This window comes from Triticum urartu, chromosome 5A (assembly GCF_056163025.1).
Source record: "Triticum urartu cultivar PI428250 chromosome 5A, HENAU_Tu73, whole genome shotgun sequence".
Lineage (NCBI taxonomy): Eukaryota > Viridiplantae > Streptophyta > Magnoliopsida > Poales > Poaceae > Triticum > Triticum urartu.
In genome coordinates this window covers 648763611-648835441 of record NC_141877.1, presented here as the reverse complement: position 1 = coordinate 648835441, position 71831 = coordinate 648763611, and the positions used below count along the sequence as shown (strand labels likewise).

General features: G+C 47.0%; 3 protein-coding genes, 1 long non-coding RNA gene and 1 pseudogene across 6 annotated transcripts; all 5 read left to right on the top strand.

Annotated features, from left to right (window-relative positions):
* The first annotated feature begins 20028 nt into the window (after positions 1–20028).
* On the top strand, positions 20029–30057 carry LOC147973759 (uncharacterized). Of its 3 annotated transcripts, none has more exons than XR_015603681.1 (4): positions 20029–20457; positions 20536–20577; positions 27197–27329; positions 27590–30057. It is a non-coding gene; the product is annotated as an uncharacterized LOC147973759 (long non-coding RNA). The 3 variants fall into 3 exon arrangements; XR_015603682.1 differs by having other exon boundaries at positions 20029–20577; positions 27590–27716; positions 28598–30057; XR_015603680.1 differs by having other exon boundaries at positions 20030–20577.
* On the top strand, positions 21966–22898 carry LOC147973761 (uncharacterized). The gene has a single exon (XM_087525088.1). The coding sequence runs from the start codon at positions 22280–22282 to the stop codon at positions 22880–22882; it is 603 nt and encodes a 200-aa protein (XP_087381214.1). The 5' UTR covers positions 21966–22279; the 3' UTR covers positions 22883–22898.
* LOC147973760 (uncharacterized) lies at positions 24119–25008 on the top strand. The gene is made up of 2 exons (XM_087522424.1): positions 24119–24368; positions 24617–25008. Exons 1-2 carry the CDS (start codon positions 24119–24121, stop codon positions 25006–25008), a joined length of 642 nt encoding a protein of 213 aa, XP_087378550.1.
* A 1773-nt stretch (positions 30058–31830) lies between the features above and the next one.
* LOC147973758 (uncharacterized) lies at positions 31831–33515 on the top strand (annotated as a pseudogene).
* Positions 33516–36972: 3457 nt separating this feature from the next.
* Positions 36973–38235, top strand: LOC147973757 (uncharacterized). The gene is made up of 4 exons (XM_087525087.1): positions 36973–37130; positions 37230–37536; positions 37619–37717; positions 37789–38235. Exons 1-4 carry the CDS (start codon positions 36973–36975, stop codon positions 38233–38235), a joined length of 1011 nt encoding a protein of 336 aa, XP_087381213.1.
* Positions 38236–71831: the final 33596 nt, after the last annotated feature.

The window sequence follows — 71831 nt, the reverse complement described above, 5'->3', positions numbered from 1 at the left end:
GGGGGAGGGGCCGCGCCCCTCCTTCTTTCCCTTCTCCCTTCCCTTTCCTTGTCTCCTACTCCTAATACTTGGAAGGACTCCTAGTTGGACTAGGAAAAGGGGGAATCCTACTCCCGGTGGGAGTAGGACTCCCCTAGGGCGCGCCATGAGAGGGCCGGCCCTCCCCTCCTCCACTCCTTTATATACGGGGGCAGGGGGCACCCCATGGACACACAAGTTGATCTTCGTGATCGTTCCTTAGCCGTGTGCGGTGCCCCCCTCCACCATATTCCACCTCGGTCATATTGTAGAGTGCTTAGGCGAAGCCCTGCGATAGTTGAACATCAAGATCGTCACCACGCTGTCGTGCTGACGGAACTCCTCCCCGAAGCTTTGCTGGATCGGAGCCCGGGGAGCGTCATCGAGCTGAACGTGTGCCAAGAACTCGGAGGTGCCGGAGTAATGGTGCTTGGATCGATTGGACCGGGAAGACGTACGACTACTTCCTCTATGTTGCGTCAACGCTTCCGCTTCGGTCTACGAGGGTATGTAGACAACACTCTCCCCTCTCGTTGCTATGCATCACCATGATCTTGTGTGTGCATAGGAAATTTTTTGAAATTACTACGTTCCCCAACAGTGGCATCCGAGCCCAGGTTTTATGGTTTGATGTTATATGCACGAGTAGAACACAAGTGAGTTGTGGGCAATATAAGTCATACTGCTTACCAGCATGTCATACTTTGGTTCGGCGGTATTGTTGGATGAAGCGGTCCGGACCGACATTACGCGTATGCTTACGCGAGACTGGTTCTACCGCCGTGCTTTGCACACAGGTGGCTGGCGGGTGTCAGTTTCTCCAACTTTAGTTGAACCGAGTGTGGCTACGCCCGGTCCTTGCGAAGGTTAAAACAACACCAACTTGACAAACTATCGTTGTGGTTTTGATGCGTAGGTAAGATTGGTTCTTGCTTAAGCCCGTAGCAGCCACGTAAAACTTGCAACAAACAAAGTAGATGACGTCTGACTTGTTTTTGCAGGGCATTTTGTGATGTGATATGGTCAAGACATGATGAGATATAAGTTGTTGTATGAGATGATCATGTTTTGTGGAAGTTATCGGCAACTGGCAAACGCCTTATGGTCGTCTCTCTATTGCATAAGATGCAAGCGCCAAACAATTGCTTTACTTTATCGCTATGCGATAGCAATAGTTGCAAGAGCAATAGTTGGCGAGACGTCCACGTGACGACACATTGATATAGATCAAGATGATGGAGATCATGGTGTCATGCCGGTGACGATAGAGATCATGATAGTACTTTGGAGATGGAGATCAAAGGCACAAGATGATCATGGCCATATCATGTCACGTATTTTGATTGCATGTGATGTTTATCTTGTATACATCTTATTTTGCTTATTTCGACAGTAGCTTTATAAGATGGTCTCTCACTAAATTTCAAGATAAAAGTGTTCTCCCTGAGTATGCACCGTTGCCAAAGTTCGTCGTGCCCAGACACCACGTGATGATCGGGTGTGATAAGCTCTACGTCCATCTACAACGGGTGCAAGATAGTTTTGCACACGCGGAATACTCAGGTTAAACTTGACGAGCCTTGCATATGCAGATATGGCCTCGGAACACTGGAGACCGAAAGGTCGAGCGTGAATCATATAGTAGATATGATCAACATAGTGATGTTCACCATTGAAAACTACTCCATCCCACGTGATGATCGGACATGGTTTAGTTGATTTCGATCACGTGATCACTTAGATGATTAGAGGGATGTCTATATAAGTGGGAGTTCTTAAGTAATATGATTAAATTGAACTTAAATTTATCATGAACTTAGTCCTGGTAGTATTTTGCAAATCATGTTATAGATCAATTGTTCGCATTGTTGCTTCCCTATGTTTATTTTGATATGTTCCTAGAGAAAATTGTGTTGAAAGATGTTAGTAGCAATGATGCGGATTGGATCCGTGATCTGAGGTTTATCCTCATTGCTGCACAGAAAAATTATGTCCTTGATGCACCGCTAGGTGACAGACCTATTGCAGGAGCAGATGCAGATGTTATGAACGTTTGGCTAGCTCAATATGATGACTACATGATAGTTTAGTGCACCATGCTTAATGGCTTAGAATCGGGACTTCAAAACGTTTTGAACGTCATGGACCATATGAGATGTTCCAGGAGTTGAAGTTAATATTTCAAGCAAATACCCGAGTTGAGAGATATGAAGTCTCCAACAAGTTCTATAGCTACAAGATGGAGGAGAATCGCTCAACTAGTGAGCATGTGCTCAGATTGTCTGGGTACTACAATCGCTTGAATCAAGTGGGAGTTAATCTTCTAGATAAGATAGTGATTGACAGAATTCTCTAGTCACCATCACCAAGTTAGTAGAACTTCGTGATGAACTATAGTATGCAAGGGATAACAGAAACGATTCCCAAGCTCTTCGTGATGCTAAAATCGACGAAGGTAGAAATCAGGAAAAACATCAAGTGTTGATGGTAGACAAGACCACTAGTTTCAAGAAAAGGGCAAAAGGAAGAAGGGGAACTTCAAGAAGAACGGCAAGCAAGTTGCTGCTCAAGTGAAGAAACCCAAGTCTGGTCCTAAGCCTGAGACAAAGTGCTTCTACTGCAAAGGGATTGGTCACTGGAAGCGGAACTACCCAAGTATTTGGCGGATAAGAAAGGATGGCAAAGTAAACAAAGGTATATTTGATATATTTGATATACATGTTATTGATGCGTACTTTACTAGTGTTCATAGCAACCCCTCAGTATTTGGTACTAGTTCAGTTGCTAAGATTAGTAACTTGAATCGGGAGTTGCAGAATGAACAGAGACTAGTAAAGGGTGAAGTGACGATGTGTGTTGGAAGTGGTTCCAAGATTGATATGATCATCATCGTACACTCCCTATACTTTCGGGATTAGTGTTGAACCTAAATAAGTGTTATTTGGTGTTTGCGTTGAGCATGAATATGATATAATCATGTTTATTGCAATACGGTTATTCATTTAAGTTGGAGAACATTTGTTGTTCTGTTTACATGAATAAAACCTTATATGGTTACACACCCAATGAAAATGGTTCATTGGATCTCGATCGTAGTGATACACATATTCATAATATTGAAGCCAAAAGATGCAAAGTTAATAATGATAGTGCAACTTATTTGTGGCACTGCCGTTTAGGTCATATTGGTGTAAAGCGCATGAAGAAACTCCATGCTGATGGACTTTTGGAATCACTTGATTATGAATCACTTGATACTTGCGAACCATGCCTCATGGGCAAGATGACTAAGACTCCGTTCTCCAGAACAATGGAGCGAGTAACTGACTTATTGGAAATAATACATACTGATGTATGCGATCTGATGAGTGTTGAAGCTCGCGTCGGGTATCGTTATTTTCTGACCTTCACATATGATTTAAGCAGATATGGGTATATCTGCTTGATGAAACATAAGTCTGAAACGTTTGAAAAGTTCAAAGAATTTCAGAGTGAAGTGGAAAATCATCGTGACAAGAAAATAAAGTTTCTACGATCTGATCGCGGAGACGAATACTTGAGTTGCAAGTTTGGTCTTCAATTAAAACAATGTGTAGTAGTTTCACAACCTCATGCCACTTGGAACACCACAGCATAATGGTGCGTCCGAACGTCATAACAGTACTTTATTGGATATAGTACAATCTATGATGTTTCTTACCGATTTACCAATATCGTTTTGGGATCATGCATTAGAGACAGCTGCATTCACGTTAAAAGGGGCACCATCTAAGTCCGTTGAGACGACACAAATATGAACTATGGTTTGGCAAGAAACCAAAGTTGTTGTTTCTTAAAGTTTGGGGTTGCGATGCTTATAAGAAAAAGTTTCATCATGATAAGCTCAAACCCAAATCGGAGAAATGTGTCTTCATAGGATACCCAAAGGAGATAGTTGGGTACACCTTCTATCACAGATCCGAAGGCAAGACATTCGTTGCTGAGAATGGATACTTTCTAGAGAAGAAGTTTTTCTCGAAAGAAGTGAGTGGGAGGAAAGTAGAACTTGATAAGGTAATTGTACCTTCTCCCTTATTGGAAAGTATTTCATCATAGATATCTGTTCCTGTGACTCCGACACCAATTAGTGAGGAAGCTAAATGATGATGATCATGTAACTTCAGATCAAGTTACTACCGAATCTCGTAGGTTAACCAGAGTGAGATCCGCACTAGAGTGGTACGGTAATCCTATTCTGGAGGTCATGTTACTTCACCATGACGAACCTACGAACTATGAGGAAGCGATGACGAGCCCAGATTCCGCAAAATGGCTTGAAGCCATGAAATCTGAGATGGGATCCATGTATGAGAACAAAGTATGGACTTTGGTTGACTTGCCCGATGATCGGCAAGCCATTGAGATTAAATGGATCTTCAAGAGGAAGACGGACGCTGATAGTAGTGTTACTATCTACAAAGCTAGAATTGTCGCAAAAAGGTTTTCGACAAGTTCAAGGTGTTGACTACGATGAGAGTTTCTCACTTGTATCTATGCTTAAGTCTGTCCAAATCATGTTAGCAATTGCCGCATTTTATGAAATCCGGCAAATGGATGTCAAAACTGCATTCCTGAATGGATTTCTGGAAGAAGAGTTGTATATGATGCAGCCGAAAGGTTTTGTCGATCCAAAAGGAGCTAACAAAGTGTGCAAGCTCCAGCGATCCATTTATGGACTGGTGCAAGCCTCTCGGAGTTGGAATAAACGCTTTGATAATATGATCAAAGCATATAGTTTTATACAGACTTGCGGTGAAGTCTGTATTTACAAGAAAGTGAGTGGGAGCACTACAGCATTTCTGATAAGTATATGTGAATGACATATTGTTGATCGGAAATAATGTAGAATTATTCTGCAAAGCATAAAGGAGTGTTTTGAAAGAAGTTTTTCAAAGAAAGACCTCGGTGAAACTGCTTACATATTAAGCATCAAGATCTATAGAGATAGATCAAGACGCTTGATAAGTTTTTTCAATGAGCACATACCTTGACAATATTTTGAAGTAGTTCAAAAATGGAACATTCAAATAAAGAGTTCTTGACTGTGTTACAAGGTGTGAAATTGAGTAAGACTCAATGCCCGACCACGGCAGAAGATAGAAAGAGAATGAAAGTCATTCCCTATGCCTCAGCCATAGGTTCTATAAAGTATGCCATGCTGTGTACCAGATCTATTGTATACCCTACACTGTGTTAAGCAAGGGAGTACAATAGTGATCTAAGAGTAGATCACTGGACAGCGGTCAAAATTTTCCTTAGTGGAATAAGGAAATATTTCTCAATTATGGAGGTGACAAAAGGTTCGTCGTAAAAGGTTACGTCGATGCAAGTTTTGACACAGATCTGGATGACTCTAAGTCTCGATCTAGATACATATTGAAAGTGGGAGCAATTAGCTAGAGTAGCTCCGTGCAGAGCATTGTAGACATAGAATTCGCAAAATACTTACGGATCTGTATGTGACAGACCCGTTGACTAAAATTATCTCACAAGCAAAACATGATCACACCTTAGTACTCTTTGGGTGTTAATCACATAAACGATGTGAACTAGATTACTGACTCTAGTAAACCCTTTGGGTATAGGTCACATGACGATGTGAACTATGGGTGTTAATCACATGGTGATGTGAACTATTAGTGTTGAATCACATGGCGATGTGAACTAGATTATTGACTCTAGTGCAAGTGGGAGACTGAAGGAAATATGCCCTAGAGGCAATAATAAAGTTATTATTTATTTCCTTATATCATGATAAATGTTTATTATTCATGCTAGAATTGTATTAACCGGAAACATAATACATGTGTGAATACATAGACAAACAGAGTGTCACTAGTATGCCTCTACTTGACTAGCTCGTTAATCGAAGATGGTTATGTTTCCTAACCATGAACAAAAGAGTTATTATTTGATTAACGGGATCACATCATTAGAAGAATGATGTGATTGACATGACCCATTCCATTAGCTTAGCACCCGATCATTTAGTATGTTGCTATTGCTTTCTTCATGACTTATACATGTTCCTATGACTATGAGATTATGCAACTCCCGTTTGCCGGAGGAACACTTTGTGTGCTACCAAACGTCACAACGTAACTGGGTGATTATAAAGGAGCTCTACAGGTGTCTCCAAAGGTACATGTTGGGTTGGCGTATTTTGAGATTAGGATTTGTCACTCCGATTGTCGGAGAGGTATCTTTGGGCCCTCTCGGTAATGCACATCACTTAAGCCTTGCAAGCATTGCAACTAATGAGTTAGTTGCGAGATGATGTATTACGGAATGAGTAAAGAGACTTGCCGGTAACGAGATTGAACTAGGTATTTAGATACCGACGATCGAATCTCGGGTAAGTAACATACCGATGACAAAGGGAACAACGTATGTTGTTATGCGGTCTGACCGATAAAGATCTTCGTAGAATATGTAGGAACCAATATGAGCATCCAGGTTCCGCTATTGGTTATTGACCGGAGACGTGTCTCGGTCATGTCTACATTGTTCTCGAACCATAGGGTCCGCACGCTTAAGGTTTCGATGACAGTTATATTATGAGTTTATGAGTTTTGATGTACCGAAGGAGTTCGGAGTCTCGGATGAGATCGGGGATATGACGAGGAGTCTCAAAATGGTCGAGACGTAAAGATCGATATATTGGACGACTATATTCGGACTTTGGAAAGGTTCCGAGTGATTCGGGTATTTTTCGGAGTACGGGAGAGTTACGCGAATTCGCCGGGAGAAGTATTGGGCCTTATTGGGCCATACGGGAAAGAGAGAGGGGCTGCCTAGGGCAGGCCCCCCCCCCAAGGCCTAGTCCGAATTGGACTAGGGGGAGGGGCCGCGCCCCCTCCTTCTTTCCCTTCTCCCTTCCCTTTCCTTGTCTCCTATTCCTAATACTTGGAGGGACTCCTAGTTGGACTAGGAAAAGGGGGAATCCTACTCCCGGTGGGAGTAGGACTCCCCTAGGGCGCGCCATAGAGAGGGCCGGCCCTCCCCTCCTCCACTTCTTTATATACGGGGGCAGGGGGCACCCCATGGACACACAAGTTGATCTTCGTGATCATTCCTTAGCCGTGTGCGGTGCCCCCCTCCACCATATTCCACCTCGGTCATATTGTAGCAGTGCTTAGGCGAAGCCCTGCGACGGTTGAACATCAAGATCGTCACCACGCCGTCGTGCTGACGGAACTCCTCCCCGAAGCTTTGCTGGATTGGAGCCCGGGGAGCGTCATCGAGCTGAACGTGTGCCAAGAACTCGGAGGTGCCGGAGTAACGATGCTTGGATCGATTGGACCGGGAAGACGTATGACTACTTCCTCTACATTGCGTCAACGCTTCCGCTTTGGTCTACGAGGGTACGTAGACAACACTCTCCCCTCTCGTTGCTATGCATCACCATGATCTTGTGTGTGCGTAGGAAATTTTTTGAAATTACTACGTTCCCCAACATAATTGACGGATACCATCTCACCCAAGTCCTCATGGACGGCGGCAGTAGTCTTATTCTGATATATCAGGACACCGTCCGCAAAATGGGGATAGAGCCGACAAGAATCAGCCAAAGCAATACTACCTTTAAAGGAGTAATACCAGGCCCAGAGGCCCGCTGTACGGGCTCTTTAGTACTAGAGGTTGTATTCGGTTCTCCCGACAACTTCCAAAGTGAAAGTTAACCTTCGACATCGCTCGATTCCGAAGCGGCTATCAAGCACTACTCGAAAGAACAGCCTTCGCTCGTTTTAATGCAGTACCGCATTACGCTTCTCTTAAGCTTAAGATGCCCGGTCCACGTGGCATCATCATAGTTAGCGGAAACACTGAGCGTTCCTTACGCGCGGAAGAACATGTGGCGGCTTTAGTAGCCAAACACTAAATGGCCTCTCCAACCAGAATAAATGGTCGGTCGTCAAGACCACGGACACGGCTAGACGAGTCCGGCGCACCACTAGCTGTAATAGCTTAGATAAACCTGATATTGGTTTGATGGATATAACCCCATAAGCGGTACCAGGGGTTTTCCACATGTAAAAAGGACTCCAGTTCGGCTTTACCTCATTTAGATTGAACTTTTAATCAGAATAATTAGTTTTTCGCATGAAGACTTTCATCTAAGTTTTTCTCTTATACAGATGACAATCGTGCTACACCCTTCCAGGATACGGCACAATGGAGACACAGGCGCAGACGTGCAGCAGGGCCCCGCTCAAAGGTTTCTCTTTAGATTAAGACCCTGTGTAAACCTTTCTTACCGTCTCTTGTTGCTTGACACCCCCGGATACCTAACACAACCGTGAGGGATGCTGGCGTTGTTGGCATTTCGCCACGTCAGACTAATGCACGTACCTGGAAATTCAGGGTTCAAGGGCGTTACTAAGCCCAGTATATGTTGTAAAGACCAAATACCTTAGGGAGTGTTTGGCGTCGCGAGTTTGGCCTTATATGCATCAGCTCCGAATCATGTCTTTGGTCAAATGTTGGGTTTGCCCGGCTCCCGTGTTTTGCTACCTTACGTTCCGCTCTATCGGCTAAGGTGGCACCGGGAGAACTACTGCGATTGTGCCCTGGTTCATCTGGACGATCACCTCAGTAGAGAAAGCCGACAACTGACTGTCATGATAAAGCGCGAGACTGGTCAACCACTCGATGACTTAGCGGAATCTCGGGATTCCTCCGCATTAACGAAGGGCCTGTTTTCCCGGTCATGTATGTATGCGCACCGTACTCGAATGAGCGTGGAAGTACCAGGGGCTATATAGTAGCCCCACTGTCAAACTCCTATGGTTAAGTGAAAGTGTTAAAGCAATATAGTCCGATTGCCTCATTCGCCGCGCTACCACCTCCTTAATGGACCAAGACGTTGGATCAAGTGTGAACACGCGCTTTCGCGAACACCCCCGCATTATATGTGTGGGGGCTGAAGCCGACGACTGCAAACTTTTAGGTTATACACACACACACACATAAATGGCCGCACAGGAGGCATCATAATACTTTCAGGCAAAAGTATAAACACAGCCTTTATAATTCAAATAGCACTGCTTTTACAATCGGGATACATGTCACTCGAACATGACACTCTTTCCGATCAATCCATTGGGCTATTCCTATAAGTGTCACAAACATCCCTAGAGTTCGTAGTAAAATAACACCTTAAGACACACATCAACCAAAACACTAATGTCACCTAGATACTCCAATGTCACCTCAAGTATCCGCGAGTTTGATTATACGATATGCATCACACAATCTCAGATTCATCTATTCAAACCAACACAAAGAACTTCAAAGAGTGCCCTAAAGTTTCTACCGGAGAGTCAAGGCGAAAATGTGTGCCAACCCCTATGCATAAGGTCACAAGGTCACTGAACCTGCAAGTTGATCACCAAAACATACATCAAGTAGATCACGTGAATATCCCATTGTGACCACGAATAAGCACATGCAAGACATACATCAAGTGTTCTCAATTCCTTAAAGACTCAATCCGATAAGATTACTTCAAAGGGAAAAATCAATCCATTACAAGAAGGTATAGGGGGAAACATAATAAGATCCAACTATAATAGCAAAGCTCGCGGTACATCAAGTTCGTGCCAAATCAAGAACACGAGAGAGAGAGAGATCAAACACATCGCTACTAGTACATACCCTCAGCCCCGAGGGAACTACTCCCTCCTTGTCATGGAGAGCGCTGGGATGATGAAGATGGCCACCAGTGATGGATCCCCCCTCCGGCAGGGTGCCGGAACAGGGTCCCGATTGGTTTTTGGTGGCTACAGAGGCTTGCGGCGGCGGAACTCCCGATCTAGGTTTCTTTTCGGGGGTTTCTATATATATATAGGAATTTTTGGTGTCGGTTTCAAGTCAGGGGGGTCTCCGAGTCAACCACGAGGTAGGGAGGCGTGCCAAGGGGGTTAGGGCGCACCCTCCACCCTCGTGGATGAATCGGGACTCTTCTGGCCCAACTGTTTTGCTTCGGGGACTTCTTCTGGTCCATAAAAAATCTCTGGAAATTGGCAGGTCAATTGGACTCCGTTTGGTATTCCTTTTGTGTAAAATTCAAAAACAAGGAAAAATACTGGCACTGGGCTCCAGGTTAATATGTTAGTCCCAAAACTCATATAAAATAGCATATAAATGCATATAAAACATCCAAGATGGATAATATAATAGCATGGAACAATCAAAAATTATAGATACATTGGAGACGTATCAACCGCTATCCAGCATGCATCTAGTGTATTAAGTTCATGGAGAAACGGAGTAATGCAATAAGAATGATGACATGATGTAGACAAGATCTATTTATGTAGAAATAGACCCCATCTTGTTATCCTTAATAGCAACGATACATACGTGTCGTTTCCCTTTCTGTCACCGGGATCAAGCACCGTAAGATCGAACCCATCACAAAGCACCTCTTCCCATTTTAAGATAAATAAATCAAGTTGGCCAAACAAAACCTAAATATCGGAGAAGAAATATGAGGCTATAAACAGTCATGCATATAAGAGATCGAAGAAGACTCAAATAACTTTCATGGATAAAAATATCGATCTGATCATAAACTCAATGTTCAGCGGATCCCAACAAACACACCGCAAAAAGACTTACATCATATGGATCTCCAAGAGACCATTGTATTGATAATCAAGAGAGAGAGAGAGGAAGCCATCTAGTTACTAACTACGGACCCATAGGTCTACAAAGAAGTACTCACGCATCATCGGAGAGGCACCAATGGACATGACGCACCCCTCCGAGATGGTGTCTAGATTGGACCTGGTGTTTCTAGACTCTACGGCGGCTGGAATTGATTTTCATCGAATCCCCTAGGGTTTCTGGAATATTGTGGTATTTATAGAGCAAAGAAGCAGTTCCGGGGGAACCCGAGGTGGGCACAACCCACCTGGGCACGCTTGGGCCCCCAGGCGTGCCCTGGTGGGTTGTGCTCCCCTCGGAGCATCCCCCAGGTGTTGTTCTAGCCTACTGGATGTCTTTTAGCCCAAAATAAATCCTCAAAAAGTTTCGCTGTGTTTGAACTCTGTTTGGTATTGATTTCCTGCGATGTAAAAAACATGCAGAAAACAACAACTGACACTGGGCTCTATGTCAATAGGTTAGTACCAAAAAATGATATAAAATGACTAGAAAATGATTGTAAAACATCCAAGAATGATAATATAATAGCATGGAACAATAAAAAATTATAGATACGTTGGAGACGTATCATACACTCCAATCCCACCCCTTTACTTTCTTGCAATTAGCATGCTTTACTCTTTCCGCTGCATATACTCTTGTCATGCTTGCTTGAAATGTATTGTGAATGCTTAAATTTGTGCTAAAACTCCACCTCAACTTGAAGAACTTAAAAGCTGCCACTTTTACTTGTGAAGGGTCTAATCACCCCCCCCCCTCTAGACCCCTCTTCTTGATCCTTTCAGCGGATTTTCCATCCACACGACGAACTTGCGGGCCATTTCGGCGGAGTGGGATCGCTGTTGAGGACGGCCGGCCACCCTATTCCCCCCTCGGCCACGAGCACCACGACCTCCGAGGCCACTTCTGTGAGTGGGGTTCTTCCCACGGCTGCCGGAGTCGGCGGAGACCGCCAATGAAGGGCGCCCGTGCCCCCGGGACGACACTACAGGCGTAGCGGCCGACTTGTGGGGGCGGTTGCGCCCCTTCTTAGGCGGTGGCAGCTCTAGCCCCTCTCGGGGTGCCTTGCCCTTCTCGGCGGCGGTGAACCTCCTTACGGATGCCATGGTTGCTGCGACCGGGGTTGGAGACGAATGGACAAGAAGATGGAGATGGGGCAAAGGCCTTGCCCCTTTGCCCTATTATAAGCGATCGAAGAAGGCCAGCGAGCGCCCCTTCGCCTTCGGGTAACTTCTGGACTCGCAGCACGCACGCCAGGCTTTTTGTCAGCCTGGGCAGTTGTCGAGGTGGCGTGGGGAAGTGGGGTCGTCTGCATCCCGCCGTGCGCCACTCGTCAAGGCCCACAAGCGGTTAGGGCCCACATCGCTTCGCCCTCTGCTCTTTGGCTTTGCCTTGAAGCCAGGTCGAGCGCGTCGTGGGCCCGGGGACTACTATCGGGTTCTGATAATGGGGGTACCCAGACTCATCTACCTACGACCCCACGCGTGGCTCCACTAACGGCCCGACGCGGCCCAGCAGCAGGACTTCATGAGCAAGACCCTCGCGAGGGCCCCCACCTCATGAGGCAAACGACATCAAGGCCTCCTGGGGAGTGGCCTCCCGAGGTTGCCACCCGAGGAGCGGATATCACTAGGCAGGCGCCCCGCCTTGTGAGGCGCACGGTGACGTGAGCCATGACGACCAGGGCCAGAAGGGCGCCAGCGGGCGCAGTCTAGGAAGTTTCCTCTTCTATGCTAAGAAGGCAGGGATGTACGTGGGTTCCCAAGGAACCCCAAAGGTTTCCATTACTGTGTAGCAAGACCAAGAGCATGGGCTCGGCAGGATAGAGGTCATCACCGAGCCCACCACTGCGTCACGAGCAAAAGCTTTGCAGGCGAAGACCACCTTTAGTCAGGATACGATGTACTCCTGTCCCCCTTCAAAAATTGGCCACTGTGGTATCCCTTCCCGCCTAAGCCATGAGGGAAGAGGACCAAGGCCACTATAAATATATATTAGTCTTCACCGTAGAAGGGGATGGGATCCTTCTGCAATTGAGATCTCTTGAGGCAGCTCACCACTTGTACTAGTTCACACTCATGCTCCTCACGAGGCAATCCACCACAAAGCCGAAGTAGGAGTTTACACCGCAAGGTGGCCCGAACCTGGCTAAATCATCGTGTCCACTTCTTCCCGCTCGCTCGAACTCGATGGAGCTAGGCCATGAGGTGGCGAGCAGCGAGTTGTAGCTGGCAAGATCCTTCGCAGAGTTCAAACCTTATTCGGGTCCGCGGAGCCCCGATTCTGACAGTCGCATTTCTGGTGGGGTGACGACGACAATCGGAAGAGAATGTATTGTATGGCATGGTGAAAGATGTGTTTCCCAAAATACCAAGGAGGTGCGGGTTTTCGAGATATACACTGCTTCAATCTGGCTTTGTTAGCCAGACAAGCGTGACGTCTGCTTGATACTCCTGAATCTCTATGTGCGACTATATTGAGATCTAAATATTTTCCAGAGGGCTAAATATTTTCCAGGGTATCTATGGTTACACATGGTCGGTTGCCATCTAGGAATTTACATGTCGAAGATATAATCATATGTGCTTGAAGTACACCCCAAGTCTTCGGTCGCCGCATGTTGAAAGCCTTCGGAGTCCCTCCTCCTTAACGGGCTAGTGATCCGGCCCACACATTACTCCGGCTGGGACAGGACCCCCTAGTGCAGGACACTGTCAGTTGGGACATCCTCCAGCTAGTTTATTTCGGCCTCAAGGAGGGTGTTCTTGGGCCCAGCCGTGTTTGACACAGGGGTTCCAAGGAAATCATCGTCAAACTCAGGAAGTAGGCTTTTCCGCAGATAAAAGTGCTTATTTCCTGCGAACTGTCCTTGCTCTTGCTCTATATTGAGGACTTCGGTCTACTAATCCGTCAACATGTCCTGCTTGGCTCGAAGCTTTTGGGGTTTTAGCTTCATGCTTCTAGTGGTGTTGAGCAGCTGTCAGCGAAAGGCCTGTAACTTAGGATCATCTAACAATTCTCAGGTATATCGAGCTCATCTGAATCTTCCGTGAACTTTGGGTAATAGTTGACGTCCTTGGGGTCTTCATCGTCCATGTTGGGTGTGGTGTCATTCATGGGACCATTATTGGCATTATATTCTTTGTTCTGGTCATCGGCGCAAACTGGAGTATTGCTGTTATCGGTGGCGACACCGTTATCAATGGCTTCATGGCTAACATCGTCGTTGCATGCACCTTTATTGTGGCATCTTTCGTGTCGGCGTTTGGGTGGCTCCTCCCATCTCCTCATTTTTATCATCCTTGGGCGTGTCTACCATGTAGACGTCATGGGTTGAGGTGGCCGCCCAGTTCCTGGTATAACTGGGTGTTAGAGGTGACGACGTCATCGATGTCCTCTTACATATCGATGGCCTCCTCGGAGGCGTAGTCCAACACATTGGTTAAATTCTCGATCATGATGACTAAGCGGGTGGTGCGTGGCTCAATAAATTCCACATTTTCGGACCTAAATCCGATCTCACGACAGGCCGAGGTCGGCCTATTCGAGATCCTGAGGTTTTGAGTTTGGTCCAGCATGTCACTGAAAGTAAGAAGGTCGGCTTCACCTATCTTCTGACGACAGGTGACGCCGAGCGGGACCTGTGCCTGGGTGCTGCATGATGTCACGCTACCAGGGAAAAGCCTAGCAGCAGCGCGTGTATTAGGTGTATCAGTAGCGCGGGGCCCCACACTACTGGTACAGCGCTACAGCTAAAATGTATCAGTAGCGCGTGTTGACCCACGCTACTGTTATACATGGCTAGCAGCAGCGAGCTTTAGTGCAACGCGCTACTGCTAATGGCTGCAACGTTTTTAACTAGGGCGCGCTACTGGTAAGAGCGCGCTGCTACTAACTTCACTCCCCTCGCTACTCTTAGTTTTATTAGTTTTTGTTTTTTCTGCATACTTGTTTTGTATTTGAAAAGGCTTTATACAATAATCTTTAGCATATCATACACATACAAATGTAATCATAGCATCAAATCATGTCATCATCATAAGCATCGTCCAACACAAAGTGGTATCTCGTCATCATCTCGAAAATAGCGATACAAGTCTTGATTACTTGCAACTACATCGGCATCCATCTAAAAAATGATATACGCGAGAAGAGCTATCACTATGAGTGAGAGCGGAACTATGCAGTACATGAGTTCGTATCCCTCTCTCGCACTAGCATGAACCTAAACTAACTATTGGCCATCGCTCGGAAACCGGAAACTAGTACACCTAGGCCTGACACTCCGGCCACTCGTCGTATACTCCTAGCGTAGCACTTCTTCACCATCGATGATCTATGCACCTGCATCGTCACATGAGTCGATGATATGCAACAAATATAGTTGAGCAACAGAAAGAGACAGACTTGGCAAAAATAGAAGCAACACCTCCCCCCCTCGAAATCCTAGAAACCGCCGGAGATTTGGAGCCTCGGAGCCGCCGGAGCCTCGGAGCCCCACGTCCACCAGGAGAGGAGGCCCCACGTCCAGCAGGAGAGGAGGCCCGCGACCTCCCCGCCGTCCAGCAGGAGAACAGGGTACGAATCCTCTTCCCCTTGTCTCTTGCTGATTTTCTTCTTCATCTCCTCCAATCTCTGACGCGTTCTCATCTATAGTTGTGTTGTGCTGTTGTGTTGTGTGAAGGAAGGACTTGGTTCAACAGGATACAGAGAAGTTGCTGCTGTGGGTTCGACTTGTTTGGATTTCGTTCCCCTGTCACTAAGGTGACCACTTGTCTCGCCTCTCTCCCCCTCTTTACAAGTTCATGGCTGTGGACTGCTATAGTCGATGCTTATCTCAGCTGTATGCATTTGATTTCAGACTATATAGCTTGTATATGCAAAGTGCAAAAATTTCCGAGCAATGCTGTACTTTTACCTGCTAGTTTCTTTGGCATGGTTTTTATTCAAGTGAAACGAAACCCTGACAGTAACACATTTGCTTCTTATTGTACATGACTATGTTTATTGTGCTGAAACATATGTCTGATCTAATTAGAATGTATATGTGAGTTAAATAGGTCTGATTTTTGTTTTACGGGGTGGTAGAGGCAGCATCCATGTATTTGGGTAGCTAGTGGTTGTTTTTTGCTGTGTTGCAAGAAAGGAGATAATGTTGGCCGAATGTGCTTGAGGAAGAAAAGTAAAAAAGTGATTGGAATCGCATGCCTAGAATGTTGTTCACTTAGTGTCTTCATATTTAAAATCATCTGTTTTAAGTAAAGTAGGTTCTGAGAAAAACCTTCCAGAAAAAGCTAAACAGCACAAATATACTGCTCTTGGATCGATGATTTGATTATGTAGCATAACCAGCACAGAGTAAGTGAGAGACGAACATGAGGCTGCACATTTTTGTACCAACAGTTGCAGAAACTTGGGGCTGCACAAATTTGGTGCTGCACAAACATGCTCCTAGGCCAAAAGAGAGATTGAAATTGAGTACTCCTAGGCCAAGAGAGAGATTATGTTAAAAATTCAGTTAAGCAGGCATGGTACTCTTATTTTGAAGTAAAAATTTAGTTTAAAAGTCAGTTAAAAGTCCAGTTTTAGAGCTTGGCTCCTGATCTGACTATAAAGTGTACTGCAAGCTTATTGCTAGCAAGTTTAAAATTAAGTAAGCACATGATTCAGTGCACACTTGAATACACATGATCTGCTTGTGCTTGTGACTGACTTGGACACATGATTCTGACACACATGTATTCAGACACACATAGCATGTCTGAAACCCCTAGGAAATCATTTGCATATTTTTAACCGAGTATTTGTCATTTTGAAGAAAAATGCACTGTATCATGTATTTTTCCATGGTTTATAGATGAAATTTGCCATGGTGCATATAGTAAAAACAATGCCATGGTCTGTAAAATACATTTGTCATGCTCCATGAAAGTAAATTGCCATGGTCCAAATGTAGCAGAAGTTTCAAGTAGTGTTTTGTTTCTGTGTTTGAATAGGCAGCAGACTTTCTATTCTTTCTGTGCTTGTACAGACTTGCTAAACTATTGATGATTTTTTGTTGGGTGACCTATTAGATTTGGAATGGAAGCTCACATAAGTTGAGCTGATTTTTGTCCATATGAAAGCAGAGGACCATATGGTCTGTGGCTGGGTTTTGTCTCCGACCATTGTGTCATGATGAATTTGCAGGTACCCCGAGAGGCCCTTGAGTTTGCCGGAATGTCGATTAACTTCCGTTCCGGCAAATTCGGATACTCCATATGTCCTATTTCAGCAAAGGTCATGCTGAAATTTTCCGTGAATTTTAGCATGACTTTGCTAAAAATAGGACATATGGGGTACTTGCGACTAATGCATTGGCCGGGGTATCTTAGTACTTAGTTAAGTAGGATCAACTGCCCCGCCATTCTTGCTGCATTAAACCATAGGTGGCAATAGAGCCAAGTGATTAGGCCCAGCTTAGAATTCTCGTTAGCATCGATAAACCCTAGATGATAAACCCAACATAGGTGGCAATAGAGCCAAGTGATTAGTGCCAAGTGATTAGGCCCAACCTAGGGTGCCTCGGCATCGATAAACCCTAAATGATGAAAACTTAACTTGGCTTCTATAGGGTGCCTCGGTGTCGATGAGAACCTAAATGATGTACGCTTAGGCTTTTAGGGTGACTCGGCGTCGACAAAACCTAAATGATGAAAGCTTAGGCTTTTAGGGTGCCTCGACGTCGACAAACCCTAAATGATAAAACCTTGGCTTTTAGGGTGCCTCGGTGTCGATAAGAACCTAAATGATGAAAGCTTAGGCTTTTAGGGTGCCTCAGCGTTGACAAACCCTAAATGATAAAAGCTTAGCTTTTAGGATGCCTCGGTGTCGACAAACCCTAAATGATGTAGTTTTGAATTATGAACGTAGGATATGTCGTCATCATCATCGGACGACGAAAGTCTCCCGGCGGAGTGCGACTGGTGCCACGACGATCGAGGTCTGTGCGACATGCCTCACCTGGATGATGATCGGCGCTTCAGCATTAAGCTCGAGGAGACCTTCGAAGTTGAAACGGTACACAACGACGGCAAGTGTTATTTTCATAATTAAGCATGACTTCAACTATTTCAACGTGTAATTTTCATCTTTTACAATTTGAGTATAGCTTATCCCATGCCATGCAAGACGCTATGTCTTGGAGAGGATGGATTTTGAAGACCATGAAATTTCTGAAACAAAGAAAATTCACCTAAGGACTCATCACGATGTGGACTTTGAAGTAAATCTATATAATTCTGAGAGCGTAACCCATTTTGGTTGCAAAAATTGGGAAGCATTTTGCAAGATGTATGGTTTTGATGAGGGTATGCTTATCACCATGGATCTTGGTAATCCTGACATCAACCAAGACAATATGGACATTTGGGTCCTTGTTGATACGCCTCCAGTTCTACCGCTATGTGAGTTTCTTAAACATAGTTATTAGCTAATTTATATTGTTTATTTCAAAATAGTTGATAGCTTATTTCCATTGACAGCTTATTTTTATTGTTCAAAGAATGTGCGGGAGATGGTAGACAAAACCCACTACACCGATGGCTCCGAATTAACAACTTACAAGGAGAAAAATCATCTGGTCGGATTTTGTACTGACATTGAGAATTACACTATCCACAATCAAACTCCTCAACATTATGGTAAATACGTGCCACTAGTGCATGTGTTCAACTACGGCAACTACCATGGAGATACCCTGGTAAGATTTTTACTATTACGACATCCGTGCATCTTTTGCATACTTCTAAAACTAGTACATCATTGCTAACTATGAAGTTATTATTATGTTTTTCAACAGATAATCCCAGAGAATTGTGTGCCTCATATGATGTATCAGAAAGGTAGTGTTAATGTTTTGAACATATAGCCAGGTCGTCCTACGAATCTCAACTGTCCGTACGAGATTTCTAAAAGAAATGGAGACATGAAAATCAAAAGATGGAAAAAATGTATGGACAGTCGTAAGGAGCTTCTTGGAAGCAAAAGAAAGCGAAGCGCAAGAATTGGAGACAGGATGTTCTCCATTCTCCATAATGGAGAGTCAGGGTCTATATTGTTTTATACTATTTTAGCTTAAATAGGATATTTAGGTCCTGCCTAATACTGATGATCATGTGCTAAGAACAATTAAGTAGGGTTGGTTCGATGACTATCAAGATGATGATCGTATGACTTGTTATGAATAACGAGTAGAAGTTGTATGATGATGATTAATAGGACTTCTTAGGATTAGTATTACTTCCGACAAACTCGATACTCACGGTCTCGAGACTTGTAATGTTTTATCTTTGTTCGGTATTTTGAATTCGGAGACTAATATGATGAATTGTATTCGGAGACTAATCTTCTATTGTATTCGATGAATCTGTTGTTGCTGTGTGCTACTGTCTATATTCAGTTAAATAATATATTTTGTAACCTGTGCAAAAATCAGAAAAGTAAAAAAAAAAAACCTAATATTCATACTAATGGCGCATCACTACAGAGTGCGTCATTAGTGTGCTAAAGCACATGGTTAAATATGGCCCTGGGAGGCATACTAATGGCGCATGGTGTTATATACTAATGGCGCACCAGTGATGCGCCATTAGTAGGCAAAACTGGTGCGCTATTAGTAGGCCTTTTCCTAGTAGTGTAACCAAAGACAATGTCTCATGACGCTACTAGCAAAGGGAGTAAGAAATGTTGTTTTTGTATTTATGATGAGATAATCAAATACCTTTTTTTCTAATGCAAGTTTGCACATTCTACGTGGTTAGTCATCCAAATACACGTGTTGTTTTCTGATTGCTTGATTTATGCTTCAAGAAAAACTCCAAAAATCCAGAAAAGATAATTATACTGAGAATTAGCGGAAATCCGTTGGTGCTCCCGAGAGCGCGCGCTCCTGCACGCGAAAAATATATTTCAAAGTATGAAAAAATGCCAAACAAAAATTTCTAAATAGGAGCCTCCCACTGCTAGGAATTCTCTAGCTTCTCCTTCAGCCAGATCACCTCAATTAATTTTGGTTATCGATTTGAGGCATGCATTATAGATAGCCATTAATTGGATTTGAGGCAACCTCAGGGAGACACGTTCCGGAACCGAGCACCGTCTTTTCTTTTCTTTTTTAACACAACCGAGCACCGTCCTAGCGTCGTGCGCATGCCCATATGACTCGGGATCTTCCAATACGGCGGTTCATGTTCTGGAACAGACGCACGCATCCGAAGAGACATGACCGATCGATCGCCTTCATTTACCTTCTTTGTGTCTCAAACCTTGGCCAGTGCCTCCAGATCGCATCATCCTCTCTAAATCCTGGTCGATGCAGAGTAGGGAGGTGGGGGAGGAGTATAGAGAAGGAGCGCAGGGGGTGGGAGTACTGGATCTCCCCAACGCGCCGCGGCTGCTGATTAACGGGATCTCTAGAACCAGCGGCGCCCTGTGTCATCCCCGGCCGGCTTCTGAGTCCCGTCGATCGGGCGCGTCCCGGCGGCTGGTATGGGGGGCCAACTCGCAGCCATCGACATGTGGGGAGTTCTGCTGAAGCGAGATTTGCTCTGCGTAGCGCGCGGCAGCAGTGGACGGCGACTTTGTCGTCGGGGATAGTATACCTCGGCCCGCCGGCGCCGCTGGATGCTCTGGACGGACAGCAGTTTCATTGACGCGGACACACTCATGTCGCGGGTGCTACCAGCATTTGTGTGTTGCAGTTTATTTTAATTTTATCGACAAGTCACGTCTTTCAACGAACTAATGTGCTGTTTGACAAAATTACAGGGAAAATGGTGCATTCTCATATTACATAAACAAACAGAATTTGTAAGTGGCCAGTTATCCTTTCGTCCATTCCAATTCAGTTTCCTTGCGGATAGTATATTTGAACTGCTGAACCAGCCTCTAATTAACTCAATACATTGATAGTGCAGCCTAACTCAAGAATTTGTAAGTTGGTGATTTTGCGGCATTTTGTTTCGCTGCATTTTTTAACTCACTGTATTTATACATATAAAATAGTAGCAGTCTTACCACGGGCACATGCAGGCAGCCCAACCATGGTATCTGTGTGCCACCACCAACATGTTTGGTCAGTTCTTTCACCTCAAATCTTGGTAGTAGTGGTGTTATGTCCGGCCTGTCATATGGAAGGCCCATCGGGCAATCTTAGCCCATAAGTTATCTTAGATTAATTCGTGTGCAAGTTATCTAGGTTATAAATATAAGTTGTAAGACTCTTTTCAGATCAAGCAATAAGAAGAATATTATCTTCTATTGCCCGGCTTCCTGAGGAGCCGGAAACCCTAGCCGCCACAGCCAAGCCGCCGCCGCCCTCAACCCTAGCCACGACGGCGCCTTGCCGCCGGCGCGCCCGTTCCTCGCCACGTCCACTTCCTCCTTGCCCCTACGACCTACGCCCTAGACCTGGTAGAGTACTTGATTCTACCAATTTGGTAACCAGAGACCACGTTGCGATCATGTCGCTGCCGCCACCACCGCCGCCGCTGACCGTCGGTACCACCACGCCCATGACGACGGCGCCAATCATCACCGCGCCGACCACATCCGCCGGGACCTCGCTGGCGTGTCCCGTCTCCTCCTCGGCACCGCCTGCACCGTCTCCGGGCGCATCTGCACCATCACCGGTGGCCGCCTTGTCGCCGGAGCAACTCGCCGCCACGCTCCAACAGCAATATGGGGCCGGGGCCTACGCTCACCCGCTGTCGGCCCCGATTGCCGCCCCTGGCCTTCTCCTACAGCAGCAGCCGCCGTACGGGGGCGGGGCGGGCCCCTTCGCGCCACCACCAGGACCGTACCAGGGCGCGCCCGCGTACAGTGGGTCCCCGTTCTGGCCGATCCAGGCGGGCTTGGCATCCGGGACAGCGCCGGCCGCGGCGCCCCTCTGGCCCTTGCCGCCGGCCACCTCGGCCGCCTCCTGGCTGCAGCAGCCACCGCCCACCGTCGGACCGGTTCAGCAGACGCCGTCCCCCGCATGGCCGGTCCAGCAGCCGCCGCCGACGGCGTCCCAGGGCCTGCTTCCACCGCCGTTCTCCGCGCCCTCATCATCCGTGACCAGCTCGGGCGTGGCCTCGACTACCGGGTTACCGATCCATCAGGTCTGGTTTCCCCCGTCCCCGTCCCCCTGCCAGCATGGGCGGCGGGGTCTTCGCCTTCGCCGGTCTACACCACGCCCCCGGTTGAGCCGACTCCGTTCCCGCAGTTTGGCGGGCCATCCGGCCCCGCCGGCCAGTACTCGGACTACTCCGATCAGGCACCCCCTGCTTCACTGTTCCGAGCCCCCGAGCCTGCTCGGCACGGCGGGCCGCAGCAGACACCGCCGCGGTTCGCCAAACTCGACTTCGCCACCTACGAGGGCACGGAGGACCCCCTCAACTGGCTCAACCAGTGCGAGTAGTTCTTTCCAGGGCAGCAGACGCTCGCTTCGGATCGCACCTGGCTCGCGTCCTATCATCTTCGAGGCGCAGCACAGACCTAGTACTACGCCCTCGAGCAAGACGAGGGCGGCATGCCACCATGGGAGCGCTTTCGGGAGCTCTGTCTCCTCCGGTTCGGGCCTCCTATCCGCGGGAGCCAACTGGCGGCCCTCGGCCGCTTACCTTTCACATCCACGGTGCAGGACTACACCGACCGCTTCCAGGCCCTGGCGTGCCACGCGCCGGGCGTCTCCGCAACTCAGCGCGTTGAGTTATTTGTGGGCGGTCTGCCGGACCATATCCGCATGGACGTGGAACTTCGGGGACCCCAGGATCTCCAGTCGGCCATGTATTACGCCCGCGCGTTCGAGCGCCGCGCGGTGGCCATCCAGCAGGAATCACCGTCCCAGACTGCTGAGTCGCTACCCGGACCGGATTCCGCGCAGGGTCGGCCTGTGCAGGCTTCTGCGGCACCCCTCGCCGCGACCGCGGGGCGCCCGTTCCGCCAGCTCACCCCAGCTGAGATACTCGAGCGTCGCCGCCAAGGGTTGTGCTTCAACTGCGACGAACCCTACAAGCCCGGCCACGCCTGCCCGCGACTCTTCTACCTAGAGGTGGCAGACTACATTCCGGAGGACGCCGTCACCGCCGACCTGGCCGCCCCAGATGTCGAGAAAGTGTTTGACGCTGGTTGATTACCTCGAGGAGTTCAAGCAAGCGCTTCCCCACCTTACAGCTCGTGCAGGCGGGGAGAAGTGTTATGTCCGGCCTGTCATATGGAAGGCCCATCGGGCAATCTTAGCCCACAAGTTATCTTAGGTTAATTCGTGTGCAAGTTATCTAGGTTATAAATATAAGTTGTAAGACTCTTTTCAGATCAAGCAATAAGAAGAATATTATCTCCTCTTGCCCGGCTCCCTGAGGAGCCGGAAACCCTAGCCGCCGCAGCCAAGCCGCCACCGCCCTCAACCCTAGCCGCGACGGCGCCCTGCCGCCGGCGCGCCCGTTCCTCGCCACGTCCACTTCCTCCTTGCCCCTACGACCTACGCCCTAGACCTGGTAGAGTACTTGATTCTACCAAATGGCCTCTTTGTATCTCTGTCAAATTTTATGCTTTCAACTTTCTCAAGCATTCAACCAAAGCGGAGATCAATATATCTACTCGCATAGGTGTTTGCTTATTAGTAGTTGCAAGTGAGCTCAATATAACCAGGTATGGGCAAATCTATGAATTTGTTTGGTCCCTTTGGAGTTTGTTTTTTCTTGCTTATAAGGTATTTATATGAATTAAATTTGGTTTGACTCATCACATAGGAAGGACTAAAAAACAACCCTACAGGTTGCCGCCACTGATGGCTGTGAACTACTCCTAGCGTTAGTCTAAGAATTTCATATATGGCCACTAATTAGGTCAAGATAATATGGTTATATATATATATATAATATAACATTTTTGCACTCAAAACTCGTAAGTTTTTCTGTTTGCGCATGCTTATGATAATACCTTCCGAAGCAATATTAAGGAGCTGGCCCCTTGATGGAAACTAATTTCCTTTGCTTGATGTACCTCCAGTTATGCACTATTTACTTAAAGAAAACTACCCCGACTATGTTAGGTCAATCTTCAGCTTGCAAAACTAAATCAGCTCCACCATAGCCCTCCGACAAATGCTCATGTTTATCAATTCTTCTTTAGTATAATCTTTACAAAAACCAATGTTCAATGGCGGGGCCGCCCCAGTGGCCATGGCCTGGGGCGTGGCCTCAAATCTCTTTGTATACTGTAGCATGCATGCACTGTTTCGGCACCTTAGCTTGTTGTTGGCCTCCGACGATGGTGGTGCACCGTCTTGCTTTCGGGGTGGGCCCATTACATCGGCGTCGGGTAACACGACCGCCTCCTTGCCTACTACTACTTAGGTGTTGGTCCGATGTGGGAGTTCATGGACTGCCGCCACGGCCGCGTTCTCCTCAGCCACCCAAGACGGCTCGATTTCCTCGTGTGGCACCCCATCACCGGCGAAAAGGTGTGTATCCCGCTTACCATGAAACAATCTTACTCTGGACTCAGGCACCTCTATGTGAACGCGACGCTGATATGTGGTTATGAGCTTGGCGGTGACGATGACGGCCACCTCGCGGACTGCCAGCCCACGAGCCCATTCTGCATAGCCGTTGTCTGTACGAGCCTGGCCGGAGAAAACCGTCTGGATGCCTGCGTATATTACTCGCTGGTTAACTAGTGGAGCGAGGAGGCCAAGGCGTTTAGTGACATGTGGTACATCAGCCTTTGTTTCGTGTCTGGTGCCCTTGTTGGCAAGACCATGTACTAGTTATTTTTTAATGAACACTTGCTGATCTACCACATGGACAAGAGCACTATCACCTTTTTGTACCAACCAATCCGAAGTGACGCCTGCCTCATAAAGGTGGACGGCGGAAAGTGGCTTGGCCTTGCACACATTTCAAGTATGAGATTGATCTTGCACGAGCTCCACTGGTTGGGCGGCAGCGGGAACCAGTCTGGAATGAACGAATTGTGATCCGTTTGCATGTCAACTTCAAGGACCTGGAGGTGCATTATTTCCTATCGCTCTATCTCTTTCAGATTAAGATCTTCGTGGTTGCCGAGGAGGGAGATGCTCTGTTCCTAGGGACAGTGCCCGGCATGTTCGTGATCTTTCTAGAATCGCTGGAGGTCAAGAAGGTGCGTGAGCCAGATGACGATATGAAGACCGTGTACCCTTATGCTGCCTTCTATGTTCCACCAGTTGCTAATAATATGCACCTCCATTCTCCTCTTTCTTTGTATGTTGCTTGAATCAACATGTAGTAAGGTGGCTTTAACATTCCCTAATTATCTAAATTTTGCTACGACGATGTGTTCCTGAAGCAGTTCTCGGTGAAATTCAATAGGTGGAAGCCAAGTTAGATATGCTTGGCAAGGGACATTTATGTCCTATGGGGGGACTTAGTTTTACCTCTGAAGATATGTGTCTTACGGGGAAAATAGTTCTATTTCGAAGATAGGCTTTCTTTAAGAGTTGCTTCAGGAACACATCATCGTAGCAAATTTTTGATAATTAGGAAATGTTAAAGCTACCATACTGGATGTTGATTCAAGTAACATACAAAGAAAGAGGAGGATGGAGGTGCACATTATTACCAACTGGTGGCACATAGAAGGCAACATAAGGGTACACGATCTTCATATCGTCATCTGGCTCATGCACCTTCTTGACCACTGTCCCTAGGAACAGAGCATTGCCCTCCTCGGCAACCACGACGATCTTAATCTGGAAGAGATAGAGCGATAGGAAATAATGCACCTCCAGGTCCTTGAAGATGACGTGCAAACAGACCATATACAGTTTGTTCATTCTAGACTGGTTCCCCGCCGCCGCCCAACCAGTGGAGCTCGTGTAAGTTCAATCCCATACTCGAAATGTGTGCAAGGCTGAGCCGCGTTCCACCGTCCACCTTTATGAGACAGGTGTCACGTCTGATTGGTTGGTACAAAAAGGTGATGGTGCCCTTATCCATGTCGTAGACCAACAAACAAGTGTTCATCAAAGAATAGCTGGTACATGGTCTTGCCAATGACGGCACCGAGCACGAAGTAAAAGGCTGATTGACCATGCGTTACTAAAAGCCCTGGCCTCCCTGCTCCACTGGTTAACCAGCGAGTAATAGACGCAGGCGTCCACGCGGTTTCTCCGGCCAGGCTCATATCAGGTACACACGCCAACTATGCGGAACGGGCTCATGGGCTGGCAGTCCGCGAGGTGGCCGTCATCGTCACCGTTGGCCTCACAGCCGCAGATCAGCGCGGCGTTGTTGTAGAGGTGTTTGGGACTAGAGTAAGATTGTTTCATGGTAAGCGGGATGCACACCTTCTCGCCGGTGATGGCGGGTGCCACACGATGAAATCGAGCCGCCTTGGGTGGCAAAGGAGAACATGGCCATGGCGGTAGTCCATGAACTCCCACCTTGTACCGGCCTCTACTTTGTCCTCAATCTGCTATGGGACCATATTGTGCTTCGCTCCGATGATTCTAGTGCTTGTGGTCTGACCTATGGTGTTATGTTGCTACCGTTGACATGTTGAGGCTTAGTTATATGGTTTCAGTTAATGATCATGTCTTGGGTTTGTGGGATGTTTGGCTCTTGTTTAACAACCTGATTTGGAACTTTTTTGGTTGTTTCTAGTTGTCAGGGTCTACTTAGACTATGATATTTGATCATTTTACCAAGGCATGTGTAGTGTAGGTGTCGTGCCCTGTGTATCTCATTCTTAGATGATGAGCGATGTTTGTCCTCTTTTGAATGGGCTCCAGAACATAGCTTTTGATTTTGGTTGTTGTTTGATCAATATTATGATTGCTTGCCTAAACTGTTCAAGAGTAGCCCCTGCCGTTATATTAATGAGTTTTTCAGAGGCAGTGTTTAGACTTTGGCGCTCCCTCTGTATCGACTTGTTTGATGAATCTTATGTTTACCTTGGCCTCCTTGTATGAAGTGTCATGATTTTATCTTTTAATGGCAAAGTTGTATTTATTTCCAATCTGGCAATGGTTTATAGGTATCTTTGTTTACTACTCCCTCTGTTCGTAAATATAAGTCCTTGTAGATATTCTAATATGGACTACATACAGAGCAAAATGAGTGGATCTAAACTCTAAAATATGTCAATATACATCCGTATGTCGTCCATATTGAAATCTCTAAAATGACTTATAGAAACAGAGGGAGTACTTGAGAGCAAATTGGCAATGTTCGAAGTGAAGCTTGGTTTATTTTCTACATTTTGTAGAAGCAACTATCCGTTATTTGCAACTCACTGGCGGGGCCTTGTTAGATATATTTGATTATTGTGTTAGTGTGCATCTATTTATTGTATTGTGTTGTGTTGATTAGAGAGAGTTCTGACTCGTTGCTTCTTTGAATGTTACGGGAGAGAGCTTATCTATGTAAAGAACAAAAAATGATGGGAGTCTTGGTTGTTACAGGCGACGCTCAAGGGAAGAAAACCTATGCGAGGAGATGGTGGACCTGCAAGTTTGATCTTTCGGAGGGCGAGGAGACGGATGGATAGAGCTTGTAGCAGCGCTTGATAGCAGTGGAGCTTGTTTTATTCATGATGTAGGTACATTATTTCCATTTTGCTTATCCGGTCTCCAAGTAAAAGAGTTGTAATGCTTCCTACAAAGATAGATCAGAGTTAGGTGTATATTTAAAATCTGATGAGTCTATGGTGCTACTCTGCTCTACTTGTTCATTAGTCAGTTATGGACTTGTGGTGCATGCTAAATCAAAGTTCTTCATATCTGTTTTTCTTGGCATTCAGAGTATGGAATTTGTTTATTCAGACTGCACTTTACTGGATTGTGTTTTCTTTTTAGGCAAAACCTCAAGATTCAGGTTAGCAGGTGCCCTATTCTATTGATGAGGAGGACGACCCTGAGCTGACTAGGCGGACATGGACTCCGACGAGACCTTGACCTCGACTGTCCACCACGACCACACAAGGTCGATCCCTCTCCACTGCATGTGTTTTCCCTCAATTATGTGTTGCTTTGCTTTGCCTAAATCTCGTGGTTGGTTGTGATGAGCTAGAGACCTGGGATTGTCGACGGGGAGCCGTCAATTAATTCTTCCTATTGAGCCATGCTAGCTGGACCGTAGGAAAACATTCTATCTAATTAGGTGCTTATCCTACAGTTGTAGAGGTTTTCATTTTTTGTGTGTGCGTGGTTGTTTGTGAAACCACAAAACGGTGGCGAGGTGAGGTCCGACCTGGGTTTGTGGTTTTGGTTTCATGTTCATCCCACCAGCTTAGCTTCTTGCTTAGCTTGTGTAATTTTGCCCTGCCTCCCGATGAGGAAGGGTCCTAACTGTATGCATGAGGTCCTTCCTGTATGAGGAATTTTTTTAAACCAGCGACAGTATAATATGGATCAGAGGGAGTAGTTCAACTTTGGTTCCTTCTAATTCGTTCACATCACATCATATTTGTTATTGTGGTGTGTCCTAGCTTGATTAATCATTTAATTTTCTTGTTGTATGTTTAATTTAACATGAACAACAGGTTGTATTAGCTCTTCTTGCTGTCGTATGTGCACTCCGGCTTAGCATGGTTGTGCTTCCAAGTATAAACGATGAAGTAGAATAGCTCATCTTCCGTGAAAGAAAATTACCGTATCTTTAGAGGATCCTTTCTGACTTTAGAATGTTTGAGTGTATTGTATCCTCATGGAAAAATAGAAGAGTCTCTCTAGCTTTGGGAGTCATTATGCACAAGGATAATCCTTTGTCTTTTTTGTTGGTTTGTGTACGTGTTCTTGTTTGGTTCTGATGTAGTTTCAAGCGATGCATCTTAATAAAAACGTCTCATTTGTTTTTCTGTGTAGGACGTCACAACTCAATGGGTGTTGTTGGTAGTATTTGGTAGTATTCTGGTTCTATTTTGCAGGAGAACCCATGGAGATGTTACCCCTTTGACCACCATGATTGACTACTACCGACGATGCGGGATGATCCGTTCTTTTTACATTCAGTTCCTCAATTCTCATTTCAAATCCTTGGACCGGTGGTGGGGATTGTATTAGTTATTCAGAGAGATTGATTCGTACCCAGGTTCAACTAGTAAGCTTGAGTACTTGTGCATGCATATTGTACCTTTTGAGCAAATGAAGGCTCCATTAGAAACTTGACTAGTTCATGTGTCTTGTCCCTTTTGAGCAAACGATTCTCTTGTTTGTCTGTAGCCTTGACCATGTATGTCTCTTATGATCCTTGATGCAGACCTTCTGGCACCAATTCGACTACAATGATTGTATTGTGGGGTGCTAAGTGGCCTGGCATAGCTGGTAAGAAACTAGTCACACCTAAGGTGGCTGATTGTAGTTTTCCGTGTTGGTTTTTCTAGATTTTGCGCCCTTTTGGTGACCATTGCTTCTATTTTATAATGCATTGCATCTCTACTTCGAGTCAATGTCTCGTTTGATAGTGTCATCCATTTAATATGCTAGTCAAGGCCATGCCAATTCTTAACCATTTGTACATGTCCGAATCTCTTATTTCTGCATATTAATTAGTCCAACCCCACTCATATGTAGTGTAGGTGTTGTGCAATGTTTATTTTATTCTCAGATGATGAAGGATGTTTTGTCCTCTTCTTGAATGAGTTTCAGAACATAGCTTTTGTTTCTAGTTGTTTGTAAAATATTATGATTGCTTAAACTGTTTTGGAGTAGCTGCTGCTATTATATTAACAAGTGTATCAGAGGCAGTGTTTAGCCTCTGGCGGTTATCGATGTCGTTTGATGAATCTTGTGGTTGCCTTGGTCTCCTTGTATAGAGTGTTGTGATTTTATCCTTTATCGGCAAAGTTGTAGTTATTTCCAACCTGGCAAGATGTTTTTTAGGTGTCTCTTGTTTATTATTTGAGAGCAAATTGGCAATGCTTGAAATGAAGCTTGGTTTATTATTAGTGTTTTTTAAGAAGCTTTGGGTTATTTGATATTCATCAACTGGTCCTTGTTATATATTTGAACATTGTGTCAGTATGCATCCATGTATTGTGTTGTGATGTGTTGATTAGAGAGAGATATGACTCATTGGTTGTTTGAATGTTACGGAGGAGAGCATGTCTGTATAAAGAAGAAAAAATCATGGGAGTCGTGGTTATTACTCAATGGCACTCCAAGCGAAGAAAATCTATCCCGGAGATGGTGGACCCACAAGTTTGATCTTTCGGAGGGCTGGAAGATTAATGGATGGATGGATGGATGGATGGAGCTTGTAGTGGAGCTTGATGGCAATGTAGCTCGTACACCGGCTTAGTTAGTTTGTCGTGTGCTTCTTGTTTTTAGAAGAGCTAGCTTTTTTTTTAGAAGAGCTAGCTTGCTATGTATGACTTATCATTGTTGTGCAACATATCTCTTGAGAGTTCGTAATCAACCCTCATTTGGAGTGGGTTAGCTATTATCTTGCCGTGTATTGATTTTAAGTGCATTGATGAACTTCTGAATTCCCATTGATTTGGAGGGCATGCATAAATGAATGAATTCCTGAGTGAGTCATACTTGGTCTGCTTAATTTTGTTTTTGTTGGATGATGCATAGCATGGCTATGAACCAAGGAGATGGAGGAAGTTGAGAGCAGCGGCCGCCTTTAGAAAGAAAGAAGTTGGCTTTTAGAAATGCTTGTTGGTATGTACTCCCTCCATAGATATTTGTGGGAGAAATGGATTTATCTAGATGTGTTTTGGTTCTAAATACATTTGTTTTTATCCATTTCTCCGATATTTTTTCCGGACGGAGGGAGTAGTATATAGGAGGAGGATGAACTCACTCAATCACACAAATTGGTGAGAAATCATCTAATTAGAAAGAAAAATCCACCTCTCACCTATTTTCATTTTCTATATTTCTTATTCGTCCATGGCGATATCTTGGTTAATTAGTTATGCTAATAGCTCAATTGCTTTGAAATTTGGCTAAAACAGTGGAATTTGAAATAACTATCATACAAGTCGTCAGATACTCATGCCACTTAACAATTCACTTTGTTGAAAACGGATGCGTGCCTGCCATCATCAACATCATGGCATTAAACGCCCTAGGGACCACTATCCAACCATCTACGGTCTAGCTTGTGCCATCTCACTAATCCGCGGCACCATGGCCTCCTCATTCTCTCCACCGCGCCTTCTTCTAAAACCACTTCTATGTATACTAGATAGCGATCCATTCGCGTGCGACATGCATGTGTGACTTAGGTTTTTGGAAAAGCGACTGCAGGGGAAAAGAGCCTGCAGTGGCGCAGGCCGCATTGGTGATGAAGCAGCTTTTGGAGGAGGGGGGATGCGGCGGAGGCAGTGAGTACCAGACAAAAAAATCATCGGGAGGGTGCGAGAGGGGCCGCTCGGACCTCCGGTGCGGGAGATGGGAGTGAGGGAAGCGAGCTGGGCGAGAGGGGTCTGGTAGGCGTATAACCGATTCGCTCTCACGATTTCTAGTCGGGAGCAAACGGCTTTCGCAAGCTGGCGTGGCGACGCGCATGTGGTCCAAGATTTGTGCACGCATCCAACGGTTCGCTGAGATTCACCAGATTTGATTTCTATGACATTCGCCGAGTAACATTGGCCAAAATCAGGTAAAATTGACAAATTCAATCTCAGAGCGAAAGTATTTCACAAACTAAACTGTTTTTGAAAAAAATAATACACCGCTGACCCTTTTGTGCAGAGCCCGAAAGCTAGGCGCTCCACTCTACTGTGCAACTCCTTAGAGCTAGGCGCTGCATAGTGTAGTGCAGCGCTTAGCTGTCGGGCACTGCACAGGTGTGGCGCCTGAGTGTTAGGCGCTGCACAGTAGAGTGCAGCGCCTTGCTGTCAGGCGCTTCACAGGTGTGACGCGAGTGTTAGGCGCTGCACAGTAGAGTGCACCGCCTTGCTGTCAGGCGCTGCACATTAAGGGTCTGCTGGATGAAATACTTTCAAAACTAGTTTAGTTTGTGAAATAGTTTCATCCTCAGGTCAAGTTTGTGTCTTTTGCCCCAAAATCAAATCAATTTCCCTTCCACCTCCACAGTCCACTTCACTCGACACAGGCTCCCGAACCCTAGCCTCGCCGCCGGAATGAGCTGCCCCTCCGTCGCGGCGGCGTCGCCGGCGCCGGCGACCGCGCTTGATGACGGCGTGCTCCTCGAGGATATCCTCCTCCGCCTCCCTCCGCAGCCGTCCTCTCTTCGGCGCGCATCCCTCGTCTGCACGCGCTGGCGCCGTATCCTCTCCAGCCCCGGCTTCCTCCGCCGCTTCCGCGAGCACCACAGCCGGAACAAGCCACCGCCGCTGCTCGGCTTCTTCGACAAGCAATTACACGCAGACAAGCCGCCCATCTTCAACCCCACGACGATGGGCCAGCGGGACCGCATCCCACCCGCGCGCTTCACCGTGCCATGGAGCCGCTGCCAGGGCTGGGAGTTTCTCGGCTGCCGCCACGGCCTCGCCCTGCTCATCTGCCGGGCGCGCCGCGAGGCCCTCGTGTGGGATTCCCTCACCGGCCATCAGCGCCGCGTATCGTTTCCACCGGGGTTCAGCTTGGAACAAGGAAAGTTCGTTCAGAACGCCGTGGTGATGTGCGCCGCGGTGACTGCCGCTTCACCCCATTCAGATTGGCCTTGTTTGCCTCTACGAGTCAGAGACTGGTGTTTGGGGGAATATCATCACAGTAGGGACTACACATTCAGTTTACACTTCGAGGCCGAGTGTCCTGGTTAGAGATGCATTTTGCTGGCTGCTTTCTGAAGGTGCCATCCTCGAGTTTGATTTTCAAAGCCAGAGCATTGCGGTGATCCAGAAGCCGGCAGACGCTAATCCTGTAGACTACTGGTCCTTTATCGTGGTACGGACAGAGTCTAGTGGCCTGGGCCTTGCCGTTCTGCCGAAGTCAGAATGCCCAAGCAAGAGCATCCAATTATGGGAGAGGAAATGTAACCTTGATGGTGTTGTTGGGTGGGAGCTGCAGAAAACCATTCAGCTAGATGTGCTCTTTTCATTAGGGTCAAATGTGGTTATGATGCAGGGTTATGACAAGGACAGCAATTCCATATTACTATCTACATTTTTCGGTGACTACATGCTCCAAGAACTTCATAAATCTTACTGAAAAACAAAGAGGTTGTGTTTCTACCAGGACCTATTATCAATACAGAAATTTCTACCTTACAGGTAATCCCTTTCTCTGTCTACTATTGGTATATTTAGCATGAGCTTTCCAATGATAGGAAACTGGCAAGTGGGCAGCACCTGCGCTAAAACTATCTTATATTTAACGTGTTATTTGATTTCCACATGCGGAGTGCTATGTATCTTGATTGATCTTGATATTAATCATATATTCATAATAGTTATTGGCATCTTTTTTAGCCTACAAGAAAAAATATTACTAGTAATTTTAACCTGAATAGTAGTGAGTATTGTCATTTATTACTTAAGTTCCTCAAAAAACCTGAGCTTATTTTTTTGACCCATTTGGCATTACTGGACAATCCTCTCTAGATATTAATTCTATTTGAATACATTTCCTCTGAACAGTCCTAACATGCAATTCATTAGTAGGTAAATGATAATTGTCGCTCTACATTGCGCATAGGAGTAGATGTGGTTTCATTTCCCCATTCCTATCTTTGTCGTAAAGGGTAGTTTTGCCTTCTCATCGATTTAGCTCTTCCATGAATTTTCTTTGGTTTATTGAGTTTCTTTTGCTTGTAGGCAGCGGAGATGGTGGTCGAGATGGTGGAGCTGAAATGTCAACACAGTAGATTATTGTCCCATTAGGTATGCTAATGTGCTATGTTTGTTGAACATGTGATGTGGGCTTACTGTTTTTCTATATCAACAACACTGATAAATACAGACGATCCAAATGCTTTACTACATAGAATTGGAGCTGTACTAGTAGTAATCATTAGCAGAGATCAGTTGATGATATTGTCTTTGGACAAGTGAATGCTTGCTTCTGATTTTATTTTGCATTTGTTTATCCAATCTGTAAATGTGGTCTAGAAATCTTCTTAGTGGAACTATCTTATGGCGCTCCATAGCAGATAGAACACAAGAGCTCTGTGTTTCTACTACTTGCATCTTCTGTTAATAATTTTATCAGTTGAACACTCTTATATGTAAACTGTTGGGCAGTCTAGATTAATTGCCTTAGCTGATCGTTTCCTGGGTCTTGTTCACTTGTTATCTTGTTACATCGTACATGACAAACGTAAACACTTCAGAAATGTAACTAAAGTTTTGGGAGTTAAAAATATACACATGTCCATTGCTATATACGAAATATTCATGCCTGAACCTCCCAATATGCATGCAAGTTCCAAATGACCATGCAATATGATTCGAAGCTCAATGCTATCTTCCATTCCTTGGAAGATGAACTGTACTCCCTCCATTTAGATCACTACTTTAGTGATCTAAATGCTCTTATATTTCTTTAGAGGGAGTACAAGATTTGTAAGATTTTGTTACTCCCATGTTTTATTACTCATCACTGTGGTCCCTTGTAGCTTACATTATGCACGAAATTTGCAGGTCCGGAGCAGTCAAATCTATAAATATTGTAGAGTATCTGGCAGCATTACTGATGACATCTTAGTTGAGCCCAAAGATGGATCAGTTAAGCTTGACCCCACTGAATGTTGTGTCAATGATAACTGTGCGGAGACTGGAATATAGTATTTCCTTGTCACTCTGACCCCAAGGACACTGAATGCGTAGACTCTATTTCGGAGCGCCATGATTACAAAGAGCTTGACACGCTATGTAAGGGTAAGTGCGCCTCCAGTTGTACTATCATTATAGTGACCTAGATCACATCCATGCGGCAAAATTTCGTGTTTTGACCCTTTTGTGAAACAAAATCGAGATCTGACCCCAGTTTGAAAACATTTCGGGATCTGACCCTTTTGCCTACCGCCAGGCGGCCCGGCGGTAGGATCATATAGCCTACCGCTGAGAGCTGCGGTGGTAGCAAACTTTTCCACGTCAGCAACGATAACGGCCGCCGTGCCCCCTCCGTCACACCCTACCGCCGCCCAACCCGGCGGTAGGTTGTCTGAACCTACCGCCGGAGACTCCGGCGGTAGGGCGTGGGCATATATAAACCGCAGGCTGGCCGCCCCCACCCCCTTCTCCCCCCACCCAGCCGCCCCCCACCACGAAGAACAGAGCAAAACTGGTCAAAGTCGCCCTCTCTCTTCCCCTCCACCCCCCCTCCGATCTTCCTCGTTTCTTGACGGATTTTGCGGATCGAGATGGCCCCGAAGAAAGAAAAGTAAGCTCTTTCAATCCCTCCAACAAGTTTTAATCAAACACCTTTTGATTCGTCGCATTATTCGTTTGAAATCACTCCTATTTGAAAAAAAATTAACCCTAGGATTGATTTAGGTTGATTCTAGATGTTATATTGTGTTAGATTTGAACTATATGATGGATGATGCATGTTCCTATGCTATGGTTGTGTTAAGATGAACCCTAGTTCATAATTGATTTGAATGGTTTTTTTATATGATGGATGATGCATGTTCCTATGCTATGATGCAAGTATTGGATGCTATGATGCAAGTATTGGATGATGCAAATATTGGAGATGAATATTTGATATATTTGTTATATGTAGTATATGAATCCTCAAGATGAACCCTAGTTCATTTTTTTAAGAAAAAAAATGAGATTATGCATGTTGGATGTTGTTGGAGAAATATGTGTTATGATGCATTGAAACCATGGTGATTGCATCTTCATAAAAGTATTTTATTTGATGTTTGATATATGTATTGTATTTAGTTCATAATAATCTTGATATATGATTATTTAAAGATTAAACTCATAGGTTCAATTTTTGTTATGCATCGATGTGTTTCGTAGTTAATGTTGAACTCTAGTTCATGTTGAAAAATCTTTTAATGTGGTTATGCAATTCTTTTAGGAGGCCACCTCTTGCGGACGACATCGGCACAAAGTACACAATGCTTGACCCTAGGTTCAACAAGCGTCACCGTGCCCGTTTCATTGAGAATGGAGTGGTAATTAGCATTTTAAACCAAATCTTTCGAATTGATGAAAACAACTTGCTAACTATTATGTCCATGCTAATTATACTTTGGTTATTGATTTTCACAGATGCTGCCGCCACTGCGGATGAGGGCTCACAAGACGACGGTTAAGATGGAGTACGACGATCGGTACGCACTGTACTTCAGGAGAGCCCGACTATTGGGTTTCGTCCTGCAGTTCAAGCGTAAGCCGCCGACGCTCGTTCACTCAGCTCTCGCGGCTTTGATCGACCGGTGGCGGCCAGAGACGCACATCTTTCATCTTCCATGCGGGGAGATGTCCATGACCCTCGAGGATTGGGCGATGATTACGGCACTACCGCTGGAGGGTCGTCCTCTCACAGGAAGAGTGGAGAGGGCGAACTGGCCCGAGAGGGTTGTCAGCCTCATCGGCGACTGCCCTCCCCCCCCCCCCCCCCCCCCCCCGCTAAGAGCAACCGGACTTCCGGCATACCGCTGTCATGGCTCCTCGAGCACCGGAGGAAGTGCCCGGAAGGTGCCGAGCCCCAGGTGGTGGAGCAGTACGCCAGGGCCTACCTGTGGTACATTCTCACGGAGGTAGTGTTTCCGGACTGCTTCGGGAACTCTGCCCTATGGATGTATCTCGACTTCCTGAAAGACTGGGATGCGGGGTACAGCTGGGGGGCCACCGGACTTGCCTATCTATACCGTTCGGTAAGTGAATATCACTTTCTTTCAAATATCAGACGTGTGTTGCTTTATATTTTGACATCTTATCATCTATACTTGGTTGGTAGCTTGACGACGCGACCCAGAGAGCGGAAGTCTCGTCCGGTATGTGTGGATGTGTATGGGGCCTCTCCATTTGGATGTGGGAGCGAATCCCGGTGGGCCGTCCGGAGAAGATGCGCTCGCGTGCATGGACGGACTATGGCGGAGATGACGAAGATGATCGGTACCCGACCGTCGCATATGCTTGGGACGTGGTGCGTGTCTACACGGGCGAATCGAAGGCCTTGTACAAGGTCTTCAGCAACGAGCTTGATGCTCTCACGCCTTTCCAGGTATAAGAACTACATTTTCACTTGAGCTTACCATTGTTTCGATAAAACTTTCACTTGAGCTTACCATTGCTTGGTTATAGGTTACTTGGCGGCCGTATAGTGATGATCGAGAGTGGGGGTTCGAGCTGAACACAATGTGCAAGCAGGACCGGCTGCTCTTCCGGTGCATCGTGCCCATGATTTGCGTCTATCCCGTGGAGTACCACTTGCCACAGCGCGTTGCCGCACAATTTGGTAAGGCGCAACACACGCCACCAGCCGGCCACGATACCGGTGGCTACGACCTACACCAGTGAGTACCACAAGCCGTCCTCATCGATTCTAAGTTATTGTTTTCATGCTTTACATTAATAAAAGAAGGGTGTTTTACATTCTTTCTTACGCATTGCAGGATGAGTAGGAAGAACAATCAATCAATCACGGATTGGGAAGCCGAACATGCGAGATACGTGAATGAATGGAACGAGCGGAAAGGACGCAAAGACACGGAGAGGAGAGTGATTGACTGGGACGCGTACGAGGATCACATGTTGTGGTACGATGATGGCATCAAGCATCGTCTGCGTCTGAGGCCCCAGTGGACGACAGCAGATGCCGAAGACCTGTTCGATGACGCCTCGGAGAATGAAACCTACAACGAGAGCATCAGACAGCTTCAAGGCGGGTTTAGGGAGTACGGACCCCTCATGAACAGAGTGGTATGTTGTTTTTACCTCTTTCGAACCGACGGTTGGATGAAATCAGCTTTTCGTGCTATTGACTCATTTTATTACTTTGCAGTCTTCGGAGCTGAACAAAAGCATTTTTCATGCCTCTGATGCACTTAGTGCTGTCCCTGGGACTCGAGCTAGCGAGAACAAGTTGAGGGAAACGGTGAAGGTAATACGGAGTTCATTTTCGTTATCATTGGACATTCGAGAAGTTAACATATTCTTCCGTTATCATTGCAGAAATACGTCAACAAAGCACGTCGGCTTGTGGGCCTGCTTGGGTGCGCTACAAACACCGAGGATGTTTTTCCTCCTGCACCGATGCGTAGCCTCGCTTCGTCGAGCCATGCACCCTCGTCTTCTAGGGTGGGTCAAGATGACGAGGAGGAGAACGACGACGATGATGATGATGCAGAGGAAGAGGAAGAAGAGGGCGCAGAAGAAGAACATGATGACGAAGAGGAAGAGCACGATGAGGATGATGATGATGAGGAGGAGTACGATGATGACGATGGACCTCCACCAACTCAGCCAACCCAGCGTGAGAAGAGGAATGTGCCGAAGAAGGACTGGAAGAGTCCATCCCCGTTTCAGAAAGCACGTCCTGCGGCCCGCAAAAAGACAGCGGCTGAGAAGCGATCCAAGGATAACGAGGACCGAACGTCGAAGAGGGGAAGGAAGGACTGAAGTTGCTGCCGTGTCGTTGAACTAAAAACTTGCATATTTGCTTCGTGAACCATATGAATTTGCTCGTGAAACTGTTTCGTTAATTTGCTATGTACCGAACCTACCTTATTTATATATTTGTGGTGTATCGAACCTACCTTATTTATAGATTTGTGGTGTGTGCATCATATATCATACAATGTGTGCTTTATATGTCATACATATGTTGTTTAAATGTTGTATGTCAAAAATTGAAGACAAAAGAAGTTAGAAGGTGCAAAAAAATGCACACAAAGGCACCCTACCGCCATAGGGCGCGGCGGTAGCAGACCACAACCTACCGCCATTCGGCTCGGCAGTAGGATGCCTCCCCACCACGCCGATCTTCTGTGACCAAAAAATCGAGCAGCGCAGCGGTAGGTGTGCGCACCCTACCGCCAGGGCGCTTGGCGGTAGCACCCTACCGCCCAGGGCCTCGGCAGTAGGCTGCGCAACCCTACCGCTTCGCTGCTTGATTTTTTGGCCACAGAAGATCGGCGTGGTGGGGAGGCATCCTACCGCCGGGCCGGATGGCGGTAGGTTGTGGTCTGCTATCGCCGCGCCCTATGGCGGTAAGGTTTGAGCATTTATAAAGCCAGCCGGCCGCCCACCCCACCACAACCCCTAATCCCCACCCACCCAGCCGCCTTCTTCTTCCTCTCGCCCATTTTCTCATCTCCTCCAATTCCCCACTCCAATCTTCTTCGTTGATTCACGGATTTTGCGTATCGAGATGGCTACGGAAAGAGAAAGGTAAGCTCCTCCAATCCCCCAATTACTTTGAGTCAATCATTCCGCTTTCTTATAGCCATATGAGGAACCCTAGGTTTAGTCTTTCTTATAGCAATACGAGGAACCCTATCTAGTTGATATGATCAACCCTAGAGCCTAGATGAACCCTAGAACCTAGATGAACCCTAGAACCTAGATGAATCCTAGAACCTAAATGAACCCTAGAACCTAGATGAACCCTAGGTTTAGTCTTTCTTATAGCCACCACCACCACCAATATGTGATGATTTATTGTGTGAATATTGTAGATATTTGTTTTGCTTGCATTAGAACAAATATTCATGTTTAATTAACTTTATCCAATCAATGCTTATATAAGGAACATGGCGCCACCACCACCACCACTTGATGAGGACTATGAAGATGAAGACCCACTTGAGGAAACCATCTGTGCTCAAAGAGTGAGGCTGAGCGAACATGAGGTGTGCAACCTATGGGACAACTTTCTGCCACGTGCTAAGTTGATCGGGGCGCCATTCGTGACCCGTCTGACAACTACCATGATCGATCGACATGAGATGGTATGTTATTAGTGTAGATTCCAAGAAATTGTTAATAGTTTAGATAATCCATACTTATTAATTGATATGTTTTTCTTATTCAGAAATTGCCAAAGAGCCTATCTGAGAGTTGTGGCATTGAGGCTGATGAAGAAGGCTATGCTGGAATACGCCTTACCGCAAGGGGCCCCGTCACTACTTGTGCGTACGGCGTGGACACGGACGGCCGCACAAATTTAAGCACAGATGGGTGGAAGAGCTTCCTCGTTGACAAGAATCTTCATGTTGGACAGGCCATCCTTATTACTATCAGGAAGACCAACCGTCAAGGCTTGAAGATGATGATCGTCATCAATATCATCTAAACTATATATGCGTGTGGCTGCTGATGATCGTCATGTTTGATTGCTACCTATGGATGAAACCTTTTATGTGGTCGATGACCGTTGAACTTGTTAATCTTCTTATGTTGCCTTCGTACTATGTTATGTTATTTGGTTAAACTATGTTATGTGATCAAACTATGTTATTTGGTACTTGTTTCTTAGTCCGTAATGGCAAAACTTTTTGGATGTGATCAAACTATGTTATGTCTATAAAATTGTGCTTATTGTTTCTTATGTTATGTCCTATGGCAAAAAAAATTGAAGACAAAATCAAAGTAGTTAAGTTTATGTTAACCTACCGCCAGGGACCTCGGCGGTAGGTTTGTGTGGGCTACCGCCTAAGTCTTTGGCGGTAGGTCCGTAAGCAGCCGTTAACGGATTGACGGCCGTCAGGCACACCTACCGCCTGAACCTGCGGCGGTAGACTGTGCAACCCTACCGCCTGAGGGTCTGGCGGTAGCAAAAGGGTCAGATCCCGAAATGTTTTCAAACTGGGGTCAGATCTCGATTTTGTTTCACAAAAGGGTCAAAACACGAAATTTTGCCCATCCATGCTATGCTGCTGGCCCCATATTGGGTCAACACACGGAGGCCTATCAGAAGGATTCTACAAAAGCATGATCTGCGGCAAGATCCTGATGTTCCCTGATGACACCTGATGCTTGTGGATGTAACAGAAACTCATAGGGCAGGTCCTGTAGTTGTGAGCTTTTGGATGCTTCAGTCAAGTAGCTTTGGATCGAGATGATGCACCGTTAGTTGGGTGGTAATCTAGGAGACCCATAGGAGGAGCACTTTTGGCTGCAGACGATGGGATAACCAGTGACTGTTGAGAATCTTGTTCTGAATATGGTAGTACCCGTATTTCTGCAACGAGGAGAAAGAACCTGAACACCTCTTTGTAATCGTTGTTGAACAGATAGATGCACGTACTCTCACTCCACATCCATTTTGTTGAACGATGTTATCGGCATGATGCAGCCAGTAGTTGGTATGAACAAAGCAAAACTTCGTATTTGCTGCTTGTACTGAATTTGCGAACTGTGTATGGCTTGCATTGTCAACTTCATATGTGTTCATTTTACCTGGATGTCATGACAGTTTGTTTAAAGTGGTGTGTAACGGATTTTTGTGAGATGAATCCGTGATGTGTATATACGTGAACTGCCTGATATATTGTTACAGAAGGCATGCCTAACATTTATTTGCGGTGTTAAAAACAAAAACATTTCCTTGTGAACCAACCCGCTCGTGACCTGCTAGTGGTATGGAAACATTGCAACCGGGTGTATGACAAGTGTACTGGCAGTTCAATTTTTGAAACTCCAGGATTGCCACCGGAATCAGTGGGTGATGTGTTTGCGAAAGAAATGGTCAACTACAGATCATCTGCTTTGCATCCCTGGTCACAAGGATCATCTGCACCGCCATCTTCCCCATCACCACCTGCATGTTCATTCCCTCCGGTAGATTGAGATTCTGATATTCAACCCCCTTCAGATATTGATATAGGTGATCAATTCTTTGAGATTTATTGGAAAAATCTTTGATATTGTATCTATCATGATACAGCCCTTGTTCACGACTTCGATTGTTTCTTGTGAGCAGTTTCACCAGTTCTTGAGGACAAGGGTAAACACCTAATTTAAGTATTGAATTAAACTTTCTTCAGTTGTCGTGTTAATATTGTTTCTTTGTGTTGTTTAAATTCTTTCATGACTTTTGTGCCAAAACTGATTGCACATTCTTTCCCTTCAAGAAAAGCCTTCTTCTCCCCCTCGCCGGCGCCGATCCACTTCAAGAAAGGCTCGAGGCCTTGAGCCGCTCGAGATCGACTTGTCTTTTGGCTCGACTCAAAAATAAATAAACTGAGTATGATCACTTTATGTAGGTCAGTCATGAAACAAACTGGTCTTGAGGTAACATTAAATCACTTGATTCTACTTCCATAGCTTGGTTAACATAATTATATTAATTAAGCCCAATATATATGTTAAAAAGAAATAGGATAATTTATTACCATATATGTTGTGTATGATTTTTGTACATTTTATACACTAGTAACCATTGAAGCTTAGGAACAATATTTAGGCCCTTAAATGGTTCGTAGTCACGTGGATTAAATATCCTGCTATTTTTAGCCAAACTTTGAGAGGAAACGCACTTTCATTTTCTTCTATTTATAGTTCATCCATGATATCTTTCTAATTTGTCCAAGATGAACGCTCGAGGACATGATGTGACTGTTGTACCTTCGATTGAAGTAAGCCATTTTTCTACTTCTTTAGCTTGAAACTAGCTCGAGGTAGATACAAACTGAGCAGAAGCCAGTTTCCACGGCTTCCCCTTGAGCTTCACTCAATTTGAGCTCGCTCTTGAATTTTAGTATAAGTTGAGCTGACTGGGGCTTCAAGAAAGGCTTGAGGCTGTGAGCCGTTTGAGATCGGGTTGTCTTTTCGCTCAGCTCGAAAATAAATAAACCGAGTATGATCACTTTATGTAGCTCAGTCGAGAAACAAACTGATCTTGAGGCAACACTAAGTCACTTGATTTTAATTTGATAGTTTGGTATAATATAATTATATTAATTAAGCCCAATATATATGAAAAATAAATAGGATAATTTATTACCATATATGTTGTATATGATTTTTGTTCATCTTATACACTAGCAACCATGGAAGCTTAGGAATGAAAGTCCTATTCTGATCGCGAGCTCAAATGCACTCTTGTGAATAGTAAAATCGAAAAAAAGTAAACAAAGTAAAAAAAAACTCCGGATTTTTTGATAAACTTTGACAAATGTTTTGTATGCCTGCCAAATTTGAGCATGAAATAACATTCGTGGAAATCGTGAAAAAAAACAAATTCATACTCCAAAATCTTTTCAAAACTAGCATTTTTGGAGTACTGATTTTTGTTTAATGGCTTCCAGGAACGTCAATTTGTGCTGAAATTTGGCTCTCGTCGAGGATTGGTCCTGGCTCTCGTTGCCACTCCTCTGGTCCAGCCAGTGAACCCAATACACTAAAATATGGGCTCAAACTGCAATTGGGATCACCAACGCAGCATGGTAAAGATTGCCCAGTACACCTGCGGGAATCCACTTCCTCACGTCGCTCTCAGCTAATCGAGAACAGCCCACCTCAGCCAATCGTTCACGTTGCTTCCAGAGAAACCCACGCTCTGCTCCCTGGTCCCCATAGCCAGTGGCGGAGCTACAGGGAATAAATTGGGCGGGCCAAGCTGAAGGTCAAGCCTAAGTTTCTATCCGCATGGGCCCACTTTTAGCACTAGGCTCACTGTTTTGGTACAAACTTGAGCGGGCCATAGCCTTGTTTTGTTTCAACGCACTGGTAGAAAAAGGGCCTGTAGTTCCGGTTCGTAAGGGCCTTTTGTCCCGGTTCTGGAACCGGGACTAAAGGGTCGGTACTAATGCCCTGTCCCTTTAGTCCCGGTTCAATCCAGAACCGGGACAGATGGGCCTCCACGTGGCCTGTGCGCGGAGCCCAGGCAGGAGACCCTTTGGTTCCGGTTGGTGGCACCAACCGGGACCAATAGACATCCACGCGTCAGCATTTCTGTGCCTGGGGTTTTTGTTTTTTTTGAAAGGGGGAGGGGGGGGGGGGGGTTGGGGGTTTTGGGGGGTTAATTTAGGTGTTTCATATATTGTGTTAGGTAGCTATAATTAATAGAGAGAAGTGTCCTCTCTTATGTCCGTGCTTGGTCGACGCTACGTACTATACATACGTATAGAGAGGACTAGACACGCTAGCTAGCTAGTAAGCAAACGAAGGAAACAGAAGATCGTCATGAACATATATGCATACAGAGAGAAGTGATATCGACCACCTCTCCTTCTCCGAGAGATTGGTCGAACAACAAGTTCTCGTATATCTATCCGACACTACCGGCTACATATATACAATAATTATCTCTTACAAATATAATCATACGGACTCATGGTCCACATAGTATTCTCCGTCTTCAGCGATCACGTGGTCAAGAAAGAATGCCGCCAATTCCTCTTGAATTGCTCGCATGCGAGCTGGTGCTAGGAGTTCATCCCGCTTCCGAAACATTTAATTTGAAGAAGGGGGTCAATACATATATATATATATATATATATATATATATATGAATGAACGAAACTCAACACAGATGATGGTAATAAAATAAAATTGTGAATGTTGTTATTTACGTACTTCATATTGTTCGTCAGAGTACCCGCCCCGCTCACAGGTCGTGTGGCGGATGGACTCGCAGACGTAGTATCCACAGAAATCATTCCCTTATTCCTGCCACAACCATTTTACAAGAAATAGAGGTCAATCAAACTGATAAGTAAGAATGCTAAATGGTATTGATGAAACTAGCGCTTGAATCACTAGCTAGGAGATGCGCGGAACATGCTACTATAGTACTTACTTTCGGGTGTCTAAATTCCAGCTCCTTCGGCAGTCCCGAAACTTTTCTGGTGAATTTTCTCCAAACCCTGCCGGACAAAGAAAACAATTACTTGATATCAGGAAATGAACAAAGTTGCTGATATGGTGGATAATGATCGATTCAACTTACTTCTTGAGGATTTCAGTCATGTCCGCATACTCCTGGGGATCTTTTCGTTTAGAGTCCAAGACAGTTACTACTCCCCACTCAAGCCTAATCTCTAGGAGAATATAGTGGTACCTGCGGACACATGCATAATGATGAAGCTATGTGCCTAGGGTAGGGGCATGGACCTGTCCTAAGAGCCCTACCCAAGGACATCCCTAGAAGAAGTCATCCTTCAATCGACTTGAAGGTATCCCACTCGACGGATTCAAAACACTCGACCAGGAAGCTACCACTCGACCGCAAAGCCAACCACTCGACTGACAGGAGATCTAAAGTCACTCCGTAAGCAAACGGTCGGCCATTAAGTAGTCTTTATGGTCATTATAGCACTTTATTAGGGACATTACCAGTAACGCCCAGTCTTAATGTATTTTAACCCTGCATTACTGAGGGCCGGAGGGGTCTGGCGAACTCTATATAAGCCACCCCCTCCTCAGTAGCAAGGGTTCGCACCCCTGGAATTCATACACACATAATCCAATCGACCGCCTCCGGGCACCGAGACGTAGGGCTGTTACTTCCTCCGCGAAGGGCCTGAACTCGTACATCCTGGTGTGTTTACAACGTCTCCATAGCTGAGATCTAGCCTCTCCATACATACCCCCTACATCACCGTCAGAGTTAGAACCACGACAGTTGGCGCCCACCGTGGGGCAGGAGTCTTAGCGCCTAGTTGGAGAAGTTGCGATTTTTCCGATCCCTTTGATCATGTTTTCGTGCGGAGATTTGGTGGAGGGCCGCGAGATCCATCTCGGCGTGCTCACGTTCATCGCCGACGACTCCGCTTGGCTTCAGGAGGCTCCACTCGACATCGACGCGCTCCCCGTCCGCGGTGCGACGCAGTTCCGCGCATGTGTTCGTGGCGTCCTCCTGCGGCAACCGTCGACCCAGTATCGGTCGGCTCCCGTGTCATCTTCCCGCCCTGTCTCCCCCCGGCGCAAGCGCTCCGGTCGGTCGAGACTTCAGAGGTGGGTGAGGGATGCCGTGGCTCGCCGGTCGGCAGCCCCACAAGTCGCGGCAATCGAGCCCGATGAATCCCTCTACGGCCTGTTCGACCTGTCGACTGGCTCCGCGGAGAACGCATCCGAGTGCGACAGTAGCAACCCAGCGGCTGAGGTTCTGGCGGCCGATGGAACACACAGTCCTCCCGGTTTCCCTCGCGCCGATGGAGGCGCGGGTGGAGGCGACCCGTCGCATCCCCACGATGAGTATCTCCCTGAACCTCTCGCGTCATTGCAGCGAGAAGAGCTTCGCCGCCGGAACATGGATGCACTCCACACTCCTATCATCGGAGAAACCCCCGAGGCCCGGGCCTTGGAGGACGTGCGCTTGGCTAACTTGGCCGAGCGCACTCGACTGGAGAATCTCCAGTGAATACTCGACGAGCAAGCGCGTCAGCGAGCTCCCGAGTCCAGTCGACGTCAGCTCTTCCCGCCTACGCAGGTATATCGAACCCCAGTTCAGAATTTGGCAGCCGCGGCCCGTATAGCAGAATCGATTCAGCCCTCCCAATCGGAGGCTGGCAGGGGCTTGTTGCAAATCAGAGCGTTGCTCCGGGTAGCGGAAAACCAGAATTCCGCTGTTTCTCAGTCGCGGAATAGGATCCACAGTCGATCCGTTGCAACGGATACAGTCCAGTCGGCTCACAGCCCAAGATCGCCCCCGAGGCGTGAGGGGCGCGGAGACCGGCACGATCAGTACAGAAGAAATGATCAGTATGATCACCGATTCGATCGTGATGATCGGCGTCGAGTGCCAACTGAAGGAAATATGCCCTAGAGGCAATAATAAAGTTATTATTTATTTCCTTATATCATGATAAATGTTTATTATTCATGCTGGAATTGTATTAACCGGAAACATAATACATGTGTGAATACATAGACAAACAGAGTGTCACTAGTATGCCTCTACTTGACTAGCTCGTTAATCAAAGATGGTTATGTTTCCTAACCATGAACAAAGAGTTGTTATTTGATTAACGAGGTCACATCATTAGTTGAATGATCTGATTGACATGACCCATTCCATTAGCTTAGCACCCGATCGTTTAGTATGTTGCTATTGCTTTCTTCATGACTTATACATGTTCCTATAACTATGAGATTATGCAACTCCCGTTTACCGGAGGAACACTTTGGGTACTACCAAACGTCACAACGTTACTGGGTGATTATAAAGGAGTACTACAGGTGTCTCCAAAGGTACATGTTGGGTTGGCGTATTTCGAGATTAGGTTTTGTCACTCCGATTGTCGGAGAGGTATCTCTGGGCCCTCTCGGTAATGCACATCACTTAAGCCTTGCAAGCATTGCAACTAAATGAGTTAGTTGCGGGATGATGTATTACAGAACGAGTAAAGAGACTTGCCGGTAACGAGATTGAACTAGGTATAGGAATACCGACGATCGAATCTCGGGCAAGTAACATACCGATGACAAAGGGAACAACGTATGTTGTTATGCGGTCTGACCGATAAAGATCTTTGTATAATATGTAGGAGCCAATATGGGCATCCAGGTCCCGCTATTGGTTATTGACCAGAGACGTGTCTCAGTCATGTCTACAATGTTCTCGAACCCGTAGGGTCCGCACGCTTAAGGTTACGATGACAGTTATATTATGAGTTTAGGCATTTTGATGTACCGAAGGTTGTTCGGAGTCCCGGATGAGATCATGGACATGACGAGGAGTCTCGAAATGGTCGAGACATAAAGATTGATATATTGGAAGCCTATGTTTGGATATCGGAAGTGTTCCGGGTGAAATCGGGATTTTACCGGAGTACCGGGAAGGTTACCGGAACCCCCCGGGAGCTAAATGGGCCATGATGGGCCTTAGTGGAAAAGAGAAGAGGCAGCCCTACATGGGCTGCGCGCCTCCCCCTTCCCCTAGTCCTATTAGGACTAGGAGAGGTGGCCGGCCTCCTCCTTCTCTTTTCCCCCCTCCGCGAATCCTATTCCAACTAGGATTGGGGGGGGGGATCCTACTCCCAGAGGGAGTAGGACTCTCCTGGCGCGCCAAGCTTGGCCGGCCAGCCTCCCCCCTCTAGTCCTTTATATACTGAGGTAGAGGCACCCCAGAAACACACAAGTTGATCCACGTGATCTATTCCTTAGCCGTGTGCGGTGCCCCCAGCCACCATATTCCTCGATAATACTGTAGCGGAGTTTAGGCGAAGCCCTGCTGCTGTAGTGCATCAAGAAAGTCACCACGCCGTCGTGCTGACGGAACTCTTCCCCGACACTTTGCTGGATCAGAATCTGGGGATCGTCATCGAGCTGAACATGTGCTCGAACTCGGAGGTGCCGTAGTTTCGGTACTTGATCGGTTGGATCGTGAAGACGTACGACTACTTCCTCTACGTTGCGTCAATGCTTCCGCAGTCGGTCTGCGTGGGTACGTAGACAACACTCTCCCCTCTCGTTGCTATGCATCACATGATCTTGCGTGTGCGTAGGAAATTTTTTGAAATTACTACGAAACCCAACGATGGTATCAGAGCCTAGGTTATTTATGTTGATGTTATATGCACGAGTAGAACACAAGTGAGTTGTGGGCGATATAAGTCATACTGCCTACCAGCATGCCATACTTTGGTTCGGCGGCATTGTTGGACGAGACGACCCGGACCAACATTACGCGTACGCTTACGCGAGACCGGTTCCCCCGACGTGCTTTGCACATAGGTGGCTTGCGGGCGACAGTCTCTCCAACTTTAGTTGAACCAAGTATGGCTATGCCCGGTCCTTGCGAAGGTTAAAACGGAGTCTATTTGACAAACTATCGTTGTGGTTTTGATGCGTAGGTGAGATTGGTTCTTGCTTAAGCCCGTAGCAGCCACGTAAAACTTGCAACAACAAAGTAGAGGACGTCTAACTTGTTTTTGCAGGGCATGTTGTGATGTGATATGGTCAAGGCATGATGCTGAATTTTATTGTATGAGATGATCATGTTTTGTAACCGAGTTATCGGCAACTGGCAGGAGCCATATGGTTGTCGTTTTATTGTATGCAATGCAATCGCGATGTAATGTTTTACTTTTATCACTAAGCGGTAGCGATAGTTGTAGAAGCATAAACTTGGCGAGACGACAACGATGCTACGATGGAGATCAAGGTGTCACGCCGGTGACGATGGTGATCACGCCGGTGCTTCGAAGATGGAGATAACAAGCACGAGATGATGATGGCCATATCATATCACTTATATTGATTGCATGTGATGTTTATCCTTTTATGCATCTTATCTTGCTTTGATTGACGGTAGCATTATAAGATGATCTCTCACTAAATTATCAAGAAGTGTTCTCCCTGAGTATGCACCGTTGCGAAAGTTCTTCGTGCTGAGACACCACATGATGATCGGGTGTGATAGGTTCTACGTTCAAATACAACGGGTGCAAAACAGTTGCACACGCGGAATACTCAGGTTATACTTGACGAGCCAAGCATATACAGATATGGCCTCGGAACACGGAGACCGAAAGGTCGAGCGTGAATCATATAGTAGATATGATCAACATAATGATGTTCACCATTGAAAACTACTCCATCTCACGTGATGATCGGTTATGGTTTAGTTGATTTGGATCACGTAATCACTTAGAGGATTAGAGGGATGTCTATCTAAGTGGGAGTTCTTAAGTAATATGATTAATTGAACTTAAATTTATCATGAACTTAGTACCTGATAGTATCTTGCTTGTTTATGTTGATTGTAGATAGATGGCTCGTGCTGTTGTTCCGTTGAATTTTAATGCGTTCCTTGAGAAAGCAAAGTTGAAAGATGATGGTAGCAATTACACGGACTGGGTCCGTAACTTGAGGATTATCCTCATTGCTGCACAGAAGAATTACGTCCTGGAAGCACCGCTGGGTGCCAGGCCTGCTGCAGGAGCAACGTCGGATGTTATGAACGTCTGGCAGAGCAAAGCTGATGACTACTCGATAGTTCAGTGTGTCATGCTTTACGGCTTAGAATCGGGACTTCAACGACGTTTTGAACGTCATGGAGCATATGAGATGTTCCAGGAGTTGAAGTTAATATTTCAAGCAAATGTCCGGATTGAGAGATATGAAGTCTCCAATAAGTTCTATAGCTGCAAGATGGAGGAGAACAGTTCTGTCAGTGAGCATATACTCAAAATGTCTGGGTATAATAATCACTTGATTCAATTGGGAGTTAATATTTCAGATGATTGCGTCATTGACAGAATTCTCCAATCACTGCCACCAAGCTACAAGAGCTTCGTGATGAACTATAATATGCAAGGGATGAACAAGACTATTCCCGAGCTCTTCGCAATGCTGAAAGCTGCGGAGGTAGAAATCAAGAAGGAGCATCAAGTGTTGATGGTCAACAAGACCACTAGTTTCAAGAAAAAGGGCAAAGGAAAGAAGAAGGGGAACTTCAAGAAGAACGGCAAGTCAGTTGCTGCTCAAGAGAAGAAACCCAAGTCTGGACCTAAGCCTGAAACTGAGTGCTTCTACTGCAAGCAGACTGGTCACTGGAAGCGGAACTCCCCCAAGTATTTGGCGGATAAGAAGGATGGCAAGGTGAACAAAGGTATATGTGATATACATGTTATTGATGTGTACCATACTAATGCTCGCAGTAGCACCTGGGTATTTGATACTGGTTCTGTTGCTAATATTTGCAACTCGAAACAGGGGCTACGGATTAAGCGAAGATTGGCTAAGGACGAGGTGACGATGCGCGTGGGAAACGGTTCCAAAGTCGATGTGATCGCGGTCGGCACACTACCTCTACATCTACCTTCGGGATTAATATTAGACCTAAATAATTGTTATTTGGTGCCAGCGTTGAGCATGAACATTATATCTGGATCTTGTTTAATGCGAGACGGTTATTCATTTAAATCAGAGAATAATGGTTGTTCTATTTATATGAGTAATATCTTTTATGGTCATGCACCCTTGAAGAGTGGTCTATTCTTATTGAATCTCGATAGTAGTAATACACATATTCATAATGTTGAAACCAAAAGATGCAGAGTTGATAATGATAGTGCAACTTATTTGTGGCACTACCGTTTAGGTCATATCGGTGTAAAGCGCATGAAGAAACTCCATACTGATGGACTTTTGGAACCACTTGATTATGAATCACTTGGTACTTGCGAACCATGCCTCATGGGCAAGATGACCAAAACACCGTTCTCCGGTACTATGGAGAGAGCAACAGATTTGTTGGAAATCATACATACAGATGTATGTGGTCCGATGAATATTGAGGCTCGTGGCGGATATCGTTATTTTCTCACCTTCACAGATGATTTAAGCAGATATGGGTATATCTACTTAATGAAACATAAGTCTGAAACATTTGAAAAGTTCAAGGAATTTCAGAGTGAAGTTGAAAATCATCGTAACAAGAAAATAAAGTTTCTACGATCTGATCGTGGAGGAGAATATTTGAGTTACGAGTTTGGTGTACATTTGAAAAATTGTGGAATAGTTTCGCAACTCACGCCACCCGGAACACCTCAGCGTAATGGTGTGTCTGAATGTCGTAATCGTACTTTACTGGATATGGTGCGATCTATGATGTCTCTTACTGATTTACCGCTATCGTTTTGGGGATACGCTCTAGAGATGGCCGCATTCACGTTAAATAGGGCACCATCAAAATCCGTTGAGACGACGCCTTATGAACTATGGTTTGGCAAGAAACCAAAGTTGTCGTTTCTAAAAGTTTGGGGCTGCGATGCTTATGTGAAAAAGCTTCAACCTGATAAGCTCGAACCCAAATCGGAGAAATGTGTCTTCATAGGATATCCAAAGGAAACTATTGGATACACCTTCTATCACAGATCCGAAGGCAAGACTTTTGTTGCTAAATTCGGAAACTTTCTAGAGAAGGAGTTTCTCTCGAAAGAAGTGAGTGGGAGGAAAGTAGAACTTGACGAGGTAACTGTACCTGCTCCCTTATTGGAAAGTAGTACATCACAGAAAACTGTTCCTGTGACACCTACACCAGTTAGTGAGGAAGTTAATGATAATGATCATGAAACTTCAGAACAAGATACTACTGAACCTCGTAGATCAACCAGAGTAAGATCCGCGCCAGAGTGGTACGGTAATCCCGTTCTGGAAGTCATGATGCTTGATCATGATGAACCTACGAACTATGAAGAAGCAATGGTGAGCCCAGATTCTGCAAAGTGGCTTGAAGCCATGAAATCTGAGATGGGATCCATGTATGAGAACAAAGTATGGACTTTGGTTGACTTGCCCGATGATCGGCAAGCAATTGAGAATAAATGGATCTTCAAGAAGAAGACTGACGCTGACGGTAATATTACTGTCTACAAAGCTCGACTTGTCGCAAAAGGTTTTCGGCAAGTTCAAGGGATTGACTACGATGAGACCTTCTCACCCGTAGCGATGCTTAAGTCTGTACGAATCATGTTAGCAATTGCCGCATTTTATGATTATGAAATTTGGCAGATGGATGTCAAAACTGCATTCCTGAATGGATTTCTGGAAGAAGAGTTGTATATGATGCAACCAGAAGGTTTTGTCAATCCAAAGGGAGCTAACAAAGTGTGCAAGCTCCAGCGATCCATTTATGGACTGGTGCAAGCCTCTCGGAGTTGGAATAAACGTTTTGATAGTGTGATCAAAGCATTTGGTTTTATACAGACTTTTGGGGAAGCCTGTATTTACAAGAAAGTGAGTGGGAGATCTGTAGCATTTCTGATATTATATGTGGATGACATATTATTAATTGGAAATGATATAGAATTTCTGGATAGCATAAAGGGATACTTGAATAAGAGTTTTTCAATGAAATACCTCGGTGAAGCTGCTTACATATTAGGCATTAAGATCTATAGAGATAGATCAAGACGCTTAATTGGACTTTCACAAACAACATACCTTGACAAAATTTTGAAGAAGTTCAAAATGGATCAAGCAAAGAAAGGATTCTTGCCTGTGTTACAAGGTGTGAGATTGAGTAAGACTCAAAGCCCGACCACTACAGAAGATAGAGAGAAAATGAAAGATGTTCCCTATGCTTCAGCCATAGGCTCTATCATGTATGCAATGCTGTGTACCAGACCTGATGTGTGCCTTGCTATAAGTTTAGCAGGGAGGTACCAAAGTAATCCAGGAGTGGATCACTGGACAGCGGTCAAGAACATCCTGAAATACCTGAAAAGGACTAAGGATATGTTTCTCGTATATGGAGGTGACAAAGAGCTCACCGTAAAAGGTTACCTTGATGCAAGCTTTGACACTGATCCGGAAGATTCTAAATCGCAAACCGGATACGTGTTTACATTAAACGGTGGAGCTGTCAGTTGGTGCAGTTCTAAACAAAGCGTCGTAGCGGGATCTACATGTGAAGCGGAGTACATAGCTGCTTCAGAAGCAGCAAATGAAGGAGTCTGGATGAAGGAGTTCATATCCGATCTAGGTGTCATACCTAGTGCATCGGGTCCAATGAAAATCTTTTGTGACAATACTGGTGCAATTGCCTTGGCAAAGGAATCCAGATTTCACAAAAGGACCAAGCACATCAAGAGACGCTTCAATTCCATCCGGGATCTAGTCCAGGCGGGAGACATAGAGATTTGCAAGATACATACGGATCTGAATGTTGTAGACCCGTTGACTAAGCCTCTTCCACGAGCAAAACATGATCAGCACCAAGACTCCATGGGTGTTAGAATCATCACAGTGTAATCTAGATTATTGACTCTAGTGCAAGTGGGAGACTGAAGGAAATATGCCCTAGAGGCAATAATAAAGTTATTATTTATTTCCTTATATCATGATAAATGTTTATTATTCATGCTGGAATTGTATTAACCGGAAACATAATACATGTGTGAATACATAGACAAACAGAGTGTCACTAGTATGCCTCTACTTGACTAGCTCATTAATCAAAGATGGTTATGTTTCCTAACCATGAACAAAGAGTTGTTATTTGATTAACGAGGTCACATCATTAGTTGAATGATCTGATTGACATGACCCATTCCATTAGCTTAGCACCCGATCGTTTAGTATGTTGCTATTGCTTTCTTCATGACTTATACATGTTCCTATAACTATGAGATTATGCAACTCCCGTTTACCGGAGGAACACTTTGGGTACTACCAAACGTCACAACATTACTGGGTGATTATAAAGGAGTACTACAGGTGTCTCCAAAGGTACATGTTGGGTTGGTGTATTTCGAGATTAGGTTTTGTCACTCCGATTGTCGGAGAGGTATCTCTGGGCCCTCTCGGTAATGCACATCACTTAAGCCTTGCAAGCATTACAACTAAATGAGTTAGTTGCGGGATGATGTATTACAGAACGAGTAAAGAGACTTGCCGGTAACGAGATTGAACTAGGTATAGGAATACCGATGATCGAATCTTGGGCAAGTAACATACCGATGACAAAGGGAACAACGTATGTTGTTATGCGGTCTGACCGATAAAGATCTTCGTAGAATATGTAGGAGCCAATATGGGCATCCAGGTCCCACTATTGGTTATTGACCGGAGACGTGTCTCGGTCATGTCTACATTGTTCTCGAACCCGTAGGGTCCGCACGCTTAAGGTTACGATGACAGTTATATTATGAGTTTAGGCATTTTGATGTACCGAAGGGTGTTCGGAGTCCCGGATGTGATCACGGACATGACGAGGAGTCTCGAAATGGTCGAGACATAAAGATTGATATATTGGAAGCCTATGTTTGGATATCGGAAGTGTTCCGGGTGAAATCGGGATTTTACCGGAGTACCGGGAAGGTTACCGGAACCCCCCGGGAGCTAAATGGGCCATGATGGGCCTTAGTGGAAAAGAGAAGAGGCAGCCCTACATGGGCTGCGCGCCTCCCCCTTCCCCTAGTCCTATTAGGACTAGGAGAGGTGGCCGGCCCCCTCCTTCTCTTTTCCCCCTCCGCGAATCCTATTCCAACTAGGATTGGGGGGGGGGAATCCTACTCCCAGAGGGAGTAGGACTCTCCTGGCGCGCCAAGCTTGGCCGGCCAGCCTCCCCCCCTCTAGTCCTTTATATACTGAGGTAGAGGCACCCCAGAAACACACAAGTTGATCCACGTGATCTATTCCTTAGCCGTGTGCGATGCCCCCAGCCACCATATTCCTCGATAATACTGTAGCGGAGTTTAGGCGAAGCCCTGCTGCTGTAGTGCATCAAGATCGTCACCATGCCGTCGTGCTGACGGAACTCTTCCCTGACACTTTGCTGGATCGGAGTCCGGGGATCGTCATCGAGCTGAACGTGTGCTCGAACTCGGAGGTGCCGTAGTTTCGGTACTTGATCGGTTGGATCGTGAAGACGTACGACTACTTCCTCTACATTGCGTCAACGCTTCCGCAGTCGGTCTGCGTGGGTACGTAGACAACACTCTCCCCTCTCGTTGCTATGCATCACATGATCTTGCGTGTGCGTAGGAATTTTTTTGAAATTACTACGAAACCCAACACCAACCCCTCCCCCGAGGAGTGGGTCATATGCGCCTCGGCAGCGGGATGACAGACGCCCTCATAGTGTTGGGCGGAGGGTTCCAGTCGACCCTAGGGACTCGGGCTTTGATGCGAGATCCATCCTCGTTCAGGGTCTGGTTGACAGGAACAGAGCTCACCGAGAAGGCCACGACAGAGATGCGCCTGCCAGCAGCAGAGTACATGTTTCAGGGCCAGAGTGTTTCAGTCGATCCATCAGAGCCGCAGTGATTCCTCCCAACTTCAGGTTGGCGACTGGAGTCAGCAAGTTCACCGGTGAGTCTAAGCCTAACACTTGGCTCGAAGATTACCGAGTGGCTGTCCAGATTGGCGGTGGCAATGATGAGGTAGCTATGAAGCATTTGCCTCTCATGTTGGAGGGCTCAGCCAGAGCGTGGCTGAATCAGTTAGCACCCAGCAGCATCTACACTTGGGAGGACCTCTCCCGAGTGTTTGTCACAACCTTTGAAGGAACATGCAAGCGACCTGCAGGCCTTACAGAATTGCGGTCTTGCGTGCAGAAACCGAATGAAACTCTGAGGGATTACATCCAGAGGTGGATCACATTGCATCACACAGTTGAGAATGTACCAGATCATCAAGCAGTTTGTGCCTTTAAAGAAGGCGTTAAGTACAGAGAATTGAATCTGAAGTTCGGTCGAACTGGAGAGATGTCTCTGAATCGGATGATGGAGATTGCCACCAAATACGCTAATGGTGAAGATGAAGATCGCCTCCGGAGTGGCAAGCACAAGGCAGTCGCCCAAGAAGCCGGAGGAAATTCCAGTCGGAAACAGAAGCAGAAGGCCGAGCCAGACGCCCCTGGGGAGGCCCTGGCCGTAACCTAGGGAAAATTCAAGGGAAAACCCAAGGGGCCCTGGAACCCCAAGAAAGTTAAGGATCAAGATGGAAATGATGTTTTGGATCTGCCATGTCACATCCACACCAAGAAAGATGAAGAGGGTAATCTTATTTACCCAAAACATACCACTCGACAGTGCCGGCTCCTGATCCAGCAGTTTCAGGGCAAGCAGTCCAAAGACAAGGGAAAAGAGTCAGACAGAGTTGAGGACAAAGAAGATAGTGACGATGGATACCCCCAAGTCAATTCCACCCTGATGATTTTTGCTGATGTCGAAAGCAAAAGTCGACTGAAAGTCATTAACCGTGAGGTGAATATGGTTGCTCCGGCAACACCCAGATACCTGAAATGGTCTCAGACTGCCATCACATTCGACCAGTCTGATCACCCTACGCACATTGCCACCCCTGGGAGGCAAGCTTTGGTGGTCGACCCAGTTGTCGAAGGCACTCGACTGACCAAAGTCCTGATGGATGGTGGCAGTGGCCTGAACATACTGTATGCAGAAACATTGAAAGGGATGGGCATTCCGATGTCCAGGCTCAGTGCCAGTAACATGAGCTTCCACGGAGTCATCCCTCGGAAGAAAGCCGAATCACTCGGCCAGGTTGATCTTGATGTGGTTTTCGGTGATTCAAAGAATTACCGCAAGGAAAAGTTGACATTCGAGGTTGTGGACTTCCAAAGTGCTTATCATGCCATTTTGGGCAGGCCAGCTTATGCACGCTTCATGGCTCGACCGTGTTATGTGTATCTCAAACTGAAGATGCCTGGCCCCAGAGGTGTGATCACTGTTACAGGCAATCGAAAGAAAGCAGAAGAGTGTTTTCAGAAAGGCTCAAAGATCACTGATGCTCAGATGGCAGTGGTCGAGCTGCAAGCGTACCAGAAGACTGCCGATCCGAGTGAATTGCTACGAGCCAAGAAGCCTTCTTCAGAATCAGCTTTTCAGTCGTCCGGAGAAACAAATCCAGTCCACATTCACCCGACCGACCCCAATGCTGCCCCGACTCACATCTCAACGACGCTCGACTCCAAATAGGAAGAAGCGCTCATCCAGTTCCTCTGTGAGAACTGGGACATCTTCGCATGGAAGCCCTCTGACATGCCTGGAGTTCCCAGGGAGCTGGCTGAGCACCGTCTACGAGTCGACCCAAAATTTAAGCCTGTGAAAGAACATCTTTGACGGTCCGCCGTCCAGAAGAGGAAAGCTATTGGCGAGGAGGTGGCTCGACTCTTAGCAGCGGAGTTCATCCGAGAGATTTACCACTGCGAGTGGCTCGCCAATGTTGTCATGGTCCCCAAGAAGGACAAGTCACTTCGCATGTGCATTGATTTTAAACATATCAATCGGGCCTGCCCGAAAGATCATTTTCCTCTCCCTCGCATCGACCAAATAGTCGACTCGACCGCGGGGTGCGAGCGATTGTCTTTTATGGACGCCTATTCCGGGTACCATCAGATCCGTCTGTATGGACCCGACGAGATCAAAACAGCTTTCATCACTCCATTCGGATGCTTCTGTTATGTCACCATGCCATTCGGCCTCAAGAATGCCGGAGCCACGTTCATGAGGATGATTCAAAAGTGTTTACTCACCCAAATCAGTCGAAATGCGGAGGCATACATGGATGATATTGTGGTTAAGTCACGGAAAGGTTCTGACCTACGGACTGACCTTGCTGAAACCTTTGCAAACCTCAGGAGGTATGATATCAAGCTCAGTCCATCAAAGTGCACATTCGGAGTTCCAGGTGGAAAGTTACTCGGTTTTCTCGTTTCCGAACGGGGAATCGACGCCAATCCTGAAAAAGTCGGTGCCATACTCCGGATGAAGCGCCCTCTGCGTGTGCACGATGTCCAGAAGCTTACAGGTTGCTTGGCCGCTCTAAATCGATTCATTTCTCGTCTCGGTGAAAAGGCGTTGCCCCTTTACCGACTGATGAAGAAGTCTGACAAGTTCAAGTGGACTCCAGAAGCTGATGCAGCATTTGCAGAGCTCAAAGCTCTGCTCTCCACCCAGCCGGTGCTTGCTGCCCCAATCAGTAAAGAGCCTCTGCTGCTTTACATTGCGGCCACGGGACAAGTTGTCAGTACAGTACTTACGGTCGAGCGGGAAGAAGAAGGAAAGGCCTTCAAAGTTCAGCGCCCAGTATATTATGTGTCTGAAGTTTTGACCCCTTCAAAACAAAGATATCCTCATTACCAGAAGCTTGTATATGGGATTTATATGACCACGAAGAAGGTTGCTCATTACTTCTCTGACCACTCCGTTACAGTCGTCAGCGACGCCCCACTATCAGAGATTCTACACAATAGAGATGCGACTGGTCGAGTGGCAAAGTGGGCGATTGAACTCCTTCCCCTGGATATCAAATTTGAAGCAAAGAAGGCTATCAAGTCCCAAGCAATCGCAGATTTCGTCGCCGAGTGGATTGAACAGCAACTTCCGACTCAAATTCACTCGGAGCACTGGACCATGTTCTTCGATGGATCTAAGATGCTAAATGATTCCGGTGCTGGGGTAGTATTAGTCTCCCCCCGAGGAGATAAGCTCAAATACGTTCTCTAGATTCACTTCGATTCCTCCAATAATGAAGCAGAATATGAAGCACTTTTGTATGGGTTGCGCATGGCCATTTCACTCGGCGTCCGTCGCCTCATGGTCTATGGCGACTCAGATTTGGTGGTAAATCAGGTGATGAAGGAGTAGGACGTCAGAAGTCCGGCAATGACTGGTTATTGCAATGCAGTGAGAAAGTTAGAAAAGAAATTCGAGGGGCTAGAGCTTCATCACATCCCCCGACTGAAAAATCAAGCGGCTGACGATTTGGCAAAGATAGGCTCCAAGAGAGAAGCCATTCCCAGCAACGTGTTCCTGGAGCACATCCACTCACCGTCAGTCCAAGAAGACCCTTTTACAGAAGAAGCCCCGCAGCTGAAAAGTGCCACAGATCCGACTGAAGTCGAAGTTCCTGCTGTGGTCGACCTAATCATGGAAGTCTTGGCAATCTCTCCCAACTGGACGATACCGTACATCGCGTATATCCTGAGTAAAGAACTCCCGGAGGACGAGGAAGAGGCTCGACAGATCGTCCGTCGATCCAAGGCCTTCACAGTCATAAAGGGACAGTTGTATAGAGAAAGCGCGACTGGAATCGGTCAGAAGTGCATAACACCAGAAGAAGGTCAGATAATCCTTGATGATATCCACTCGGGGACCTGTGGTCACCATGCGTCTTCTCGGACCATTGTGGCTAAAGCATACCGAGCGGGATTTTACTGGCCAAGAGCAAATGAAATGGCGAAGGAGATAGTCGACAAGTCTGGAGGGTGCCAGTTCTACTCCAACATGTCACACAAGCCTGCATCAGCCCTGAAGACCATTCCACTCGTCTGGCCCTTCGCTGTTTGGGGACTGGACATGGTTGGCCCGTTGAGAACAGGCAGGAGCGGCTTCACTCATGTGCTTGTGGCGGTCGACAAGTTTACCAAATGGATCGAAGCTAGACCTATCAAGAATCTTGACGCCTGCACTGCTATCAGCTTCATCAGGGAGTTAACATTCAGATATGGAGTCCCGCATAGCATCATCACTGACAATGGATCAAACTTTGATTCGGACAAATTCAGAGCTTTTTGCGCCTCACAAGGCATACGAGTCGACTACGCATCGGTCGCCCATCCCGAGTCAAATGGACAAGCTGAAAGGGCAAATGGTCTGATTCTCAAAGGACTAAAGCCTCGACTGATGCGTGATCTCAAGCATGCGGCAGGTGCTTGGGTCGACGAGCTCCCGTCAGTTCTGTGGGGATTGAGGACCACCCCGAACCGGTCGACTGGAAGAACTCCATTCTTTCTGGTTTATGGAGCTGAAGCAGTTCTGCCGAGTGATCTTCTTGACAACGCACCCCGAGTCGAACTTTATACTGAAGATGAAGCAGAACAAGCCTGGCAAGACGACGTCGACCTCTTAGAAGAAGAGAGGGAAATGGCCATGATCAGATCGACCATTTATCAACAAGACTTACGTCGATTACACGCAAGAAATGTGAAGAGTCGAGCCTTCCAAGAAGGAGATTTGGTCCTCCGAGTGGATCAACAGAAACCACACAAGCTTTCTCCTACTTGGGAAGGCCCCTTCATCGTCACCAGAGTCCTCCACAATGGAGCGTATCACCTCTACAATGTTGATCGCCAGATTGACGAGCCGCGAGCTTGGAATGCGGAACTGCTCCGCCCCTTTTACACTTGAGTTCTCTCTCGGATAAGATGTAATAAGAAAAACTCCTGCAGTTCATTTTTATCAAAGACAAGAGTGTTCCAATAATTGCTGGCACTTTTGTTTGCGTACGAAATCCCCCAGTGGGTGACTTAGCTGCGAATCCGTTTCGCCTAAGTTTGTGAAAAAAAATCCTACCGAGTGGTGAGCCGGACTCCCACTCGGGGGCTTAGCTGCAGCCCAGTGCTCGCCTAAGTGTTTAAAATTCCTACCGAGTGGAGAGCAAACCTCCCACTCGGGGGCTTAGCTGCAGCCCAGTGCTCGCCTAAGTGTTTAAAAACCCTAACGAGTGGTGAGCCGGACTCCCACTCGGGGGCTTAGCTGCAGCCCAGTGCTCGCCTAAGTGTTTAAAATTCCTACCGAGTGGAGAGCAAACCTCCCACTCGGGGGCTTAGCTGCAGCTCAGTGCTCGCCTAAGTGTTTAAAAACCCTACCGAGTGGAGAGCAAACCTCCCACTCGGGGGCTTAGCTGCAGCCCAGTGCTCGCCTAAGTGTTTAAAAATCCTACCGAGTGGAGAGCAAACCTCCCACTCGGGGGCTTAGCTGCAGCCCAGTGCTCGCCTAAGTGTTTAAAAATCCTACCGAGTGGAGAGCAAACCTCCCACTCTGGGGCTTAGCTGCAGCCCAGTGCTCGCCTAAGTGTTTAAAAATCCTACCGAGTGGTGAGCCAGACTCCCACTCGGGGGCTTAGCTGCAGCCCAGTGTTTGCCTAAGTGTTTAAAAAATCCTACCGAGTGGAGAGCAAACCTCCCACTTGGGGGCTTAGCTGCAGCCCAGTGCTCGCCTAAGTGTTTAAAAACCCTACCGAGTGGAGAGCAAACCTCCCACTCGGGGGCTTAGCTGCAGCCCAGTGCTCGCCTAAGTGTTTAAAAATCCTACCGAGTGGAGAGCAAACCTCCCACTCTGGGGCTTAGCTGCAGCCCAGTGCTCACCTAAGTGTTTAAAAATCCTACCGAGTGGTGAGCCAGACTCCCACTCGGGGGCTTAGCTGCAGCCCAGTGTTCGCCTAAGTGTTTAAAAAATCCTACCGAGTGGAGAGCAAACCTCCCACTCGGGGGCTTAGCTGCAGCCCAGTGCTCGCCTAAGTGTTTAAAAATCCTACCGAGTGGTGAGCCAGACTCCCACTCGGGGGCTTAGCTGCAGCCCAGTGTTCGCCTAAGTGTTTAAAAAATCCTACCAAGTGGAGAGCAAACCTCTCACTTGGGGGCTTAGCTGCAGCCCAGTGCTCGCCTAAGTGCTTAAAAAATCCTACCGAGTGGAGAGCAAACCTCCCACTCGGGGGCTTAGCTGCAGCCCAGTGCTCGCCTAAGTGCTTAAAAAATCCTACCGAGTGGAGAGCAAACCTCCCACTCGGGGGCTTAGCTGCAGCCCAGTGCTCGCCTAAGTGTTTAAAAATCCTACCGAGTGGAGAGAAAACCTCCCACCCGGGGGCTTAGCTACAACCCAGTGCTCGCCTAAGTGTTTAAAAATCCTACCGAGTGGAGAGCAAACCTCCCACTCGGGGGCTTAGCTGCGGCCTAGTGCTCGCCTAAGTTTGAAAAAATCGTACCGAGTGGAGAGCAAACCTCCCACTCGGAGGCTTAGCTGCGGCCCAGCGCTCGCCTAAGTTCGGAACACAACCCAATCCGCAAGGATGACGAGGCGCAAATCGACTGCTACCTTCTCCTTCGGAGTTACACCAGAAATACAAGGTTATTCCGAGTGAAGATCAAGTTCCACTCGACGGATCAATCCATGAAGATATTCAACGAGAAATCAAGTTCAGATAAGGCCTAAAGGTCCCAGACCTCAGATCAAAGTACTCGAGCCCTCGGCTCGATAGAGTTTAACGGTTACAAAATCCACTCGGCATTTCGAGGCAAATTTAAAGCGAAGCATAAAAGTTTTTCATTCCTCAAGCGGAGGACTGGAAGGGGCGACGAACTCGTCCAAGTCGATCCCGTCTGCAATACGAGTAGCAGCAGCGATGAAAGTCTCCATGAAGTCTTGAAAGTTGTGCTTCCTAGTATTGGCAACTTGGATGGCGGCCAGCTTTTCTTCTCGCGCCTCCTTGCAATGGACGCGGACCAAAGATAGAGCGACATCAGCACCACATCTAGCAGAAGATTTCTTCCATTCCGCCACTCGACCCGGGACTTCATTCAGTCGAACCATCAGGGACTCGAGGTCGTTCTGAAGCGTCGTTCCAGGCCAGAGTGATGTGTCGATCTGCGACATCGCAACCTTCAGCCGAGCAAGATGGTCAACAACGCTGGTAACACGAGACTCCAGTCGGAGCACGTTCATAGCAGCCTCGTCCTTCACGAGAGAATTGGCGGGATCCAAGCCTGGCTCCACTCGACTGGTTTCCTCTTCGAAGCTCTGGCAGAATTCTGCAAACACGATTCAAGAATAAGATAGTGGCCTTACACAGGCTTGGTAACTGCAAGACAGCCGGGTCGGAGTAATTACCTTCGAGCATGACGAATAGCTTCTTGGCGAGTCCACCGAGATAAGCCTCCAGATCGTTTACCTTCCCCTCCAGCTCACCCGCCTGGTTGTGCAGAGCCATCTTGTCGTTCTTCAGTCGGCTGACCTCTTGATTAGCTGTCTCGAGGGCAGTTTTCAGTCTGGAGTTCTCCTGTTCAAGAGTTCCGACCTAAGCCAGTTTCTCTTCTGCAAGCTTCGTTTTGCTCAAGGCCTCCTTCTGTGCTTCGGCAAGATCTTGATCCTTCTTCTTCAGAGCTTCCTCCAGTTTATCTACAGAATGTCGAGTGAACTCAACATCAAGAACGGGCAAGAAAGGAAAGTCACTCGTCAAGAATGAGAAACCTCACCAGCCATACCTTTTGCTTCGTCTCACGCCTTCTGCAGGTTCTGTTGAGAGAGCTTCAAGTCAAGGTTGAGCTGGATCTGTTTGTTCTCCAACTCAATGTAGAGAGCCACAAGTTCATAGGATTTCTGCAAAAATCAGTCGACAGAGGTCCAAGATAAGTTGCTTCCGAGTAACCAAGAGACAATGATGGCATTTCTAAGACTACAGCTGAATTAGAAACATTCAACAGTAGTCTCGGGGACTACACCCAGTGGGTGCACTCAGCGTGCCCCCACTGGTTTTGAAAAAAAAATTGACTGCCCGCAGTCGACCGGATACAGTTTCATTCGACATGGCCTGGCCAGACCGAGTGAAGAAGTAAAATTACAGCAACACAATATAAAGACTACAGTCGACTGCCAGCAGTCCACCGTAGTCTCGGGGACTACACCCAGTGGGTGCACTCAGCGTGCCCCCACTCGACCAAAAAACTTAACAGAAACACCCAGTGGGTGTACAGATTTAAAGATCTTCGGAAAAGAGATTCTTCAGACAGCATACCCTAACAGAACAAGCAGTGAATCGACTGACCTGGACGTTACTCTGAAGAGCTGAACTCGCGTCATAAGCCGCTTGGCTGGCTTCTCGAACCACCTTGACCTGCTCCATCATGATGCCTGCCTGGCGTATAGCTTCCTTAGCTGCACCCACTTGGTCCTCAGGGACGTGGTGTGTCGCGAGAGCGAAGGCGGATTTACGGTCGACATCGAGGGCCGCACACTCGTCAGAGGATCGGCGAAAGTCACAGAAGCCCGGGTGGTATCGCCACCGTCTCGAGCTACGGCCTCAGGCGCCGGAGTGGATTGTGGGGTCTCGCCAGCCGACGCTTTCCTGTTCCGCCTCACTCTCAGCGGCGCTTCGTCTTCTTCGTCAGGAAGGTTAATAACATGAGGAGGAGCTACGAGAAAAATTCAATTGACCAAAGTTATAAGAAATCGTCAGTCGATTCAAGGCAGAACATCAGTAATCATACCAGGATTGGAAGTAACAACATCTTCCATTTCTTGATCATCGTCCTTGGCGGAGATCTCAGAAGTAGCAGCACTGCAAATTTTGAAAGACAGTCAGTCCGCTCAGTGGATCGACCAAGGATCCGTCCACGGTCGACAAAGGAGAACAAGTTCTATCATTACTCAGAAATGGTGGGGACAGTCATCCTCATCTTGGGTAGAGCCTTGGGTGGCTTAGACGGCGCCGCGCGGGGGTGCTTGGGAGCTTTTTCAGTCGGCGCTGGAGAAGAGGTCCGAGGGCGCTTCGACGACTACCCAACGGGAGCAGTCGCCTTACCACGTTCCCACGCAGGGTCGTGTGTAAGCTTGGATCGCCTTTCCGAGCGGGGAGGTTCAGCTTCCTCCTCCTCCTCCTCTTCGCTGGAGTCGACGTCGTCGTCTCCCTCTCCTTCGCCGTCAGATTCCCACTCCCCCTGTTCATCTCCGCTTTCGCCTCCGCTCGCCTCCCCTTCTTCGGCCTGCTCCTGTGCTCCATTGGGTGACGAGTACATCTCTGTAGTTGCCTGCAGAACAGCAGACAAGTCGAAAGTCAGTCGACCGATTCAAAGAGAGCAAATGAAGAAAGCAAGATCTCAGTCGGGAACACAAGGACAGACCTGGTCCACGTCGTATGTACTGTCAAGCGGGGGAACCCTCCTGGCTCCTCGGGGGTTGTCTTTGTTCCCTGTGATGCTCGACAGCCACCCTTCCAGCATCTCGTCAGTGACCTCCTCTGGGTGAATCCGAGTGGTGTCGTCGAGACCTGAGTACAGCCACATAGGGTGGTCACGAGCCTGAAGCGGTTGGATGCGCCTCCGAAGGAAGACCTCCAGCAAGTCCATGCCCGTCACGCCCTCTCGAACAAGCTGAACCACTCGACCAACCAGCACCTTGACTTGCGCCTTTTCCTCCGGCAGCACTTTCAGAGAAGCGGGTTTTTGAGCTCGGTCCAGAGAGAAAGGGGCAAGACCAGTCGACTGCCCTGGGGTCACCTGGTTTTGGCAATAAAACCAGGTCGACTGCCAACCACGGACCGACTCGGGAAAAGTGATAGACGGAAAAGAACTTTTTCCCCTCATCTGGATCGCCAGGCCCCCGCACAGCTGGATCACTTGCGTCCGTTCGTCACTCGACTTGGCTTTCTTTACCGATTGAAAACGGCAAGTGAAGATGTGTTTAAAGAGTCCCCAATGAGGGCGGCAACCCAAGAAACTTTCGCACAAGGAAACGAAAGCCGCAAGATACACGATGGAATTGGGAGTGAAATGGTGGAGCTGCACTCCGAAGAAGCTCAAAAAGCTCCGGAAAAAAGGATGAGGAGGTAGAGAAAATCCGCGATCGATATGGGTGGCGAGGAGGACGCACTCACCGTCACGAGGTTGGGGTTCGACTTCTCTCCCTGGGAGACGCGCAGCTTCATGGGGAATGACTCCCCCCTCGACCATGTCATCAAGATCTTCCTGCCGAATCACCGACGGCATCCAGTCGCCCTGGATCAAATCCCTGGGCAGAGCAGTCCTCGAGGAGATCCGCCCCGAGCGGACTTCTTCCCCTTCCCCTTCCCCTGCACCGCCGCCTTCTTCGCGCGCTCCAAAGCCGACGTCTTGTCTTTCACCATCATCGCCGGCGAGGCTCGAATGGACCTACGGCGATAGGGTGAGAGAGGAGGTGGAAGAAGACCTTGTGGGGGGAGGAGGAAAGGCGAGAGCACACCGTTGGGGAGCCCCGAGCCGGCAACTTATAAGGAGCCACTTCCGAGTGGCTGACCGGTAGGCCCAGGCGATCCCGTCAAATCCCGCAACAGGCGCGCGCGCGGTACGTGGCGAAAAAGGTGGCGCGGGGATCGAGGAGCTTCCATCCTATCCCATCCGATTATTGCGGCCGCCCCCGTCCCGCTCGCTTCCCGAAATTCAAATCCCGCGAAATCCGCGGGCTGCGGAACAACCCATCAAGCAGAAGATCCCGCTCGTGCCGGCGCTCGGTATTTCACAAGTAAGGAAATTCACTCGACGAGAGACCAAGAATGGATCAAGGTGACCGAAAGAAGTCGACAACGTCATCCGTGACGATTGATCCAGTACAAGACATTCATATAACGCTAAGGACCGGATGGAAGGACCCCCAACTCCTTCCCCACTCGAACCTCGATCCATTCGGGGGCTAATGATGAAGCTATGTGCCTAGGGTAGGGGCATGGACCTGTCCTAAGAGCCCTACCCAAGGACATCCCTAGAAGAAGTCACCCTTCAATCGACTTGAAGGTATCCCACTCGACGGATTCAAAACACTCGACCAGGACGCTACCACTCGACCGCAAAGCCAACCACTCGACTGACAGGAGATCTAAAGTCACTCCGTAAGCAAACGGTCGGCCATTAAGTAGTCTTTATGGTCATTATAGCACTTTATTAGGGACGTTACCAGTAACGCCCAGTCTTAATGTATTTTAACCCTGCATTACTGAGGGCCGTAGGGGTCTGGCGAACTCTATATAAGCCACCCCCCTCCTCAGTAGCAAGGGTTCGCACCCCTGGAATTCATACACACATAATCCAATCGACCGCCTCCGGGCACCGAGACGTAGGGCTGTTACTTCCTCCGCGAAGGGCCTGAACTCGTACATCCTGGTGTGTTTACAACTTCTCCATAGCTGAGATCTAGAATAGCGCGCAAGGTTTATAGGAGAAACGGGAGTCGAGCGAGGGCAAAACTGGTAAACACCCCAAAAAAATTATTCGACACCTTTAAAGGTTTAATTGAATGTTATATTTTTAAAATTTATGTAAAAGGTAAGAATCTTAATATATGGTCATTAGCATTTCAAAGAGCGAGAAAAAGGAAGCATGTATAAATCTTAATGGCCAGTAAATCAGAATTGACCAAGTTTATTTCCATTGTCCGCCTGATCCTTTCCTAAAGAAGGCATACAAATACCAGGAAATACAGCGGCTAGGACGTGCACACAATGGCGCCAATAGTCCTGTCCATGGACGTGCACTGAAATGGCTGCGCCAAGGACATCCGAAAGGCCCTCAAGAAATTTGGTTGTACGTATCTATATACAGTACCTTACCTACGGGTGCGTTCGATCTGTATATAATATACATGTGCGTGCTTTTGGTTGGTTGCAGGGGTGGAGAGCGTGTCGGCGTCGTACGAGACGGGGCTGGTGAATGTGGAGGTGGAGGGCGTGCCGGCGTCCTACGAGATGGCGGTGGTGCTCCAGTTGCGGCTCAGTCGCAAGATGAGGAACAAGCCCGTCACCATCGTGTCCTACGGCGGCTCAGACGAGGATCGGGCGCCTTCCAGCCCTGCTCCAGCAGCGCGCGCGCGGACATCTCCTCCCAACTACCCGCCGCCACCACCGCCGACCAGAAGATACACGCCGTCGTCTCCTCCAAACTACCCTCCGCCATCCCCGCCGACCAGCCGCTCCAGCTCCAGCTACTACACGCCGACGTACTCCCCTCCGCCGACTAGCAGCTCCAGCGACTACCCGCCGGGCGGCTACTACTCCTACTACGCGCCGCCACCCCGGCAGCCGGACGGCGGGTACGGCTACCCGCCGCTGGACGACTACTACAACTACGACCAGTCGCGCGGCGGGCCTTACTACGTGCCCAACTACGCGCCCACCACATTCAACGATGAGAACCCTAACGCTTGCTCCATCCAGTGACTGATCGATGACGACCCAGCGGCACCATCAACGTCTGCGTCCACGTCCAACGCCACCTCCAGTTCCAGTTTTATTAGCCCTCCTCATAAGGTGCTATCGTCGTTTAGTTCCAACTGATAATATAGTAGTACAATATAAAGCTGCAACTCAATAATAAAAAACATCGATAATAATATCTGGATGATAACCGTCCGATTGTTCTATTTTGGTTGGGAATTCTGTGTGTTGGGCCTCAATTAGATTACGTCGGAGGCGTTGAAGTGCTTTTCCCGGAGACTAGAGGACATCGAATTGATCATATGGATGCAAATTATCACCGAATTATTACCTTCTTAATTTTATTTTTGGTAGAGCCATCTCAAATGGTTTTTTTTGGTTGATATTTGTGCATGGCGAGAATGGATCTATCCACATTACGATCACACACCAAGATGGGAAAGTTGCTGACCTTTATGTGGAATATCGTACGGAGGAGGAAGATCATTTTTTTCCGGATAAAGTGTAATATGTTAATAATTATATCCAGCCTTTGCAACATCATAAAATCATGAACAAGTATCACTTTCCTTGCGATGGGCCTGGCTTTGGGGGGAACATGCCAAGTATCTGCATGGGATTATTGTCGGAGTGTTTACTCCCGACACCAGGGATCAAGGATACCCTATATTTTTTAGTTCGGCCATGGTTTACATCAGCAATCATAAATAAGGTACTTGAAGTCCTTTCTCCAACAGAACTACAGAAGGCAATGGACGACCAGTTGTGTTTTTGTCCATCGATTATCACACTCTTTCCTGCTACAACAGTTGTACACCATTCAGAAGATATTCCAAGCCTTCTCTTTTTTTTTGCATTCGAATAGAGAGCTTTTTATTCAACAAAAGAACTCCTAGCATCATCAGCCAAGAGGCTAGTGAGTAGGAAGGAAGGTCTAGAACCTGTCCAACTCTCGGTCACCATCAACGAGCAAGCATGCTTTGCACAGAGATGGGCCGGTACGTTGGCAGATCTACTTACATGTTGAACAACAAAAGAAGTAAAATGGGTAGCTAGCTCTCCTATCTCTAAAAATAAAGGTGCCACTATAGAAAGACTATTGTGGCGAGTGTTCCAAAGGTTTACAACCTCTAGGCAGTCTGTCTCCATTATCACATGTGAAAAACCTCGCAAGCTTGCAAATATGACACCGTCACGGAGCGCCAGGGCCTCACCGATGAATGGATTCGTCACCCCATCGTGGGGTTTACTCCAGGCTCCCAACAAAGCCGAGGCTGAACGTGCCACACCTCCTGCTCCCGCCTTGTTCGAGTCCATGTTAATAGCCGCATCAGTATTATTCATGACCTCTCCTTCAGGCGGCCTCCACCCATGTCCAGGAAGGATCGAAGCATGTGAAGAAGGAATGTCAAGGACCGCCAAGTCTTCTCTGATGCGTCTCACTGTAGCAAGAGGATCAAGCTTCTCTCCATCATGTGTGATTCTGTTCCTGGAATGCCAAATTGCCCACATTACAGAGATCATTTGCGCCCTCTCCACCTCTGTGAACTGACTGTCACAAATCATGTCTCTAGACCATGTATCTGGGTGCAACCTTGGTCTTCTCACACCAAATAATGCATGTGCTTGTTCCTAGAACAACTTGGCGTGGGAGCAATGCACTAAAGCGTGCATCAAATCCTCATCCATCACAAGGCAGACGTTGCATCTGCTTATGGGTCGTATATGCCGGTGTTTTAGTGTGCTTTCATCCGGAAGAATGCCCCTCACCACTCTCCACCAAAAGACACGAACCTTCGGCAATACATTGAGCTTCCACAACAACTTCCACATCTGTTCTTCGGTCTGTGAGGTATTTGTTACCGCCCCTTCATCTAGAGCGACACGCTCTTTCTGATTCACTAGAGCACGGTAAGCTGATTTGACAGAATAGATGCCATTGCCTTCATGAGCCCACGCACGAAAATCCTCTCCCCCCCCCCCCATTGCGTAGAGGAATATTTAAGATTGCATCCACATCGGGTGAGATAAAAACATCACGAACCAGCTGAGATCGCCAAGTCCAATTTTCAGTATCTATGAGCTGATTGACAAATCCCAACGTTGTTCCTCCCGGCATCACCCTAGGAGTAAGCGAGGGGGTGCCCGGTATCCACTTGTCATTCCAAATGGAGATAGTAGTCCCATCACCAATTCTTTTGATCAAACCCAACTCAAGAGCTTCTCTTCCGGCCACAATAGTACGCCATATCGCTGAAGCAGATTGCGGTATGGTGGCCTCCATGAAGTCACAGTCGGGAAAATAACGTCCTTTCATGACTCTTGCGCAAAGTGAGTTGGGATTAGTTATGAATCTCCACCCATGTTTCCCCAACAAAGCCACAATGAAGAGAAGTAGATCACGAAAACCCATGCCACCACGGGCCTTGGGAGATGCGAGTTTATCCCATGACAACCAATGCAAAGATCTTCTGTCAAGGGAGCCACTCCACCAAAATTTTGTCATCAATGACTGTAAGCTTTTGCAAACCTTTTTCGTCAAAAGGAAGCAACTCATACTGAACGTTGGTATCGACTGAATATTGGATTTAATTAGAGTGTCACGCCTAGCACAAGCCAACAAACGCTCGGCATAACCACCCATCTTGCTCCTCGATCTTTCGCCAATATGATCGAATGTGCCACTGGTGATTCTCCCCACCGCCGTCGGAAGACCAAGATATCTGCTGCTGAAAGCCTCAACCTGGATACCCAGAACTGTTTTCACCTCCTGTCTCCTATCTGCCGGTGTGTTTGGGGAGAAGAAAACTGCACTTTTGTCTCGTTTTACTGCTTGACCTGAACATTCACCATAAATATGCAGAATCCTGTTCAGTCTTTGAGCACTATCCACTGATGCACTGATGAAAATAAGACTGTCATCGGCAAAAAGCAAATGATTGACCCATGGTGCTCGAAAAGATACCCTTATGCCTCTGTCGATGTGCGGGCTCTCAAAAAAGTTGAGCATGGACGTGAGGCCTTCCGCACAAAGGAGAAACAAAAAGGGAGACATGGGGCATCCTTGGCGAAACCCCCTAGTTGGTGTGAAGTATGGTAGGAGCTCTCCGTTCACTCTGACTGTGAACCTGACAGAGGAGACGCATTTCATAACCAAACTCACAAAAGATGGATTGAAGCCAAACTTCAACATAATGGCCTGCAAATAATGCCACTCAACCCTATCGTAGGCTTTCATCATATCTAGTTTGACTGCACAAGAGTAATTCTTCCCCTTCTTCCGCCTTTTCATGGAGTGGATACTCTCAAAGGCCACAAGGACATTGTCCGTGATCAGGCGCCCGGGGACGAAAGCGCTCTGTTCTTCTCCCACCACTATATCCATCAACTCTTTGAATCCGTTAGTGATCATTTTGGAAGCAATTTTGTACGGCACTGGACACAAAGAGATGGGCCTGTACTGTGTTATAGACTGTGGATGACGTACCTTTGGTATATATGAGAGTAATGGAAGTATCATTAAAACCCAGAGGTAGTTCTCCACCATTAACAAAACTAAGTATCGCCGGCACCAGATCCATCTTGACAAGATCCCAGTGCCTTTGAAAAAACCCAGCCGTGAAACCGTCGACTCCAGGAGCTTTTGACGGAGCCATTTGGAACAGCGCCGTCTTCACCTCATCAGCCTCAAACGGTTTATCAAGGAGTTGATTCATTTCTGGTGTTACACGGGCTGGTACAAACTGAAGCAACTCAGCCATGTCATTATACCCTTGCGAAGTGTACAACGACTGGTAAAAAGACTGAACTTCCACTCTGTCCTCTTCCTCGTTCGCACAGACGGAGCCATCCGCGCGCTGAAGACCCTCAATACGGTGCATTCTCTTCCGTTGCGCCGCTTGCGCCTGAAAGTACGCGGTGTTGCGGTCGCCTTGTCTAAGCCATGGAACACGAGAACGCTGCCGCATCCATATTTCTTGTTGTCTTAAAGCTTCCCGCAGTTTAAGCACAATTGCTTTCTCTTCGTCAGAAGCGCCTCTGCCAGTGGACCAGTGTCTTAGCTGCTCCAGTTTCTGTTGCAGCTTTCGAACCGTCTTGGCGAAGCAACCAAATTCTCGGGC

What these genes read in the sequence shown, in the direction of transcription:
- LOC147973757 (XM_087525087.1), top strand. Translation starts at nt 36,973, where the DNA reads ATGTGCAAGCAGGACCGGCTGCTCTTCCGGTGCATCGTGCCCATGATT. An exon ending in GGTGGCTACGACCTACACCA is followed by an intron (nt 37,131 to 37,229) that starts GTGAGTACCACA and finishes TACGCATTGCAG; the next exon opens with GATGAGTAGGAAGAACAATC. An exon ending in AGTTGAGGGAAACGGTGAAG is followed by an intron (nt 37,718 to 37,788) that starts GTAATACGGAGT and finishes TTATCATTGCAG; the next exon opens with AAATACGTCAACAAAGCACG.
- LOC147973760 (XM_087522424.1), top strand. Translation starts at nt 24,119, where the DNA reads ATGTGGGAGTTCATGGACTGCCGCCACGGCCGCGTTCTCCTCAGCCAC. An exon ending in ATTCTGCATAGCCGTTGTCT is followed by an intron (nt 24,369 to 24,616) that starts GTACGAGCCTGG and finishes TGCCTCATAAAG; the next exon opens with GTGGACGGCGGAAAGTGGCT.
- LOC147973761 (XM_087525088.1), top strand. Translation starts at nt 22,280, where the DNA reads ATGCCACCATGGGAGCGCTTTCGGGAGCTCTGTCTCCTCCGGTTCGGG.